The 72,089-nt window shown below is 34.2% G+C and overlaps 1 protein-coding gene and 1 non-coding gene across 2 annotated transcripts; both read right to left on the bottom strand.

Annotated features, from left to right (window-relative positions):
• Nucleotides 1–46,840: 46,840 nt before the first annotated feature.
• Nucleotides 46,841–50,018, bottom strand: LOC107945317 (uncharacterized). Its single transcript, XM_041108498.1, has 9 exons — nucleotides 49,413–50,018; nucleotides 49,169–49,335; nucleotides 48,971–49,006; nucleotides 48,791–48,832; nucleotides 48,646–48,690; nucleotides 48,120–48,166; nucleotides 47,592–47,626; nucleotides 47,401–47,489; nucleotides 46,841–47,193 (listed from the first exon to the last, which is right to left on the bottom strand). The coding sequence occupies exons 1-9, from the start codon at nucleotides 49,600–49,602 to the stop codon at nucleotides 47,155–47,157; spliced, it is 690 nt and encodes a 229-aa protein (XP_040964432.1). The 5' UTR covers nucleotides 49,603–50,018; the 3' UTR covers nucleotides 46,841–47,154.
• A 16,203-nt stretch (nucleotides 50,019–66,221) lies between these two features.
• Nucleotides 66,222–66,327, bottom strand: LOC121224886 (small nucleolar RNA R71). The gene has a single exon (XR_005922628.1). It is a non-coding gene; the product is annotated as a small nucleolar RNA R71 (small nucleolar RNA).
• Between the last annotated feature and the right edge of the window lie 5,762 nt (nucleotides 66,328–72,089).

The following is a 72,089-nucleotide window of genomic DNA, read 5'->3' as shown; positions in this document are numbered from 1 at the left end:
ACCACGGAAAAAGGGTATAAGGAAGAGGCCTTATTCAAGAAAAATGGATTAAGTTAAGGATCCGAAGTCATGGCGAATAATTGGATAATCACCAATAGTTGTCATCGTTCCATAATGGCGAACAGGGGACAGTAATAAGGAATGTCAAGAAGGGTATAATGAAATTTGAAATAATGAATAACAAGGATAAAACCCATATGAGAATATTTCTAGATAAAATATGGTTATGACAAGACTAAGGATGTTTTCCGCCTACATTCAACTTAGAGAGAATGAAGATTGACTACACCAACTAAGTTCTTGAATTCCCCTACGAAATCTAGGGAGATCAACTCTGAGCATAAAATCTCATCTTATTAGAATTTAAACAGTCTTTTATAAATTTGCATGTATAGATCTTACAAAGTTCTTTTGAACTTATAAATTTTACATCTTGGATGTAGGATAGTTAAAGACTTGGAATTATAAAAGTAGGGACCAAGCCAGACTCAGTTAGAGTTAGGAGTTGAGCACGGTAGTTGTCTCATGTATATGGAAAGGCTTCCTTGGAGGTCATGCTTCAGGGTTTAAGTGGTTGTGTTTATAATTGAGTCTAAATTTACAAATTTATAAATATTTTTTGGAATCCAAGTTGTAAGAATTCATCACCTAGTTCTGTATGATTTTTAATAATAGTTAGATTTTGAAAATTAAGTTGTTTAAGTATGTATTAAAATAGAATAAGAAATATCGTAAATTATTTGGGACATTGTATCATTCGGTACCCAGACCTGATGATCAGGTTGAGTATAGAACATTACAATTTAATTATATTAGAGCTTCAATTTAGTCAATCCTCTAAACATAGGAAGTTATGGAATAGCCCTTCTATACATGTTACATTTGAACTGGCTTAGTCCCTCATGTTTTTATAAGATAATAAATGCGATAAGAATAAGTACATGTTGGCGGGTCACTACAAGATTGGTGGTAAACTTACAGAAGAATAATAAGGGGAAGGGTAAGTGTAGTAGAAATAAAAGATAGGGAAAAATAAAGATGGGAGTTTTCATTACTGTAAAGAACCAATACAAATACAAGAAATGATTAAGCATTATCCTCAATCGATGGATCAATTGTCTCTTCGTGTCTTCCTCACCCTCATCAATGGCTTCCTCAACAGGGGCAAAAGTGTTTGGCTCAAGTTTTGGATAGTAGAAGAGGTCATTAGATTCCCTCCACCTCTTTTGGAACTCTTCCCATTCAGCGCTAGCGAAGCCTAAATCAATGTTGGTGAACTAGAGTAGATAGTCGAAATTCACTTGGCTCACATCAAAGGGGGCTACGACAACTTGTGTAATACCCCGAAAATTTTTACAGTAAGATATTATCTTTGATATAGTAAGGAAATAAAGTGACAAAAAGGAGAATTTGGAGTTATGACAACATTGGGAAGTATATTATGACATATTAATTGAAGAAAGGATTAAATTGCAAAAGTGAGAAAAGTTTTGTTACCTAAGAGGAAATACTCAAAATTTGAGGGGCTAAAGTGTAAATATGAAAAAGTTAAATGACCAATAGTGTAAATATTTTAAGGGTGGAATAATCTAGAAACTAAGGAAAATGGATGAATTGGGACCAATTTGAATAGATGAAGAATTATGAGGGACTAAATTGTAATTTTACCAAATTAAGTGATGACTCAATGATGAAATTTTAAAAGATCTAAAGGGCAAAATGGTCAATTAGAAGAAAGAGAAATCTAGAAAATAATGATGATGTTGGAGATATTTTAGATTAAATAAATAAATATTAGTTTATTAATATTTTAATTTGATTTTTAAATGATATTTTATCATTTTTTCATTATTTTATTTAGTATATATATATGGAAGAAAAGATGAAGAATCATCATATTCTCCCATGCATTCCAACGTATGAAGAGAAAAGAAAGAAAGAAACTTTCTTTTCTTTACAATTTGATCCTCTCACTAAAAATTCACCATTTTCACTTAGAAATCAAACCAAAAATTCTAAAAATTTTATAGTAAGAAGATATGTGAGTCTAGTTTCATATAAAATTAATATATCTCAATTTTTAGTTACGTAGATCAAGATATAAATGATTTTGTGACTATGACTCAAGTGGACAGCTTTGAATGAACAAATAAGTAAATAATGAAATTATAGATATTGTTACATATAAGCATGATATATACATTTAAGGATGTGGAATGGAGAGGAGGAGGAGGAAAACATATTATTATTCAGCTAGAATGAGTTTTCATTAAAAATGGCTAATTTGCATGTTTTATGTTCAGGGACTAAATTGAATAAAAGTAAAATTTTAAGGGTAAATTTGTAAAAATGTCAAAAAGTGACCAAATTGCATGAAATGAATTTTTTTATTATTTAAATTAATAAATTGAATGAAATATTAATTTAGACTGAGATTGGGTGGAAATTCGAGAAAAATAAAAAATTACCAAAATGTCCCTGAATTTTGGTATTTCTGCAATTTAGCCTGGTATGTTCGTATGAACTGTATTTTGTATAATTTTAATTAAAGTGAATGTTATTTGGTGATGAATATTATATAAATATGTATTTTATTATTGGAATTGAATTATTATTGGTAATATGTATAATTATTAGATGCATTGAAATGATTATCGGAAGCTCGATTGGATTAGAAACATGTCGGAGATATATCACACTACCCATTGGTTCTATCAGTAATTTTGGATGATTTGATTCTGGTTATAATTGCATAAATAAGTTAAATTGGCCAACGTTAGCTCATTAATGTTTTGATTTTGATTGGTTATAAATATGAATGCTTGATAAAATAATGAAATGTTTGTAAATTAATTTGTAAAATCTGGTAATACCCTATTCTGGCGATGGATATGTGTTAGGGATGTTAGAACTTGGGAGTGCAGGATGTGATTGGACCTCATTTTGTGAACATAATTTTCTATTCCCACCATGGTTTTTGTCTTATATTGCTCTAGAGATTTATTGTTCTCTTTTTGAACCCTCTTTAAGTCTGCCAAGTGACGTTCTTCCAATACCTTGATCTGGCTCTCTAGTTTGCGTGCCATATCCTCAAATTCCCTTCTTAAGAATTGGGCTAGTTCTTGATCTTGGAAAGTTAGGGTCATCTTTAACCTAGCCTCTTTAGCTTCGCTTCCACTAAATTGTTCACAGAAGGCCTAGCCAAGCAAGTCACATTCCCTCACCACGATCTGGTAGGAGTCTATTAATTCCAAGAGAGATGGTTTGTGAGTTTCAGAGGAGGAGGGGGTGAGCACATTCTTTCAGCTCTTAGGGTAGACCCTTTTTCCCACCATTGGCTAATTTTTATTGGGGAGAAGGGATACTGACCCGTAATAAAGAGGTCCCTCAATGGGAATAGTTGGGATGCCCTACCAAAAGAAGAGGGATGTTGCCTTGGGCTAGTAGGGATAAATGGAAATGCAAAAAGGGTAGTCTGATGAGCGGACTCGTCAGGTGGACCTTGCGCAAGGGGAGTCAAGTCCATTGGACTGACAGACTTTGTTTGAGCCTCGAGATGAGAAAGTAGGAGAAATGGAATAAACTCCCTCTTGGAACCAACTGGTTTCTTGCCTTGCCCACGGCGAACCAGTCTACTGCCATTACTCTCCTTGATACTTTGGGAGCCCCCTTCAACCCTTAGTCTCTTATGACTGCTATTACCCGTCTATAGCCTTGTATCAGCTGCATCAACGACCTTTTGTGCCCTCTCCATGATAGTATCCACGCCCATACTGCTTAAAGGTTGATACGGAGTGGAAGACTAGGCAGAACCTACAAGAGAAGAGTTAGGGTCTGCCATATAATGAGCCAAATCTCTATCAAAGAACTCACCAGTGGGTGCTACTGGTAGAGTAGACCAACGACACACGTGCTGCCTGTAGAAGGTGTAGAATAAGTGTAGGGGTTCATCCTTCCTCCCAACTAATATGATGGTTAGGTCATCAGTGGCGTTGTAAGGCCACGCCTTTTCAGAGGAGTGTACAACTTAGGGATCAACCCTAACATCAACATCTGTGGGTCAGTAACAATTTTTGCTCTAATTCTCTAGACAGAATCGAAAGATGTTTCTGACGGTGATGAGACTCTCCCACACTAGGGAATGGCCCAACTTTAAGCGATCAAATTGCTCTTCCGCAACCTCATTATCGAGTGGTTACATGTGGGTACAAACAGAGTCGGGAGGAATAGACCACTACGTTGGGAACCCAAATTCATCCCTCAACCTGCTCCTCTACTAAATGTATTTATTTCTTTTGAGGTGAAGGTTGGAGGCCTAGTTCTTGACTATGGGCTTACTACCTTAGAGAGTACTGAAATGAGTCGTCCTGACTTGTGTTCCTCGAGAACTCACCTTCAGCTGACAAATTCGCTGGAAAACACCAATGATGGGTGGCTCATTCCTCAAGTTGCAATAAAGTAAGCAACGAAGTTCACTAAGATAAGTCGACAAGTTGACTCGATGCGATTCCATACTCATTAAGAAAGATAGGAAAGAAATGATGAAAAGGAAGATGAAACCCAGTCTCAAACAAATAAAGGGAGAGGATAATGCTGTCGTAGTTATCACTTAGCCGACACTCACCTTGAACCGAGCTGAATTCATAAGCAAAGTTAGGTAATTGAACCCCTCTAACACCCAGATGTTGAACCATCTCCTTTTGGGTTGTTGAGCATGTAACAACCCGTTTTCAGTGAAATTGGAAAAGTGGTTTTGAGACTACAAATTCAAGTCTAAAAGAAAAATCATTTTAATATTATTTCATGGTCTGCATTATGATAGGAATGACGTATGAAAATTTTGTTATGAAAATTTTACCAATTACATGTTTAATTTAATAGAAGGGACCAAATTGCATAAAACGAAAAAGTTGAATTCTAGTAGCTAGAGGGATCAAATAGCTATGGAATTCAAAATTTGAGGTGTTTATATGGTAATTAGACCATTAAAAAGAGTTAGTAGATAATTATGATGATTCATCCATGGAAATTTAAGAAAAGAAAATGACTAAATTGGAAAGAAAATAAATAAAAGATTATAAATAAAATAGATATTTAATATCATCATTTTATATCATCTTTCCTAATTAAAAAAATGGAAACCCTATTTTTTGGGTGTTGAGTTGAAGCAAGTTGTTTTGGCTCAATTAGGTATTAATTCTTGTCCTGTTTTTAGTAATTTTTATATTTCTGATATCGTAATAACCTAATCTAGCTATTTTGGGGATTAATTTGCAAAGTTATCAAAGTATTAAAGTTTTTCCATGGATGAATATGCATGAATTATGAAGATTTATGGTAGAAATGGAAAGGTTGTTGATGGATAAACAACTTTTGTAAATGAAATTTTCATGAAATTGTGATTTAGGGATTAAATTGTAAAGATGTAAAATACATGGAAAATTCTAAAATCTTTTGAAATACATGGGCTGTAAATGTTATATGAAAAATTCGGCTAGGCTTGGTATAATGATTAAATTGCATGAATTTCATTTTTCGAGTCTAGAGACGAAATCAAAATTAATTAAAAGTATAGGGGCAAAATGGTACTTTTGCCTAAGTCATGAATTGGATTAAATAGAATATGAAATGTATTAAATTGATGTTAAATTTATTTATGTAGATCCTGAAAGACCAAATAAGGAGTTAGATTGAGGAAAAGAAAAAGTGAGCCACACGGCCTAGCGACATGGGCGTTTGTCCCATGCACCTAGGAAAAGTTTTGAAATTTCGCGAAAAATTTCCTGAGTTTTTGGTTTAGTCCCGATTTGTTTCTAATGCATAAATTGGGCCTCGAGGGTCTATTTAAAGGACACTATGATTGAATATGTTTAGTTTCAGATATGAATAGAAAATGATAAGAATTAACTGTATTTGATATGTAAACTCCGGTAATGCTCCATAACACTGTTCCTGCAACGGATACAGGTTAAGGGTGTTACATTTATTGGAATCAGAGCCAGGTTTAGCCGATTCTTGGACAAACGTAGAAAGTATGAATTTAGATATATATGCCACTATATATTTTGTGATAGTGTGATATCTCCTAACCATTTTAAACATGTTTTCATATAGTAATGTCATCCAACCGAGCTGAATCCGAAGAAGCTGAGAGCAATGCTAAAGCTTCAGTACAAAGAGCAGCATCTAGTAGTAGATGGCCCGTATCTAAGGGCCGAGGAGGAGAGGCAAAATAAGCTTTCTTCCAAATGATGAACGAATGCTTTATAGAATTTGTAAGAACAAATCCAGCTGTACAACAACCTCCCCGTCCTATCTCTCAACCAGTTCTTGATATGCTACAAGGTACAAATTTTTTTAGAATCGGTAAGCCTACGGTAGATAAAATCCGTAAATATGGGGCAGAAGAATTTAGAGCTATTCTGATGATGATCCTAAAAGGGCTAAATTCTAGCTAGAAAATACTATCAGGGTTTTGGATGAATTATCTTGTACAACAGCTAAATGTTTGAAATGTGTTGTATTCTTGTTAAAAGATTCGGCTTACCAATGGTGGAATACACTAATTTCTGTTGTGCCAAAGGAATAGGTTACGTGGGAGTTCTTCCAAACTGAATTAAAAAAAAATATCAGCCAGAGGTTTCTTAATCAGAAAATGAAAGAATTTTTGGAACTTAAATAGGGTTGCATGACAATATCCAAATATGAAAGAGAATTTTTTTCGATCAAGTGAATATGCCAGAGAATGTATCCCGATCGAAGTCGCAATGTGTAAGCGATTTGAAGAAGGCCTGAATGAAGACATAAAGTTGTTAGTTGTGATTCCGGAATTAAAAGAATTTGTTGTATTGGTCGATCGAGCTCACAAAACTGAAGAGCTGAGTAAAGAAAAGAGACAAGCTGAGATGGAAGCCAAAACTTCAAATCAAAGATTTACTAGAAAGTCATATCAGTCGGCCTCAAAAAAGTCAAAAAAAGATCATGACCATTCTGTTTCCTCTGCAGGATATTCTGGGAGGAGTAAAAGCATTCGATATTCCAGTCCAAGATCTCAGGCTACATTTGTAGCAAGTACAGGTATTGTTGGAAACACTAAACCTAAATATAAGCCCCCTAGGCCAGTATATGATGGTGGATAAAATTTGTAAAAATTTTCCGTTAATGGTAAAGGGTTATTGTTTTTTGACTGATTTGATGTTGTTGCCATTTGATGAATTTGATGTAATTCTGGGTATGGACTAGCTAACTAAGCATGATGCAATGGTAAATTGTAAACAAAAGTATATTGTGTTAAAATGTCAGAATGGTGAGTTGCTCCGCATCGAATCTGATAAATTGGATGGGTTGTCTAATGTGATCTTAGCTATATCAGCACAAAAGTATATCAGAAAAGGATACGATGCTTATCTTGCTTATGTTTGGGACACTACAGCATCCGAGTTGAAGATTAAGTTAGTGCTGGTTGTTTATGAGTATCCTAATAAGTTTTTGGAGGAATTACCTGGATTACCACCGGTCAGATAAGTGGAATTTTCTATAGATCTTGTTCTTAGGACAACACCAATATCTATAACACATTACAGAATAACCCCTACAGAGTTAAAGGAATTGAAAGCACAGTTGTAAGAATTGACTGACAGAAGTTTCACTCGACCTAGCTCATTGCCTTGGGGTGCGCCAGTTCTATTTGTTAAAAAGAAAGATGGATCTCTAAGATTATGTATTGATTATCGGCAGCTTAACAAGGTCACAATAAAGAACAAGTATCCATTGCCTCTTATTGATTATTTGTTTGATCAGTTGAAGGGCGCTACTGTATTTTTGAAGATAGATCTCCGTTCTGGTTACTATCAGCTACTGGTGAAAGAATCAGGTGTGCCAAAGATAGCTTTCAGAACTAGGTACGGGTATTATGAATTTCTTGTGATGCCGTTTGGTTTAACGAGTGTGGTATTTATGGATTTAATGAATAGAATTTTTAAACCGTATCTGGATAGATTTGTTGTGGTTTTTATTGATGATATTCTGGTATAATCCTTAGATGAAAATAAACATGCTGACCATCTGAGAATTGTGCTACAAACTTTGCGTGAGAAATAATTGTATGTTAAATTCAGTAAATGTGAATTCTGGCTTCGGGAAGTTGGTTTTCTTGGACATATAGTGTCGGCTGAAGGTATCAGGGTTGACCCAAATAAAATTTCAGCAATTGTTAACTAGAAACAATTAAAAAATATGTCAGAAGTCAAAAGTTTTCTGGGATTAGCTGGTTACTATCGGAGATTTGTAAAAGGGTTTTCGATGATAGCTTCTCCGATGACACGATTATTGCAGAAAGATGTGAAGTTTAAATGGACTAATAAATGTCAACAGAGTTTTGATAGACTGAAAGCCTTATTGACTGAAGCACCAGTACTAGTTCAGCTTAAACCGGGTAAGGAATTTGTGATTTACAGTGATGCATTATTGAATGGTTTGGGCTGTGTCTTGATGCAAGAAGGTAAATTAATAGCCTATGATTCTAGACAACTAAAACTACATGAAAAGAATTACCCGATACATTATTTAGAATTGGTAGCCATTGTGTTTGCACTGAAAATTTGGCAACACTATCTGTTTGGTGAAAACTGCTTTATATTTACTGATCGCAAGAGTTTAAAATATCTGATGTCGCAAAAGGATTTAAATTTGAGACAGTGCAGGTGGCTTGAGTTGTTGAAAGATTATGATTTGGTTATTGAATATCATCCGGGAAAAGCCAATGTGGTTACGAATGCACTAAGCAGAAAGTTTCAGTTTGCTTTATGAGCATTGAATACCTGGTTGTCATTGTCTGGTGATGGTTCAATCATAGCTGTGTTAAAAGCTAAACCAACATTTCTGCAGCAGATTTGCGAAGCTCAGAAAGATGATGATAAATTACAAGCTAAACGGGTACAATGTGAGTTAAATTCTGATTCAGAATTTCAAATTGGGTCTGATGATTGTCTGTTATTCAGAGGTAGAACACGTGTACTGAAGAATTCAGAACTTAAACAGAAGATTTTGAACGAAGCTCATAATGGTACGACGTCTGTTCATCCGGGGAGTAATAAAATGTATAATGATTTGAATAAGATGTACTGGTGGCCGGGAATGAAATGTGATATTTCTGAATTTGTATCTAAATGTTTGATATGACAGCAAGTTAAAGCTAAACATCAGGTACCTTCAGGTTTTTGCAGCCAGTGACGATACCAGAATGGAAATAGGAAAGAGTTACTATGGACTTTGTATCAGGATTGCCCCTATCTTCGAAAGAGAAAGATGTTATTTGGGTAATCGTCGACTGTTTAACGAAGTCTGCACACTTTATTCCGGTACGTATGGGTTACTCTCTGGACAGATTAGTAGAATTATATGTTTCTGAAATTGTCAGACTACATAGAGTGCCGATCTCTATTATTTTAGACAGAGATTCACGGTTTACATCTCGATTCTGGGTACGCAGTTACATTTCAGTACCGCATTCCATCCTCAGACTCATGCTTCGGTGTTGTGTTTTGGAATTCGAAAGTAATTGGGAAAAGTATCTTCCTTTAGCTGAATTCGCATATACTATCAGTCTAGCATTAAAATGGCACCGTATGAGGCTCTGTATGGTCGCAAATGTAAAACTCAATTGTATTGGACTGAGCTCAGTGAGAAAATGATACACGAAGCATATTTAATTTGTAAGACTAAAGAAAAGGTAAAAGTGATCCGGGATAGTTTGAAAGCAGCCTCTAATTGTCAAAAATCTTATGCTGATCTTAAATGAAAAGAGATACAATTTCAAGTCGGCGACAAGGACTTCTTGAAAGTATCACCTTGGAAAAAAGTTTTTCAGTTTGGTCGTAAAGGAAAACTGAGCCCACGGTTCATCAGACCATATCAGATCATTGAAAGAATCGGATCTGTTGTGTACCGATTAACATTACCACCAGAGCTTGATAAAATTCATAATTTTTTCCATGTGTCTATGTTGCAACGATATCGGTCAGATCCTTCACATGTTATTTCTCCAACAGAAGTTGAGATTCAGTTTGGCATGAGTTACAATGAGGAACCAACTAAAATCTTGGCACGTGAGACAAAAGAGTTAATAAATAAAAAGGTAGCTTTAGTAAAAGTCTTTTGGCAATGAAACAGAATTGAAGAAGCTACCTAGGAATCAGAGGAAACAATGAGAAAATAATATCCGAACCTCTTTACTCGTAAGATTTTCAAGGATGAAAATTCTTTAACGGGGAAGAGTTGTAACAACCTGTTTTTAGTGAAATCAGAATAGTAGTTTCGGGACCACAAATTCGAGTCCGAAAGAAAAATTATGTTAATATTATTGCATGCTTTGCATTATGATAGAAAAGACGTATGAAAATTTGGTTATGAAAATTTTACCGATTACATATTTAATTTAATAGAAGGGACCAAATTGCATAAAATGAAAAAGTCAAATTCTAGTATCTAGAGGGATCAAATAGCTATGGAATTCAAATTTAAGGTCCTTATATGGTAAATAGACCATTAAAAAGAGTTAGTAGATAATTATGATGATTCATCCATGGAAATTTAAGAAAAGACAAGGACTAAATTAGAAAGTAAATAAATAAAAGATGATAAATAAAATAAGTATCTAATATCATCATTTTATATAATCTTTCCTAATTAAAAAAATGGAAACCCTAGTTTTTGGGTGTTGAGTTGAAGCAAGTTGTTTTGGCTCAATTAGTTATGAATTCTTGTCTCGTTTTTAGTAATTTTTATATTTTCAAGATCGTAATAACCTAATCTAGTTATTTTGGGGATTAATTTGCAAATTTATCAAAGTATTAAAGTTTTTCCATGGATGAATATGCATGAATTATGAAGATTTATGGTAGAAATGGAAAGGTTGTTGATAGATAAACAACTTTTGTAAAGGAAATTTTCATGAAATTGTAATTTAGGGATTAAATTGTAAAGATGTAAAATACATGGAAACTTCTAAAATTTTGTGAAATACATGGGCTATAAATGTCATATGAAAATTTTGGCTTGGTTTGGAATAAGGATTAAATTGTATGAATTTCATTTTCCGAGCCTAGAGATGAAATCAGAATTAATTAAAAGTATTGGGGGAAAATGGTACTTTGCCTAAGTTGTGAATTGAATAAAATAGAATATGAAATGTATTAAATTGATGTTAAATTTATTTATATACATCTAGAAAAACCAAATAAGGAGTTAGATCGAGGAAGAGAAAAAGTGTCGGATTAGTAGATTTTCGTACACGAGCAAGTGTCGAGGTAAGTTCGTGTAACTAAATTGTGTACATTTTTATGCTTGAATTAAATGTTGTATATGTGAATTGTATAATTTCCATGTATATGAAATTGATTGAATATCCGATAATGCCTGATAAATGTTAAGTCCTGTTTGAATAAATGAAAATTGATGGATACAAGTTTCCTGTATTGGTTGTAGTCCTGCATATGTTGCGGACACACCACAGCTCGAAAGAGCGTCCCATTATTAACCCTTTCGAGCTTCCCGTTATATGGTTCTTGCGAGCTTCCCGTTAATAGCTCTTCAGAGTATCCCGATTGGTTGTGATCCTACATGCGTTGCGGACACACCGCAGCTCTTATGAGCTTCCTGAATATGGCTCTTATGAGCTTCCTGTTATAAAGCCCGGATAAGCTTCCGGTTACATGGCTCACAAGAGCTTCACGTTATATGGCTCGAGAGAGTGCTTCTCGTTTAAGTGTTCTTTTGAAAACTCCTGAATATGAATTGACAAAATACAGATTCGTACACTTCATGTGTACTACCCGATGTCCATTGATATTTCATAAGGTTCAACGAGCAAAGTTCCGATATAAGTTAAGATAAGGTTTGAATGAATCAATAATTGTATCTACCTAATAATACATGAAAATGTTTATACGATGAGATCATCTCTGTTACTTGAAATGCACATGAAATACATGACTAACAAGCTTGATGAGTATATGTGTTTAGGCAATTGGCCAAATTGCTTTGGATGCATGTTTATTTGCATGCTTACATTTGTGAAATAAAGGTAAGTTAAATTACGTGTTATACGAACTTACAAAGCTTAAAAGCTTACTTTGTTTTATTTCCTCTGTTATAGTACTCGAAAACTCATGAAGGTTGGAACTTGGTTGGAGTCACATCATATTATCCCTTGGACTTTTCGGTATATAAAGCAAGTTAATTTTTGGTTATAATGGCATGTATAGATTAAATTGGCTAAATGATGACATATAAATACTTGGTTGGAAATAGCCATTGGAATGGCTTGTAATAGTTATATCTTGAAGTATAAGTATATATCTATGTGTAGCTTTATCATGCTTGGTATGCGTTTGAAATGGTTAAGTGTTGAAAAGCATATAGATATATTGATGGTTAGTTTGAGTTAGCATATTTAGTCCAAAATGCATATACGTTAAATGGGTTAATTTAGTAAGTTTGAATACTTAGTTATATGTGATATTATGTCATGCTTAATACATAAATTTGGCTTGATTTGAATGGTTTGAATTGGTTGGTGAACATGTTTAAGTGCTTATGTAGGTGGAAGGCAATTTGGGTGAGAAATAAGGCTTGGGAGTGGCCTTATTTTGTCCACACGGGCGTATGGTTTGGCTGTGTGTCCCTTGCATCCTTAAAATTGAGAAACAGAATGCCCAGGTATTTTCACTCGGGCGTGTGTCTTAGCCGTGTGTGACACACAGCCTAGCACATGGGTGTGTGTCTTGGCCGTGTGACCCCTGCACCTAATTATTGTAAATTAAATTGTTCACAATGCCTAGCACACAGGCGTGTGGCTTAGTCGTGTGACTAAGTCAGTATACAACCTAAATTGGGCACAGGCTAGGACACGGCCGTGTGCCCCTATTTCGAATGCCCACACGGCCTGGAACACGGGCTCACACAGCCTGGCCACACGGGCATGTGTCCCCTGCACCTAGGAAAAAATTTGAAATTTTGCGAAAAATTCCCTAAGTTCCTAGTTTAGTCCCGACTTGTTTCTAACGCATAAATTGAGCCTCGAGGGTCCATTTAAGGGACAATATGATTGGATATGTTTAGTTTCGAATATAAATAGAAAATGATAGAAATTAACTTTGTTTGATCTGTAAACTCTGGTAATGCTCTGTAACCCTATTTTGACGACGGATACAGGTTAGGGGATTTATAGAGCATCGAAAGATTGGGTTTTATATCGGGGTGCTTATCTCGTGATTTTTGGGCCTAACCCCGTCGCCCCTGCATACCACTCCCACGACTCCTACTACAACATTTGCCGCAGTTGCTTCTATTCTCGAGATGATTGTACTTAATCCTCACCATTTTGGAGAAAATAAAAAAAAATAAGGGGAAAGATTCAAGGAGTTACCTGGAAAATGAAGAGATGTGGACGAAGGAAGAAAATGAAGTAGGAACTAGACAAGAAAATTGAAGGATACTAAAAAAAGAGAGAATTTAAGGATTTTGAAGAAAACTTAGTCGATAAGAAGTTGAAGAATGGTTTTAGATAAAAACCTTTTTTTCCCTCTATCTCAATTTAAATAGCCAAGCGTTCAAGGGAAGTTTGGGGTTCAATTTGAAACAAACGATTCAAATTATTGATTTTGCATTTGACACTTGTTGGAGATGGAGAGGTTTTCTTCTAAAACCCTAATAACCAAAAATGTAAAATGTTCATTAAAGTTAATTATTTATCAGGTAGCCACTAAGTGGTGTCGTTAATTTTGTAGCCATCCGCTAGCTTCGGGATGAGCAAATGTGTAGCCTAATGTACAAGCCAAGAATCCGAAAGGATGGCTACGAGATTTATCTTTGCACATATAACTACCTTATTTAGAATAGGATAGATTCACTGGTTGAGCAGAATAGGTTCAGAGTATATATGAAAGTGATACGTCAGCGCCAAGAGAATTGGGAGAAGTAGAGGTGCCTACTTCTAAATTATGTAGGGAAAAATTGTTTGAAGTTCACCTCTAAGATTATACACGAGAGGAAATTTTAAAGATAATCTTCTTTAAAGGTAGAGGAGTTGTCACACTCGGATTTCTATAAAGACTCTAATTTAAAGGAATTTGGGGACTTAATTGAATGCATAGTAAGTTGGAGGGCGCTACCAGGAATTTTGGGAAAAATTTTGTGATTGGTGAGTAAATAGTTAAGCTTCAATTATAGTTTCGCTAGGATAAAACCAACTAGTTCCGTTGTGGAAGACATAGCGATTGTTAGTGATGGGCTAAAAGGGATTTGAAGACCGTGTATAGGAGTTTTATATATAGATGAGAGTGGATATTCTAGTAATAAGGAAAAAATTTCCTCAATTCTATCTGTAATTTCTTACTACTTGCATCGTCTTCTTCAATTATTACGAAGAAGAGGAGAATCCAGGGAGCTCTGTATGGAGAAAAAGTTATGAGGATTGGATTCTAGGAGTAGAGAAATTGAGAAACTGATAAGCTTTCTTAACCTTCTATACTTGAGGATTCAAGGAAAGAGAAATTAAGAAATTCCTAATAAGTTTCTGTAAGGTGGGTTTTGAGTTTTAATATTTAAGTGCCATCAATTAACCAATGTATAGTTGTTATGCTTAGCTGCCAGGATGAATGAGACTCTAGCGTTGGGACAAGCTGAGCTAAGAAGGAAAAAGGATGTCAGGTGAGTTTCTGTGCCTTGGCTTTGGATAATAGATGATGTTATATTGCTTGCATGAACCAAGTTGTGTATATACTGAGTTTGCTTAAGTTCATGGTGTATATGTACTTAAGGAAAGAGTATGTTGTGTGTGTACAACAACTGTGTAAACTCCTGCTAGTCTGTCTATTGACTATTTTATGGTCATAAATTGATGTTTAGTTAACTGGCGTATTGTATGTGTAATAATGACTTGTATGATATGGTTGAGTAATATGCGGAGTATGGAGTGAATTTACCTCTATGGAGTAGTTGAAGATAGGAATGGGCGGATTGTGATAGGATTCAAGGGAGATTGGGAAATATTATGGAATGGTGTCTAATGGCTCGCTAGACTAACACTGTGACGACGATTTATTGACTTTATAGAGCAACACTATGTAAACGGTATACATGTCCTTTGATGCGACACCGTATAAACAATATATAAGTCTTTTAGGGCGATACCTCGGAAGAGGTTTATTGATTCCTCAGAATAGGAAGTCTGTCAGGATAATAAACTTGGGGTTATATTGTGTAAGACCATAATTGGGCTATTGCAACAAAATGAATTCCTCCAAGACAATAAACATGGGTTATATTGTGTAAGACCATAGTTGGGCTATGACAATAAATGAAGTCCACTAGGACAATAAACAGGGGTTATATTGTGTAGGATCATAGTTGGGCTATGACAGAAAATGGAATCCGCCAGGACAGTAAACCGAAAAGCCTACCAACACATGTACAGAGAAGTTACGGCAAGACTCTACTGATGAATATTATGGTGGAATGATTATGGTGCTTCCGGGAACACGGACAAATATGATAATAAGGGAATTCGCCAGGATGCCACAGTGAGATGAGCTGGTAGAAGCGTTCTAGTGGAAGTATATATATATAAAAAGAGAAATTCTTTCAAGGAATTGGCAAGTACAATATCCACAAAAAGAGTCCACCAGAAAGGTTGCAAAACTAACATTGGCTAAACAGATACAAAATGGGTTATCATAGGTTGAAATCTTGATTGGTACTCAACAATGAGGTAGCCAACAAAGTGAGTAAATTTGTAAAAAGACCTCGCGGAAGAAAATGCCTGCACAAGGCTGAATGACCAATAAAGTTTGCTAGATATTTACAAAAAAAAGAATGTCTGGTTAGGATTACAGAGTGTAGGAGAGACCATAAGGACTAGCAAATAAGAAAGTTCACTAAGGACTACCTTGGGTAAAAAGTCAACCAGAAAATAGTAAGAAGCGAAAATCTATCAGGGCCATATAGCATGGGAAAGACCATGTGAGAATACCAAGAGTGGAAACTGACAGGGGATACCTAAATAGGAGATAGTACGTTGGGAACTACCCATTTATTGGAGTATCTTAAGGGATTGAACTACAAGAATAAGTACTAGGGGGTTACATTGGGGGCACAAGTCCACCAAGGAAAAATGATATTAGGAAGAAGCCTTATTTAGGACAAAGGATTAAGTTAACGCAGTCATGATGAATAATTGGATAATCACCAATAATTGTCGTCGTTCTGTGATGGTAAAAAGAGGAACGATAATGAGGCATGTCAGGAAGGGTATAATGAAAGTTGAAACAATGACTAGCTGGGATAAAACATATATGAGAATATTTCTAGTAGTACATGGTTATGACTAGACTAGGGATTTTGTCCACTTACATTCAACTTAGAGAGAATGAAGCATTGGCTACGCTAACTAAGTTCATGAATTCCCCCACAAAATTTAGGAATATTAACTCTATGCATAAATCCTCATTTTCTTAGAATTTAAGCAATCTTTTATAAATTTGTATGTACACATCTCACCACGTTCTTATAAACTTATAAATTTACTGCTTGGATATAGGGTAGTTAAAAACTTGGAATTATAGAATGAGGGACCACGCCAGACTTTGCCTGAGTTAAGAGTTGAGTGCAGTAGCTATCTCATGTATATAGAGGGGCTTCCTTGGAGGCCATGCCTCAGGGTTTAAGTGGTTGTGTTTGTAATTGAGTCTAAATTTACAAATTTATAAATATTTCTTGGAATCCAAGTTGTAAGAATTCATCACCTAGTTTTGCACGATTTTTAATAATAGTTAGTTTTGAAATTTAAGTTGTTTTAGTATGTATTAAAGCAGAATAAAAAATATCATAAATTATTTGGGACATTGTATCATCCGGTACCCGGACCTAACAATCGGGTCAGGTATAAGGCCTTACACTCTATGTCGAGATAAATAATGGTAGAGGTATCTTGCTAGTTTATCTTTTTTGTGGATGATTGATCTTTACAAGAGAGAATCTAAATTTAATTAAAAAATTCAAGAAGCACATGTCACTTGATTTTGAGATGATTGATGTGGGGCTCATGTCTTATTATTTGGGCCTATAAGTGAAACAAACGGATGATAACATATTCATCTTGCAACAAGGTTGTGCAAAATAAGTGTTGAAAAATTCAAAATGCTTGATTACAATCTTGTTGAAACTTCAATGGAGTGTAGAGTTTCAAAGTTTGATGATGGAATAAAGAAAGATCCAACTCTTTTCAAAATTCTTGTTGCAAGTTTAAGATACTTGACATATACAATGGCTGATATCCTATTTACAGTTGGTGTAACGAGTCGCTACACTGAAGCTCCTACGTCAGCTTACATGAAGGTTGCTAAAAGGATTCTTCGTTACCTAAAAGGTACGATTGAATTTAGGCTATTCTAATAATCTTCTCATGACTGTCAACTCATGGGATTTTGTGATAGTGATTTTTTCGGTGACATTGATGATAGAAAAAGCACCAATAGATTTTTATTTTTTTTGGGAGATTGTTACATCTCTTGGAGTTCTAAGAAACAACTTATTGTGACACTTTCAACTTGTGAGGCTGAATATGTGGCAACAACTTCTTATTCTTATCATGCGATCTGGCTTAGAGGAATTTTGAAAGAACTTCACTTGCCACAAGAAGGAGCAACCAAGTTTTGCATTGATAATAAGTCTGCACAAGCATTTGCGAAAAATCCTTTGTTTCATGATCGAAGCAAACATATAGACACAAGATATATTTTATCAGGGAGCATATTGCCAAGAAGGAAGTGGAGCTTATGTTTGTAAAGACTTAAGATCAAGTGGCATATATTTTTACAGAACCTCTCAAGGTTGAAGGTTTTCGAAGAATACGTGGAAAACTTTGCATAATCAAGAAAAGTTCAAATTAAGTGGAAGTGTTGGACATTATAATTTGTAACATTCTAGAATATACTTGCTCATTACTTACATGTACTTGTATTTAATGAATGTATTTAGAGTAGATGTATCTAGTTTAATGAATGTTTTAAAGTAGACGTATCTTAGTCATGTATGTACTTAACTAGGATACATGAATGTGTTGAAACCAATAGTCATTTACAACTACTATATAAATAATTGTATATGATGAAACAAGATAAGCGAGAGTGAAAGAAAACAAATTTTAATACAAAGTAAGTTCATTTCTTTCCTAAAAACTATTTCTCTTCCATCTCCTTCCAACATGGACTAATTACATGACCTCTTACAGAGCTAAGAAGAATGCTTTCCATTAATCACCTACTGCAAAAAAAGGCTTTTCTTCAACTCAAGCATGTTCTTACAATTATCCCCATACTATGGTTGCCAAATTTTTCTAAGCTATTTGCTGTAGAATGCGAAACATCATCAAAAGTAATAGGTGTAATCTTGTTGTAATCTTATCATCCCATTGCCTATTTCAACAACAAACTTTTTTTCCCAATTGTTACAAGTTTACTTCAATAGGGAATTGTTAGCTTTTTCACTTGCTCTACAAAAATGGAGACATTATCTCATGGGATGCCATTTCTTCATTCAAATAGACCATAGAAGCCTAAAATACCTCCTTGATCAGTGTGTCATTACTAATAAGCAACAATTTTTTATTCTGAAGCTACTTTCCTTCGACTTCATCATTATATATAAGGCTGGGAATGATAACTTGAGGGCTAATTCTCTTCTCCATCGTCCTCAACATGCTAATTTTTTAGCCCTTTCCATTCCTGTTCACTTAGATTTTGTTAATTGGGACGAAGCTCTCCTTATACTTGAGATCCATTATTTTTTGTTCACGATTCTCTATTGGGTCATCTTGATTTTTCAGTTGTGGGTAATAAGCTTTATTACTAGCACTTGGTGGTGCTAACTAACAGGCATTTATGCCAAAAATTACTTTTTAAAGCTAACAATACTTCTATAATAAGGTATGGAGGCTATTCTGATACTTCTTAAACATTTTTCTTCTAATTTATTTTAGCCTAAGATGAAGCATGATGTGCGTATCTATGTTCAAAATTGTATAATCTATTAACAAGCTAAATATCAAGCTTTGGTCCCTATTGGTCTCTTACAATCTTTACTTATACCTAACCATATATGAAATGATATTTCAATTGATTTTATTTTTGGGCGTCCCAAATGTGGTAGTTATGATATAATTTTGGTGGTTGTCAAGTGACTCACAAAATATTCTCATTTTATTCCTTTAACTCATCCATATATTGCCAATTTTGTTGTTGCCTTTTCTGAGGGATGTTTACATGGCATCCCATGCTCCATCATTTCAAATCATGATGTTATTTTTCTCAATGCTTTTAGGCAAGAGATTTTTTACCTTAGCTAAACCAAGCTACAATTTAGCACATTTTACCATCCTCAAATCGATGGTCAGATAGAAGTTATCAATCACTGCTTGGAAACATAACTATGATGCTTCACCCAAGAGTAACCACAAACTTGGAGTAATTACCTTCCATGGGCTGAATTTTCTTTCAATACCAATTTTCACTCCTCTGTTAGTGAGACTCCTTTCAAGCTAGTTTATGGTTTTGATCTTCCTTGGATTTCTCCCTTTATCCTAAGAAAAACGTACATAGCAAACCTTGAGTATCAACTTCTTTAATGTGATGCTATGTTGAAGTTTATTAAGGAACATCTACATGCAATTTAACATGTTTTCTTATGCCTCTAGCCCTTTCAACAAAAGTACTTGGCTTATCGAAAATATGTGAAACTCTCCCCTTGATTTTTTGGTCTATATCAAGTCTCGCGCCGTATTGGTCCTGTTGCATATGAACTAGAGTCGCCATCTGACTCCAAAATACACCCCATTTTTCATGTCTCATTTCTTCGCCCTGCTCATGGTCAAGAAGCTCCTTCATTTCTTATTCCATTGTCCATTAATGATGATTGGGAGTTAACTTTACAACCTGAACAAGTTCTTTCCCATCATTGGGTTCCTCTTTCTGGTACTCCTTTAGAATTGTTGATTTAATGGAAGAATAGATTTCTCGAAGAAGTAAGCTGGGAAAGTTATGACTTCATCACTGAACAATCCCCTCTATTTCAACTTGAGGACAAGTCAAGTTTCTAGGGAGGGTGTAATGATACAACACCACCTTTGAAAACATATGTTTGGAAGAAAAACAAGACAATAAGAAGCAATTTCATGGACTTTGAATAGGCCCTGCAAAGAAACCAATTGTTTACTGAATTACTTGGGAGTTACACAATTCATGGACTCTTTTAGCTACATGTTTAGCTTAACTGCCACTCTTAGCACCTTCAGCATTTCTCCAATTATGTTGATAGATTCTAGGAATTTGTATACTTTCATTAGTTTAAATATTTTTTGTATTGTTAAATTTTTTATGAAAGAAAACTATTCTAATTTCTTTATTGGGAGTCTTGCTCCAGATGGACAATGAGTTTGGGTGTTTAAGATCATTGCACTTGAATATACAAATTACACTAAGGTAGTCAATACCATACCAATGAATGTATTGTTTTTCTATTAGTATCAGTACATACCAATATCGGTCTATTTCAGTGTACTTTTTTATCGTTATTTTAAAAAATATTTGATATATGTATCTAAAAAATATTTACAAATATCAAATAATGAGATGAAATAAATCTCAAATATAAAATACTCATAAAAATTAATGTTTTGGTTGAAGTGGCAAAGAAAAGATTTTAAAAATGTCAATGGCATGAGTTCAAATTTTAACCTATGTAAATTTTAAGATAAAAACAAAAAAAAAAAAACAAAACAAAATACTCATCAATTATATAAAATATTTTTTTAATAAATTTCACAAATATAAAAAATTATTAAATAAACTCAAAATTAATTAGCAACAAAATTATTCTATAAATTAAATAATAAAATCATCCATACTATGCATATAACAATTCATAATTCTATTGATAAAAAAAATTCATAATTCAAAAAAACCAAAATAAATAATAAAAATTAAACTTAAATTTAAAATCATTTTTGGGTACAAATAAAAATTTAAAAAATTTAAATTTAAAATTAAAATATATTTTAAAATTGATTTTTTTGTAGTAGCCAGTATAGACGAAACCAATAGATACACACTGATACGGTCACTACCGACTGAAATTTACACTGAAACAAAACCTAAAGTTTGTAATTCTAGGTTACTCCCGGAACGAAGGGTTTCAACCGGTACGGAAACCCTGAATTACACTCTTTCATTATTTTTATCTTAGTCCTGCTCCTATTTTATTCTTTTAACTTTATTTGTAGATTCTAAATTTTCACTACTAATGTATTAAGTAAAAAAAAATAAAAGCAAACTGCAGATGGGTCACAAACTAGTTTCAAATCAGGTTTTACATTTGATCCAAATTTGAATTTATTAAAAGATTACGACTTTTACCTACACATCATCAGCTTGGTTTTAGGTTAAATGAATAAGGTTGACTTTGTAAACAAAGTGGAAAGATCATTAACCAATTAATAATTGGCCGCAGTCATAAACAATCCTTCCATTAAAGTAAATAATATGGCTTTAAGATTTTGCACTCAATAGAATTCATGAACAAAATGCAGCAAAGATTCTAAAAGATTTTGGGACACCCCACTTTCAATGGATGATGTCAGGCCAGGGGCTAATTGTTTGTGATTTCCACCTCACAAACCACTTTCCAAGTTTATTTTTTCCCACCAAGTAAATTACCGGGATTTTCTGAATCCTGAAAAGGGTGTTTGATACGTTATTTTCACTTTTTGATGCATGGACAACCTTTGAGTTCAACTCCATTTTGTTTTTGTTTTTTTTTTTGCACCATTATATAAATTTTGAAATCCCTGCTTGCTAGAAAAAAAGAAGGCTTTGGTGACATGGGTTTATGTTATATTCCATCTCTTGCACACTGGACTAGCCAGCTTTTTGTTGGCTTCAGCTTCAGGTTGGTGTGCAGGGGGTGGAATACATCATTGATATCATGGGATATAAATTTGAGTTGGATTTCTTCCAGGTTTCTGAAAAAGATGAAACAAGGGGATGGGATGATAATGCTCGCAACAAGCCATTTACGCTTGAAAACAAGCACTTCCAAGGCTGGTCGGAGGGATCTACCTTGACAATTTTAGTTATTTTATTGTGTTGCATGTTTTTTGGCCAAAGATACCGAGTCTACTTGAACAACATCCATACTCCAATGATTTAACTGATATGATTAGTTATATTCATGTTTCATTTCTTTTCCTTCCATTTCCCTCCTCTCTCTCTCTTTTTTTTAAAAAAAAAAATATATAGATTTGTTTAGTTAAAACTAGTAGCATGTTGGCATTTGCAGCCTTTTAGAAGTGTCAATGTTTGAGATGGAAGAATAAGCTAGTTTCCATGTATGGTATAACTTTATTTTTTTGTGCTAAGTATTCCATTAAGATAGAAGAATAAGCAATAATGAGCATTTCAGTGAAGTTTCAGCAATCGAAAATCGAAATGTAAATCTGTTATGCTGGAGATTTTTTTGCTATCCCAATGCATTGTAACTTAAGAAAATAGAACACTGAGCCAATTATTGATGAGCAAAGGAAATTTTTAGTAGATAAAAATGAGGAAAGCTGGACTTTAATGTAATGTAAATGTGAATTCTTAAGTGCAGGAAGGTGAAGGTCCCTCTGGCAATCTGCTGCAACTCACAGCAGCAGCTGCGATTGGATTGGAGGAAGCTGCTTTAAGCAGAGAGAAGGAACATCAGTGTGGAAGTTCCCTCAGTGGCTAAAGTATGGATACAGTAAAATTCAGAAAGGACAGGCTGTCGTGGTTCCTTTGTCCTCTTCCTTAGGCATGCAAATGCCATAATATCTTTTGGATGGCCATCCTCTACAGATTTGCATATTGGGGAGTGGGGACGTGACGTTAATGGTCAGTGTGTGCTTTGTCGCTGAGGGCAGGAGACAAGAAATCATTTCATTTTTGAATCTGTGTTCTGCAACTGTGCCCGCCAAACACAAGTAACGATTTGGGAAGAGGAGCTATGTTTGAGAAGTAGGGAAGTTAAGGATGGTAGATGTAGCCTGGAGAGCTTATCATTAGATTGTAATCATGATGTGTTCGTATTTATCTCACTCACTCAATTATGGTGAATAACTGCACCAAAAAGAAACAAAATTATAAAACAGTAACAGTAGCATCACATTACCGCCACTCGAATTGTGTCGTATAAAGAAGGCTGAGCATAACTTGGTGTCTTATAGACAGTTTCTCCATGATTCTCTAGCGGTTGTGTTTTTTATTTCTTTAGCCAAATTTGCCTAGTATTGTCTGATGCAGAGGATTCGCTGAAAATAAAATATTGGTTTTTTCTGTGTTTATGTTTTCATTTTGATGTTAAAACAAGAGGGATAAAATCCTTACATATGACCCTAAATCACAGAATACATAATATAGCAGACGAACTGTTGTATCAACAGAGAAATGAAAGGAATGATTATATCCTTCCGGTAACGTAACTATCTGAGGTGAAATTTGTATTATTTGACAGACCAAAAAAAACTTGAGGAATTCAGGTAACAAAAATGTATGAAGGTTGGCAGCCTTTAAGCTTGTTCATAGTTTGAAGGTAAAAAAGAAGAAGCTATCTTTCAATATATGAGTGCACGATTTTTTTGGGTAAACTATACCAAAGGCCATTAAACTATTAGTAAGTTTAAGTTTTTGTCACTTAACTTCAAAAAGTTACAAAATAGTCATTGAATTATTTGAAAGTTTTTATTTAAGTTATTGAGCTGTTAAAATCGCTACTGGTTGCTTTTGTTGGAATATTTTCAAATATTTATAGTATCCCAATAACTATAAATGAATGGGTGTAATTAATCAAAAGATAAAACTTTTGGTCATTGGTCAAAAGTTATATCATTTGATTTTTTAAAAAAGAATTATAACTATTCAAAAAATATTATTTGAATAGTTACAAAATTAAATGAATAATTATTATTATTTATTTATTCATAAAGACACCTATTGAAAGATGTCTCTATGAAGAGACATGAAAATTCCTATAAATAGGAATGGGATTTCATTTGGAAATCATATCAACAAATTCTAATATTATTTCTTCTCTTCCTTCATTTTCTAATATTATTAGATTATTCTATAAAGTATTGCTGCAGAAATCCTTTGTAGAAATTGAGTTTTTGTTATACATTACTCAGTGCATAGTGGACTATTCTCGTCAGTGCAAAACGCAAATAGTCATTGGCTTCATTGTATCCTCGAGGTTAATTTGCTTGGAACTCGTTTGCACACTGAAGATAAGTGGGGGCGAATATAACCTTAAAGATAGTGGCTTGATACACGCCTTGGAGCCTGTCCTATTTCTTCTTTTTCTTTTCGAGTTCCGATCGTGTGTTCGAGTTTTTTCCTTACCGGAGTTTTGTACTAACAGCTTTCTCTATTAGCACCCCCTGCACCAATCGAACACTCTCTTTCCCTTCCATTCTATAGTTTTGTTTTTGTTCATGAAACAACTTTGAACGTCATGAATATGCAAACCAAAATCCAAACAACTTTCTTCTCTGATCTCCAACATTGATTGTTAGATCGACTTAGGTCTAAAGTATGTTCTTCTACTTGTTGATGGGTATCGATCCACCATACTGATAATTGAATTGTCGTTTGGAGCTCGCTAGCTAGACTTTAAAAAAAACATAACAACTAAGTGACTTAAATAAAAACTTTCGAATAATTTAATGACTATATGAAAATTTTCAAATAATTCTATGCTCAATTTGTAACTTTTTGAAGTTGAGTGACCAAAATGTAAATGTACTAATAGTTTATTAACCTTGGGTGTAGTTTACCTTTTTTAAAATTTTTCATGTCCATTTTACGATCTATGTTGCCCCTTCCAACAATGTCATTTCTAAAGTTTGAATCTACGTTCTCCCCTTTAGAGTGTAATATGTCTTACCACTGCACTCAACATTTGTATCATATTAATGAAGTTTTGACATTGTTGACAAAGATTCACATGTTAGTGTCATGAGGCTAAACCTTTCGTCTCGCAATACATGCGGTCTTAGGCAATTCCTTCGCTTCAAATACGCCTAAGTCAGCCTAACTCTTGCAAAATAAGGATTCTCGTAGAATCCCTCTAAGGCACCAAAATATAGCGGAAGTAATCTCAAGGACAAAAGAAGCTCGAAAGAGCAAAATAACCACAAATAAGTAATGCACACAAGGTGTTTGAGTAAATGCTCTCAATATATTATTTAACTCAAAGAATAATGGATATAATGGATGATTACAAATAAGAGGGAGGCTCTCTATTTATACTTGAGCTCACCCAAAATCGATGGTATATATCAAATTACAATGAAAGACGAGATCGAAGCCTATCTACAATTAAGGGATTTACACAATCTCCAAGATTACAAAACCAAATCTTACTAGATTACAAATCTTCTAAGATTACTTTCCCTATTTACCAAGGTAGCCCTAATTTCCCATAACTTCTTTGTTGGGCCACCAAGGTTTTAAGTGGATGGGCTTCGTCACTTATTCTTCGAATCAGGCCAGTTCAAGTGGGTCAACCGAGCCCATTCAATATGTAAACCTTTATGGAACACCCTGCTGTAATAGTCACGGGCTTTGATTCGCGGCTCGTGACATTTTGCCCCACTCATTCTCGTAACGCCCTTGTTGTATCCTAGGAATGACACTAGTTTGACTCGCCTCAGAACTTTCTCAATGCCTTTGCTTTTTCCTGACTAGTCTCACTATCGAGAAGTCCCGCCCTTCGAAACCTTTGCCTTGGATTCTACCATCTCCTAACTTAAATCGTTTCACTTGTTTTTGGTACATACATTGTGACTTGCCTCGATCAAGATCCCCTTGATCCACATGCATCGACTTCGACATGCCCACTTTGAACAGCGGGTTAACCTTGAGTATTCTCGCTAACTCTAGTTTGTAAGCCCATTGGCTTCTCTACTTCAAAAATCTGAAAGGTCCCCTGTGTCTTTATAAAGCCAACAACAAGTCAAAATGAAAAACACTTCTAAGGTGTTTGAGACGTACCTTACTCGCAACATTTACTCATCTCAACTGTCCAATTTGCATCACCACTTTACCCCCAAAATTTGATGCATATCCCACCTCTCTCATATGTGGTAGCTCCACTGATAGCTCAATAGGCTTCATATTAGTTTCATGCCCCACTAGTACTTCCAAAAGGGTTTCCTTAGCAATTCGATCTACCAAGTTAATGTTTCTCCCATACGAAACATCCTCGACTACCTGGATTATCGACAATACCTTGGTCCCCACCCTCATGTATTAATTTATTAGCATAACAGTTCGTGATATTGGATCATGAAAGATATGAATGCAATAAAAAATAGGAAAAATACACGCCTTAATCTTGTCAAGGAAGTTCAATGTAACGCCCTCAACCCGACCCGATTTACCAAGTCTAGATCTTGGGTGTTACTAGATGATACAAAACTTTTAACAAAATAAATTACAATTTCTCATTTATTTTAAAACTGTTATTTGAAATCCTAAAAGAAAATCTCAACATCTTTAAAGATTTGAAATGGATTACATATTAAACATCTTATTACAACTCATATGATTCAGATTTTTTGTTACAAGTTAGAAAATTATTGAAGATAGACATAAAAGAAAATTTTCAAAGTTGTGCCACCAGTCCTCTGTATGTAAAATAGCCCAATCTGCCACCAGCTTGACATACTGTGACAGCCCAAAATTGACCCTAGTCGGGAAGTGGTTTCGGGACCACAAAACCGAGTCATAAAAATAATTGATTTCCATATTCTATGCTTATTATGTGTGTACATGAGTATGTGGAAGTTTCATTCTCCAATTTTGCCAATTGCATGAGAAATTATTAAATAGGGATTGATATGAGACATGGTGAAAATATGATAGGCTAATTTAAAATGGTCTATTAATGCATGTTGTGAAAATGATGGGTTTGCATGTCAAATTACCCAAAATTTGAGCTAGTGGTTGGCCATGCTATGGGTGGAAACATGTTGGGAACATGTTGGCCTAGTGAGGTATGTAGGAAAAAAATAAAATAAGGGGCATGGGCATAAAATAATGAAAAGGAGTATGATGAATACAAAAAAAAAATGTGTGTAGTTGTTTCCCCCCCATTGCCGTGAGCTAAAGAAAAGAAAGGAGAAAATTTTTGTTCATCCTTTCTCATCTTCATTTAGCCGAAACTAGAAAGAAAAAAAACAAAGAAAAAAAATGCTCATCCTTTGGTTCATCCTTGGCCAAAAATTTTAAGGAGGAAGGAAGAAGAAAGGTTGAAGAGGTTCGGCCATGCATGTAGCTAGGCTAAGGTATGTTTGATGATGTTCCATGAGATGCATGCATGTTTTAGTTGTTAGCTTGAGTTCTACCTAGCCCATGGTCTAAATTTTGCTATGTGATGGAAATGACACTCGGCCATGGATGCATCATTCTTGGTTGATGTTTGATGTTGTGGTGATGAGGCATGAGGATGAGTTAAGATTCGGCCTAGGTGGAGTTTGTGTTAATGCCATTGCATGCTAAATATGAAGCTTGTTAATGATGCATGTGATGGTGGCTTGATGATTCTTGAACCTCCTTTTTAGCATTTTTGAGTGAGCACATATGTGCATTGGTTGCTAAATGGAGAAGAATCGGCTAGCAAGTCGTGTGCTAAGGCCGAATATAACTTTTGCATGTTAATGAGCAATGCATGTGTTAAATTGATGGAAAGGGAGAGGATGCTTTACTAGTGTGTATATGTGTGTATTAGCCAAGTTTTGAACTTGAAACAAAAGGGTGTTTAGTCAATACAAGTGACCATGCTAGTAGAATGTATTAAGTGTTGAAATCGGCCCCAAAATAGACATGCATATTCGGCCAAGGGGGAAAAATTAGCTAAAATGTTGAGTTTGATTCATGATTCCGTACATATGTGACTTTAATGTCTAATGTATAAATATGGGCTAAGTGCCTTGTGTTCCTCTTTTCGATGCTCAAATGATTAAATCAATTTATTTGTTTAATTAAGCTCAAGAGCAAAGGGGAACTAAATCCGATAAAGGGAAGGAAAAAGTGGTCGAATAGCTATCGGAATCGTTCGACAACACCCGCGGTAAGTTCTTGAGTAAGAGAGCTTAAATTAAGATTTGATTAGATCATGTTTTAAGCAAATCAAAATCATGCTCTTTGTGTGTGGCTATTGAGCCGAAATCACAAGAATGATAAGTGTCTTGTGTTTGAGTTTTGCTAACGAAAATGAAATACGAATGTGTCATGATTTATTGTTAAATGTGCATGGTTATTTGAACGATGTCCGGGCTAAGTCCCGAAGGCTTTGTGCTAAGTGACCATATCCGGACTAAGATCCGAAGGCATTTGTGCGAGATACTAATTCCGGGCTAAGCCCGAAGGCATTTGTGCGAGATACTAATTCCGGGCTAAGCCCGAAGGCATTTGTGCGAGTTACTAAATCCGGGTTAAGTCCCGAAGGCATTTGTGCGAGTTACTAAATCCGGGTTAAGTCCCGAAGGCATTTGTGCGAATTACTATAACCGGGCTATGTCCCGAAGGCATTTGAACGAGGAGCTATATCCGGTTAAATTCCGAAGGTACGTGATTTGGGAATGAATGAACTTGCTGTAAAATTCCAGTTAATACTCTCGAAACATCCCAACATTGAGGTATGTTTCGTATGTGCTTGAATTTAGTTGAGCCCTTACAAATAAGTATTCGCTCAGTTGATAAACGAGCTACCGGCCTTTGGCTGAGTTGATCTTTTGTGTATGTACATAAGGGTTGATAATGTGAAGCAAGTACGATATCGTAAATTTGTGCATATGAAATTATCCGTTTAGCTATATGAATGCTATACTTTTGTTGTGCTGGAATTCCTTGCTCAAAACTTACTAAGCATAAATTGCTTACTCCGTTTCATTGCTCCTCTGTTTTATAGATTTGGTTCTCCAGCTATCGGACTCGGGATCTTGAGGTCAAAGTCGCCCACACTATCAAAGCCCCCTTTTGGTACAATTTTGGTTGAACTTCGAAATGGCATGTATAGGACTACCCGTTTGTTGTGGGTCGTGGACCCTTTGGACTTGTATAAATTTTGGATAGCCATGTGAAAATGGCTTATATGTGTTTGAGTATATTGTTATAATCATTTGGTGTGGATATGCTTGACAAGGATTGGCCATGGGGATGGTTAATCACTTTCATAAATTGTGCTATTTATGCAAAAAGGGCTAGTTGAATCATGGAAACCATGAAATAGGTAAAGTCTACCTTAAAGGCAGATGCTGACAGCAGCAGTGATGTAGATTTGGAAAATCACTAAAAATAGTAGGAAGGGAATTAAATAGTGAATAAATTATGTAAACAAACCTTGATGAATCTACTTTCATAGGAAAGTAACGAAACAATCATACGGATAGTATGTTAAGAGATATTTAGGTTCTCGTGAGACAGGGCCAGAACGGTTTCTGGATTTCCTGTTCTGACTTTGGAAATTTATTACAAATTAACCAGAGATAATTAGGAGTCATACCATATATGGATAGATTCCTCTCTGAGTCTAGTTTCTATAGAAACAAACGACATCAGTATTGGAGCCCTGTACAAGGAGATATCCAAGTCGTAATGCGCAAAGGTCAGGGTAGTCGATCCCTGTAACATGGGAGACTTTTACTAATAAACTGTACTAATTGGCCCGACCAAAAATTCTAGAAAAAAATATGTAGATGGGCATATGAGTCTAGTTTTAGGGAAAAATCACGAAACTGATTTTCGAGTTGTGAAACTCAAGATATGATTTTTAAAGCGACTAGTACGCAGATTGGCAGTGTCTGAGAAATATTTTTATAAGGGGTTTAAAGTCTGTTAACACCTCGTGTTCGACTCCGGTGTCGGTCTCGGGTTCAGGGTGTTACATTTGATTGGTATCAGAGCTACGGTTTAGTCGATTCTAGGACTACCGTAATGCGTTGGATCTAGCTATACATGCCATTTTATGTGATTACTTGATAGTGTGGTGATTTCTGACAATTGTAAATGTGTTTATTTATAGTAATGGATCCTGATCCCGACCGAGAGGTAGCTGATGATCTTGAGAGTGTAGCGCTTGCTCCCGCACAAGGGACAGCGCCGGCGGACTCTCAACCTAATGCTAGTAACCCGAATGATGAAGCTAGACAAGCTTTCTATAGCGTGATGAATGATTGGTTCAACCAATACATTCGAACTAATACGGCTGTCCCACAACCTCCATTCCCAACTAATACCACCCCCGCACCTACAATACCTCCGGTAACTGACCAAATAAGGTCAAATAAGCTCCCAGTTGACAGAATCCGAAAACATGGGGCTACTGAATTTAAGGCTACGGATAGCGACGATGCCGAGCAAGCTGAATTTTGGTTGGACAACACTATCCGGGTACTCGATGAGCTATCTTGTACACCCGATGAATGCCTAAAGTGTACTATCTCCTTGCTACGCGATTCTACCTACTATTGGTGGAGTACTCTGACTTCTGTTGTGCCCCGAGAGCAAGTAACTTGGGAGTTTTTCCAAACTGAGTTTCGGAAAAAGTATATCAGTCAGAGATTTGTTGATCAAAAACGGAAGGAATTTCTTGAGCTTAAGCAAGGTTCTATGTCAGTTACTGATTATGAGCGAAAATTTGTTAGACTTAGTAGATACGCTCGGGAATGTGTTTCGTCTGAGGCTATTATGTGTAAACGCTTCGAGGATGGGCTGAATGAAGATATAAAAATGTTCGTTGGCATTCTTGAAATACGAGAGTTCGTAGTACTTGTCGAGCGAGCTTGTAAAGCCGAAGAGCTTAGAAAAGAAAAACAAAAAGTTGATGAGGGAACTGGAGAGTTTCGTAAAAGATCCTCGGGAAAGTCTTTTCAATAGGCATCGAAGAAATTTCGAGATGATGTGGGCTGGTCGAGAGGCACTTCGGGCCTTTTTAGACGAGATCGTGATCGACCCCCTGTGGGTACACGAGGCACTTCGGTCGCCAGTGTTGGGGATGAACGTCGAGACAGAACGAAATGTCGATATTGCGGTAAATGGCATTCGGGGAGTTGTAGATTCCCTGACTGCTCCTGTTACAAGTGCGGATCAGTTGACCACTTCATTAAAGATTGCCCGAGGTTGTCTGAACAGAATGTAAATCAGAGTGGGAAACCGGGTGCTACCACTGCTCGAGGTAGACCATCTGAAAATACGGGCAATGCTGGTGGTGGTCAGAGAGGATCTAGAGATGCTACGACCAGATCCGAGGCTCGTGCGCCTGCTAGAGCTTATGCTATACGTGCCCGCGAGGATGCTTCTTCGCCTGATGTTATTACCGGTACTTTTACTCTCTTGGATACTAATGTAATTGCTTTGATTGACCCCGGTTCTACTCATTCTTACATATGTGAAACCTTAGCATCCAGTAAGACTTTACCCATTGAGTCTACTGAGTTCGTAATTCGGGTGTCAAATCCCTTGGGTCGTTACGTGCTGGTCGACAAAGTGTGTAAGAAATGTCCCTTAGAAATTCGAGGTTTCTGTTTTCCGGCGGACTTGATGCTTTTGCCGTTTGATGAATTTGATGTTATTCTTGGTTTGGATTGGTTGACCACGCATGATGCGGTTGTGAATTACAAAAGCAAGACTATTGATTTGAGGTGCGCAAATAACGAAGTAATCCGAGTTGAGTCTACGGACTTGGAGGGGATGCCAGCTGTAATATCAGCAATGTTGGCCCAGAAATATGTAAGAAAAGGGTGCGAAGCATACCTTGCGTATGTACTGGATGACAAAGAATTAGAAAAGAAACCCGAATCTATGCCGGTGGTTTGTGAATACCCGGATGTTTTTCCTGAAGAATTACCGGGTTTACCACCTGTTCGGGAGGTAGAGTTTGGTATTGAGCTTGTACCTGGGACTACGCCGATTTCGATAGCTCCGTATCGTATGGCACCAACCGAGTTAAAAGAGTTGAAAGCTCAGTTGCAAGAATTGACGAATAGAGGTTTTGCTCGACCAAGTTTCTCACCTTGGGGTGCACCAGTATTGTTCGTGAAAAAGAAGGACGGAACCATGAGGTTGTGCATTGACTATCGTCAACTGAATAAAGTGACGATAAAGAACAGATATCCGTTGCCGCGTATCGATGATTTGTTCGACCAACTGAAGGGAGCCACAATGTTCTCAAAAATAGATTTGAGATCGGGCTATTATCAGTTGCGAATTCGAGATTCGGACATACCCAAAACTGCCTTCAGGACGAGATATGGTCACTACGAGTTCTTAGTGATGCCATTTGGGCTCACTAATGCCCCTGCGGTATTTATGGATTTGATGAATTGGATCTTCAGACCATATTTGGATCGGTTCATAGTTGTGTTCATTGATGACATCTTGGTCTATTCAAGAGATGAGACCGAACATGCTGAACACCTGAGACTGGTGTTGAAAATTTTGCGGGATAAGCAGTTATATGCTAAGTTCAGTAAGTGTGAGTTCTGGTTAAGAGAGGTTAGCTTCTTGGGTCATGTGGTATCCGCATCGGGTATTCGAGCTGACCCGAGCAAAATTTCAGCCATACTTAACTGGAAGCCTCCAAGAAATATTACCGAAGTTCGGAGCTTCCTGGGACTCGCCAGTTATTACCGACGATTTGTCAAAGGTTTCTCGATGATAGCCACACCAATGACGAAACTACTTCAAAAGGATGTTAAGTTCGAATGGACGGAGAAATGTCAGAAAAGTTTTGATCAACTAAAAACTTATTTGACTGAAGCTCCAATTTTAGTGCAACCCGAATCAGGCAAAGAGTTTGTCATTTATAGTGACGCATCCCTACTTGGGTTGGGTTGCGTATTGATGCAAGAAGGTCGAGTTGTGGCCTATGCGTCGAGACAATTAAAGCCACATGAGAAAAATTATCCGACCCATGATCTTGAACTAGCTGCCATCGTATTTGCTTTAAAAATATGGCGACATTACTTATTTGGTGAAAAGTGCCATGTATTTTCGGATCACAAAAGTCTCAAATATTTGATGACTCAAAGAGACTTAAATCTGCGACAAAGACGTTGGCTTGAGTTATTGAAAGATTACGAGCTTGTCATTGATTACCACCCGGGAAAGGCTAATGTGGTTGCGGACGCCTTAAGCCGGAAGTCATTGGTTGCTTTACGAGCAATGAATGTGCATTTGTTTGTTCTACCTGACAATGTGTTAGTTGCTGAATTAAAAGCCAAACCATTATTGATTCATCAAATTCGTGAAGCCCAGAAAGTTGATGATGATTGTTTGAGGTTCAGAAGTCGTTTGTGTGTTCCAAGGAGTTCGGAACTCATTTCGATGATTCTGAACGAAGCCCATTGTAGCCAAATGTCAAGTCACCCGGGGAGTACGAAAATGTACAACGATTTGAAACGTTGGTTTTGGTGGCATGGTATGAAACGAGACATCTCCGACCTTGTTTCGAGATGTTTAATATGTCAACAAGTGAAAGCGGAACATCAAGTGCCTTCAGGATTACTTCAGCCGATCATGATACCCGAGTGGGAATGGGATCGAGTCACAATGGACTTTGTGTCTGGACTGCCATTGTCAACAAGTAAGAAGGATGCGATTTGGGTTGTTGTCGATAGACTGACTAAGTCGGCTCACTTTATCCCCGTGTGTATGGATTTTTCATTGGATAGACTAGTTGAATTGTACGTTTCTCAGATTGTGAGATTACACGGGGTACCTATTTCTATCGTGTCGGATAGAGATCCGAGATTCACCTCGCGATTTTGGAGGAAATTGCAAGATGCTTTGGGTACCAAGCTGCATTTTAGCACTGCTTTTCATCCCCAAACCGATGGTCAATCTGAGCGGATAATTCAGATACTTGAGGATATGTTGAGATGTTGCATCCTCGAGTTCAGTGGTTCATGGGAACGGTATTTACCTTTGATTGAATTCACTTACAATAATAGTTTTCAATCAAGTATTAAGATGGCACCTTACGAGGCTTTGTACGGTCGTAAATGCCGTACACCATTGTTTTGGACCGAGCTCGGTGAAAGTAAAATTTTCGGAGTTGATTTGATTAAGGATGCCGAACAGAAAGTAAAGGTAATCCGTGAAAGTCTGAAAGCAGCCACATATCGTCAAAAAAAAATCGTATGCGGATTTGAAACGAAAGGACATTAAATATCAGGTGGGAGATAAAGTGTTCCTTAAAGTTTCGCCTTGGAAAAAGGTACTCAGGTTTGGCCGTAAGGGCAAGTTGAGCCCGAGATTCATTGGGCCGTACGAAATCTCCGAACGAGTTGGTCCGGTTGCGTATAGATTGATTTTGCCCCCTGAGCTTGAAAAGATTCACGACGTCTTTCATGTTTCGATGCTTCGACGCTATCGATCTGATCCATCGCACATAATTAGCCCATCAGAGGTTGAAATTCAAGCCGATATGAGTTATGAAGAAGAGCCGATGCGTATCCTAGCTCGTGAAGTGAAGGAGTTGCGAAACAAAAGGGTTCCGTTAGTGAAGGTGTTATGGCTCAAACACGGGATCGAGGAAGCTACTTGGGAAACCGAGAGCTCGATGAAAGAACGATACCCAAACCTATTTACTGGTAAGATTTTCGGGGACCAAAATTTCTTAAGTGGGGGAGAGTTGTGACAGCCCAAAATTGACCCTAGTCGGGAAGTGGTTTCGGGACCACAAAACCGAGTCATAAAAATAATTGATTTCCATATTCTATGCTTATTATGTGTGTACATGAGTATGTGGAAGTTTCATTCTCCAATTTTGCCAATTGCATGAGAAATTATTAAATAGGGATTGATATGAGACATGGTGAAAATATGATAGGCTAATTTAAAATGGTCTATTAATGCATGTTGTGAAAATGATGGGTTTGCATGTCAAATTACCCAAAATTTGAGCTAGTGGTTGGCCATGCTATGGGTGGAAACATGTTGGGAACATGTTGGCCTAGTGAGGTATGTAGGAAAAAAATAAAATAAGGGGCATGGGCATAAAATAATGAAAAGGAGTATGATGAATACAAAAAAAAAATGTGTGTAGTTGTTTCCCCCCCCCATTGCCGTGAGCTAAAGAAAAGAAAGGAGAAAATTTTTGTTCATCCTTTCTCATCTTCATTTAGCCGAAACTAGAAAGAAAAAAAACAAAGAAAAAAAATGCTCATCCTTTGGTTCATCCTTGGCCAAAATTTTAAGGAGGAAGGAAGAAGAAAGGTTGAAGAGGTTCGGCCATGCATGTAGCTAGGCTAAGGTATGTTTGATGATGTTCCATGAGATGCATGCATGTTTTAGTTGTTAGCTTGAGTTCTACCTAGCCCATGGTCTAAATTTTGCTATGTGATGGAAATGACACTCGGCCATGGATGCATCATTCTTGGTTGATGTTTGATGTTGTGGTGATAAGGCATGAGGATGAGTTAAGATTCGGCCTAGGTGGAGTTTGTGTTAATGCCATTGCATGCTAAATATGAAGCTTGTTAATGATGCATGTGATGGTGGCTTGATGATTCTTGAACCTCCTTTTTAGCATTTTTGAGTGAGCACATATGTGCATTGGTTGCTAAATGGAGAAGAATCGGCTAGCAAGTCGTGTGCTAAGGCCGAATATAACTTTTGCATGTTAATGAGCAATGCATGTGTTAAATTGATGGAAAGGGAGAGGATGCTTTACTAGTGTGTATATGTGTGTATTAGCCAAGTTTTGAACTTGAAACAAAAGGGTGTTTAGTCAATACAAGTGACCATGCTAGTAGAATGTATTAAGTGTTGAAATCGGCCCCAAAATAGACATGCATATTCGACCAAGGGGGAAAAATTAGCTAAAATGTTGAGTTTGATTCATGATTCCGTACATATGTGACTTTAATGTCTAATGTATAAATATGGGCTAAGTGCCTTGTGTTCCTCTTTTCGATGCTCAAATGATTAAATCAATTTATTTGTTTAATTAAGCTCAAGAGCAAAGGGGAACTAAATCCGATAAAGGGAAGGAAAAAGTGGTCGAATAGCTATCGGAATCGTTCGACAACACCCGCGGTAAGTTCTTGAGTAAGAGAGCTTAAATTAAGATTTGATTAGATCATGTTTTAAGCAAATCAAAATCATGCTCTTTGTGTGCGGCTATTGAGCCGAAATCACAAGAATGATAAGTGTCTTGTGTTTGAGTTTTGCTAACGAAAATGAAATACGAATGTGTCATGATTTATTGTTAAATGTGCATGGTTATTTGAACGATGTCCGGGCTAAGTCCCGAAGGCTTTGTGCTAAGTGACCATATCCGGACTAAGATCCGAAGGCATTTGTGCGAGATACTAATTCCGGGCTAAGCCCGAAGGCATTTGTGCGAGATACTAATTCCGGGCTAAGCCCGAAGGCATTTGTGCGAGTTACTAAATCCGGGTTAAGTCCCGAAGGCATTTGTGCGAGTTACTAAATCCGGGTTAAGTCCCGAAGGCATTTGTGCGAATTACTATAACCGGGCTATGTCCCGAAGGCATTTGAACGAGGAGCTATATCCGGTTAAATTCCGAAGGTACGTGATTTGGGAATGAATGAACTTGCTGTAAAATTCCAGTTAATACTCTCGAAACATCCCAACATTGAGGTATGTTTCGTATGTGCTTGAATTTAGTTGAGCCCTTACAAATAAGTATTCGCTCAGTTGATAAACGAGCTACCGGCCTTTGGCTGAGTTGATCTTTTGTGTATGTACATAAGGGTTGATAATGTGAAGCAAGTACGATATCGTAAATTTGTGCATATGAAATTATCCGTTTAGCTATATGAATGCTATACTTTTGTTGTGCTGGAATTCCTTGCTCAAAACTTACTAAGCATAAATTGCTTACTCCGTTTCATTGCTCCTCTGTTTTATAGATTTGGTTCTCCAGCTATCGGACTCGGGATCTTGAGGTCAAAGTCGCCCACACTATCAAAGCCCCCTTTTGGTACAATTTTGGTTGAACTTCGAAATGGCATGTATAGGACTACCCGTTTGTTGTGGGTCGTGGACCCTTTGGACTTGTATAAATTTTGGATAGCCATGTGAAAATGGCTTATATGTGTTTGAGTATATTGTTATAATCATTTGGTGTGGATATGCTTGACAAGGATTGGCCATGGGGATGGTTAATCACTTTCATAAATTGTGCTATTTATGCAAAAAGGGCTAGTTGAATCATGGAAACCATGAAATAGGTAAAGTCTACCTTAAAGGCAGATGCTGACAGCAGCAGTGATGTAGATTTGGAAAATCACTAAAAATAGTAGGAAGGGAATTAAATAGTGAATAAATTATGTAAACAAACCTTGATGAATCTACTTTCATAGGAAAGTAACGAAACAATCATACGGATAGTATGTTAAGAGATATTCAGGTTCTCGTGAGACAGGGTCAGAACGGTTTCTGGATTTCCTGTTCTGAATTTGGAAATTTATTACAAATTAACCAGAGATAATTAGGAGTCATACCATATATGTATAGATTCCTATCTGAGTCTAGTTTCTATAGAAACAAACGACATCAGTATTGGAGCCCTGTACAAGGAGATATCCAAGTCGTAATGCGCAAAGGTCAGGGTAGTCGATCCCTGTAACATGGGAGACTTTTACTAATAAACTGTACTAATTGGCCCGGCCAAAAATTCTAGAAAAAAATATGTAGATGGGCATATGAGTCTAGTTTCAGGGAAAAATCACGAAACTGATTTTCGAGTTGTGAAACTCAAGATATGATTTTTAAAGCGACTAGTACGCAGATTGGCAGTGTCTGAGAAATATTTTTATAAGGGGTTTAAAGTCTGTTAACACCTCGTGTTCGACTCCGGTGTCGGTCTCGGGTTCGGGGTGTTACACATACTCTTGGCGTTGTCCCTCCAGGCAAACCCGCTTCTTAACAAACCTAAAAAGAAGTAATAACCTCGTAATTAGAGAAGTACTTAGTAAGCTCATTGATAGTACCTTGGCAGAATCCTATAATACTTTGGGACTTTCCATGAATCAATTTCTACTCTGCGCCATTTGCTGCGGCCGATACCTTATATGAACTTATCTCTCTTATTTGCGACAATTGTCATACCCTTATCATACTTAATCTTCCATATCTTGTTACTGAAGAAATCCTTTTATTCAATTCATGAATATCTTATTTCAAATCAATTACTTGCTGACATTATCTTGGGTGGATAAATATACATAGCAAATACTTACGCAACATTTCATACATGTGGTTCAATCTCAGACCTACCCTAATCTAATTCCATACACATATTCATATTGATAATTTTATCTCATATAATATCCAGATGAACTCCATATCATGTTATACAGAATCTCATAATTCAAAACAACATTAAATCAAATTCAGAATAAATTAGGAAGAAGATGTGATACCCCTTACTTTTCTTACTTACAGATAATCATAACAGACATCTTTTTTGGCATACAAATATGCATATCTTTTTCATGAAAATCCCTTAAGACTTCCTTCAACTCTTATTCCAGAGTATATCAATACATTATCTTGGTTATACATATTACAGATCTACTAGAACTTACTCATATATTAACATAGAGACAGACATTCAGGTTCGTAACTTACCAGATTTTCCTGATAGTCCACACTACTTTAACTTAGTAAAATACACTTTACCAACAATAAGATAGAACATGCCACTAAAGCAATCCATTCATAGTCCACCACAAGGGCGATTCTTAAGAGAGAACATGCCACTAAGATAGAACATGCCACTAAAGCGATCCATTCATAGTTCGCCACAAGGGCGATTCTTAAGAGTGCGCCATGAAGGCGTTCCTTACGATGTTTGTCACAAAAGCATACCTTTCATATTCTACCACAAAGGCGTTCCTAAGACACGCAGAGAACCCCATTGGGTAATCATCATTCTTTTAATTCCTTTCAAAGGGTTCAATGGCCATGGAATTTCCTTTTAGAGATCATGTTTAAAGTCCTAGTGAAGCCCTTTATTCTCCACCGCGGTGGACAAACACAGACTCACTTAGCCGACTCTCCATGCATTGACACCATTTAAGACTTCACACTCTGATCCATTAACAATCATACTTACATCTCATCACATGCATTCCATTTGTGCTCTACAATCATACTTCATCATTAGAATACTGATCACATACTTGTCAGATTCTATGCAAACTACACATGCAAGACCTAGGAAACATTTATACAATAGTATAACCTTCATATTATACTTCTCTAATATCAATTTCATAGTTCATTCGGTTCTCACAGAAATATATAACATAAATAATATACATGCGTGATCAGTTTAGAGACTCACCTGACAACCATTGATAACAGCCAAGACTCCATAGTCATCATCTAACCAGAAATCACAACAATCACTGCTTATAAAACATATGAAAACCATTAAAACTCATTCGTATAAATTTTACCATCATCTGAAACCCAGATAACTATCATGCAAAGCCTTAGTTCTTCATCTTATTGTTTACACACATAAAACAAACTTACTCTTTTAGAAGTCAACATGCAAGACCATAATACTTACCTAGGATGTTAAACTATCCTCTGTATACACTCAAATACTTTGTTTCAGCTCAATCAAGAAAGATCTATGCTCAGCTCCAAGGCAATCAACAATGGTGTTTTAAATGGAAGTGTAATGGCCCAAATTTAGGGTTATCGGAACAGTGGTTTCAGGACCACAAATCTGATGAGGAAAAATTTATTTTTATTATTTTTATATGGCCTACAATTTCACAAAAATATTTTGTGAAAATTTCGTTCAAAAATTTTGATGTTTGGGCACTCAATTTAGTCAAAAGGACCAAATTGTAAAAAGTGCAAAAGTAGAGTTCTATATATTAGAGGTGTCCAATTGTTATGACATTTTAAATTGGAGGTCTTTATATGGTAATTAGACTATTGGTTAAGTTGGTGGACAAAAATGGACATGGTTAGGCATGTTTCCAAAGTTTTCATTAAGAGTATTTTAGTCATTTAGTTATTAAAATGAATTAAAAACAAAATTAAAAGCCAATTTTTGATCATCTTCTTCATTAGGCTGAATTTAGAAAGGGGAGAAGCCATATTTAGGGTTTTCAAGCTTCCAAGCTCCATAGTAAGTGATCCCAAGCCCCGTTTTTAATGCTCTTTATGTTTTTGAGATCCCAGTAGCTTAATTTAGCCTATTCTAGCAATAATTTAACCTAGGGTTCATATTTGGAAAATACCCATAGATGAAATGTGTTTATTTTGATATTTTATGGTGGACTATGAAGCTATAAATTATGTTAAACAACTTTTGCTAAGCGATTTTAAGTGAAAACGAGTAAGTTGACATAATCGGTAAAAATACCTAATGTTTATAAGTGTTAGAGTCGGAATTTGATGTTGCCATAGAAGGAAAAAATGTTCAACATGTCATAAAACATAATAATATGAGATGAAGTTTAATTTCTGAGCCTTGGGGCAAAAATGTAATTATGTAAAAGTTTAGGGGCAAAATTATAATTTTACCAAAGTTAGAGTCGAGGGCTGTTTTGATAAATGTGAGTATTAAATGAGTTAATTTTTCTATTTTAGATCAAGAAGAACGAAACTCGAGGTTAGACAAAGGAAAGAATAAAGTTGAAGGCTAAGTTGGTGAATTTGGCTATATTTTGTACCGAGGTAAGTTTACGGTAAATAAATGCAATATTTTAATAATTATTATTAATGTTGTTATTTTCCAGCAATTATATATTTATTTCATGAATTTATTTAATGTTGAATCAAGTATGAGATGATAGAGAATTGGTGTTAAAAAATCTCGTTGAAACATAAGGAATGTATCGGATACAAATGTCATGACATTTGGGTAAAGAGGTCCATTGTAAGACCATGTCTGGGACATGGCGTTGGCACTGAGATGAGAGGTCTCATGTAAGACCATGTTTGGGACATGGCGTTGGCACTAAGATGAGAGGTCCCCCGTAAGACCATGTCTAGGACATGGCATGGGCACCGATATGAGAACATCCCATGTAAGACCATGTCTGGGACATGGCTTTGGCATATTATTATCAGAAAAGACCCAAGTATCCTTATTATTCCAATGTGGCCCAATGGGCTAGTAAACGAATCATGTTAATGAAAGTTCATTTAAAAACATAAACGGCAAGCTCAGATGAGTTATAAGAGTTAAGAATTTACTATATTATCAATTGATACTCAATGTTTCAACAAGAGTGGAATAAGTTACGATCATGAGTTAGCTAAGTAAACCAGCAAGAGAACGAGAATGAGATTAAATAAAGAGTAAACTAGAGATCTTGACATTTGAGTTTAATTACTTGTGTTAAATGTTGTTATTTACTTGCTAGTAAACTTACTAAGCTTTATGCTTACTTCTTTTATTTTTATTTCTCTTATAGTATTGTAAAGCTACTTTTGGGAACTTAAAGACGTCGGAGATCGTTCACACTATCAACGACAACAACTCGGTATTTTATGATGAACCATGTTTGGGTTATGGGATGTATAGGGACTTAGTTATTTTGAATGTTTGTATTTATGATTTTGCTAAAGAATGATATGTAATTATTTGATGATGAATGGTTGTTAAAATGGCTAGGTATGAAGGTGTTTGTTGTTACAAATGTTTGGGTGATAAATCATGCATAGAAATCATGAAAGAGTAAAATTACAAAGAAACAGATTTCAAGCAGCAACAGTGATGTGAATTTGAAAAATCACCTAGGATAGTATAAAATGAATTAGAATATGAATGATATATAGAATTAAATCTTATTGAGTCTAATTTCATATAAAAATAATGATGCAGCAAAATGAATTTTATATTTTAAGATATGTGAATTTTAGTGAGACAAGGTCAGAACTATTTTTGGAGTCCTCTGTTCTGAGTTTAGAAAATCATTAAAAATTTTAAAAAAATGGTTATGAGTTTTAGTTTATATTTATAGATTCTTTATTGAGTCTATTTTCTGTAGAAACAAGTGAGAACACCATATGAAAATCATACAATGAGAAAGCTTATTTTTAGTGACAAGAGGTCAGGATAGTCGAGTGGTGAAACAGGGGAGACTTTAACTAATAAACTGTAGTAATTGGCTAAACCAAAAATTCTGAAAAATTTATATATGAGTCTAGTTTCAAGGAAAATTTACGGATTTAAATTTTTAATTTTTTAGCTTGAGTTATAACTAAATTAGTAACTACTGCGCAGGTGGACAGCTTTGTTGTGAATAGTGAAATTAATTTCAAAAGTAAAATTTTATGCCTCGAATTTTTAAGTTAAGTAAAGTAATGCCTCGTGCTCGACTCTGGCAATGGTCTCGGGTAAGGGGTGTTACAGGAAGAAAGAATATAACTCTCTTCTCATGCCCTTATCAATATATATAAATAAAACTCATGTTCTCTTAGTGAAACTTGACATGTGTCATAAACTTTCAATGCTGCCTTATGGTTTATAGTTGTAAAGAAACATATAGGAGAATACAATTTATATATAATTCATCCTTCATTCATTCCTGACCATCTCGTTAGAACTTAACTAGCACAGAAACTAAACAAACTTTGTGCACTATACTTTTGGTGATACCTATAATACCCCCAAAACCCTCAATACTCATACCAATATCTTCTTTTTTACATCTTTACACATACATAAAGCAATTCTTACTTGATACTTTATCATCAATTATGCGCTCGAAGTATACACCAAGAACATCAATCGGACGGATAGAACTGCACCACTTAAACTACTTTTAGGTTACACACCAAACTCAGGAATCGCCAAATGAGTGTTACATTCAAGCCAAGAAAAAAGTCGCAATCATCTAAGTTGTTACACCCTAAATTTAGAGGATTCGATTAGAAGATGTGTACATGTTAAGTTATTTGTTTGGAGTAGTGTAGTCCATCTATTAGTAGTCTTTTGGCGGATTAGAGTTTCACGTACAATATCCACCGTAGAAGTAATTAAAGATTTTATCTCAGGGTATTCTGCTATTTAAGAAAAGAATATAACAAGCAAAGAGTAAGTCTGGTGAGAGTTACCACCAAAAGTATAGTACACCTAATTTGCCTGAGCACTGTGCTAATTGGGTTTTGTAATTTGATCTGGTTAGGAGCTAACTAAATTGACTTGTCAAATAATATTTGTATAGGATCCTCGTTAAATTTCTCTAGAATTTTATAAGCCATTTATTAGGACAAATTCTGGATACAATCGACACTTGTCAAGTTCTATTAGGAGGAACCAAATCTATATATGGTGTGAAGGGTTTGTTTAGGGATGATTTTTCTTCTTTCAATATTACTCTTTGGTTATTCTTCTTAAACTTAAATGTTCTCTTCTTCTTTATTAAGTTGAAACCTAAGGTTTTGAGTTAATCAATGGATATTCCACCTCCTGGTAAGTCTGATAGTTTTACATGCTAAGTTTTTTAAAGAATAAGACTATTAAGAAGTAAATAAACAATGAGTTATGAACAAGAGATCTTGCATGGGGATCGTCTGTAATTGGGTTTTAATGGTGGTTCCGTATTCTTTAAGTAGTTATTGTTGTTGGTTCGAGAAGGATGTTCGAGTTTGAAAACTAAGCTATAGTAAGTGAATACCAGGTGATTCTCTATCCTGGCTCCTCTATATGAACTGTTCAAGTAGATTTATATGTGATGACAACATCTCAGATAACTGGTAAGTGTGTACACAAAGTATTGTAAAGATTCTGCATGTGTGAGGTACTGTTTGAATGAGTTAAATGGTAAGTATGTAGTTAAATGGTAAGCATGGATATGAAACCTAGTATGATAAAGTAAGAACCAGTTAGGTATGTAAACAAATCTAGTTAAGCAACTTCTTAGTAAAACACCCCACGTGATGCCTCTGGTAGGGCAGTTATAGTGCTAACCACACTAGCAGATCATGATATGAAGATACGTGTAAGTCCATGTGGTAGAGACCTATGGTATTATAGGATAAGTAAAACACTCATAGTGATACATCCAGTGAAATAAAGACTGGAATGGCATATCATGACATGAGGATGTGTAAGTCCATGTGGCTGAGACCCATGGCGTAATATGATAATAAATTAATTTGATTTTTATCACCTTTTGACTTAATAGTTATATTAATCTTGAGTAATTGTAAATAAATTAATTGGATTTTGCTTAAATTTTAATATGAGATATGAACTTACGAATTATGCGAAATTATGATTTATTAAATGATTTTTATGCATAATTTATATTATTTTCTTGTTAATTATTAATATGTTATTTTTTACTATGCAGTGAGACTATGGAATATGAGATTAATATAAATGTTGCATGGACATGCACACATCCAATCTATTTGGATGGCAAGACCATACAAAACTGGGTTATAAGGATGTTAATTTGACCTAGTAAAAGTATTGCTACATGATGGACATTTTTGATTAATTATTGGACTAAGAAACCATCCAATAAGAGGGAGTCAAGCCCAATTTCAGCACAAGCATATGGCTGTCCAAAAATCAGCTTTGGGATATTTTCTTAGGGGAACCTACAGTTGGAAAGACATAAGAAATTGGCACACAAGCCTTACCTTTGAAATCCTCCAACCTTGGCTAAAAATAGCATGATCTTGTGCTCAAATCAAGCAACTAAATCACCCCCTTTCCACACATCATGGCCGACCATAGAAGGGAGAGAATCAAGGGAGATGTGATGCTATTTTTAGCAAAATCAGCCACCAACTTCACCTCTAAATACCACACACCTTTCACCTTTCAAAGCATCCCTTAATCCATTCATTCATCAAGCATCTCTTATTCCTTCATTCTCTCATTTCCCTTTTCCATTTCCACGCCTAGCCACTCCATCTCCCTTTCCATTATTTAGCCAAAAAAAGGCCTTGTCAAGACCATCTTTTGGCTGGCCAACTTGAGAAACCCTTAGCAAAGGAACAGCTCAGTCAAAAAGATTTTAAAGGCTACTGCACTAAATCAGAGTTTAATTTTTCCTTCTTGTTGTTTAATTTAATCATGTTTGCTTTGTGTTTATTGATCTTGACATCAAAAATGTTGGCTCAATTATGTTTACTATGATGATTATGATAATTCCGTAATATTTGTTTGATTAATGTTGTGCCTTAGTCGATTATGTTTTCAATTAAAATCAAGATGTATTTCATTCATACGTGATTGGATGCATTCATATTAGCTGAGTGATCTTAATTAGACGACGGCTAGTAGACATATAATTGAAAAGTGCAATGCTTAATTTAGATCATTAAACCTGACTAAATTAGAGGTTTATAATATCTTTAGTTAACTCTACTATCTTGCATAGTTTTTAGGTTTATGTGACTAAATTATTTCAAATGTAAATGTCCTTGTTATCTTGCATAAATTATAAGAAACCCTTAGTTTAATATGATCAGTAAAATGAATATTTCACTAAGTAAAAGATTCATAGAGGACTTAACTTGGTTTACAAACTCATGAAAGATCGAGTTGCCATGGAATGCTTTTCGAACACTGTTAAGCATGATGAAAATAAATTGAGTTGATTAATATAATTATCCTAGCCAATTTTATGTTGATTGTTTTTGTTGCTAAAGTCTATCTATTCATTCATTTAGATAGTTTGCATACTTAGATTAAATTTGCATCAAGGATCAATTTTGCATCTACATAATTTAATCATCATCATTCAATTTATTGTGTTTTTATACCAAATTGTGAACTTATAATTTTGCAAATAATCGATTAACACAGTCCCTATGGAGACAATAACTCATTTTACTTACTTATTACTTGAACGATTGTCTACACTTGTATAAAAATTCGTTACAAGTTTTTGGTGTCGTTGCCGTGGACTGTTACCTTAATCATTTTTGTGAAATTATTTTTCGCAGTTTGGTTTTTATTTTATTTTTATTTAATTTCTAACTTTACTAATTAATTCTTTAAGTTTTTCTCTTTCCTTTTATTATTATTATTTTCTTATTTAGTTTTTTTTTGTGATTTTATTTTCAGGTCTTCATGAGCATAGATTGAATCATAGATTTAGTCCATGTAGACCCTGAAATTGAGCGGGCATTTAGACAAAGAAGACGAGAAAAATTAGCCTAGAGACAAGCTGCAGAAATGGACCTTGAGAATCAAAATGATGTTCAAGGGAATGGAACCGCTAATGCTCGAAATCCAATTCTTATTGCTGATGATAGGGACCGATCCATAAGATAGTCACTACACCAAAACAGGTTTTTAGCGGCGTTTTTTATTGCCTTTAGCGGTGCTCTACAAACGCCGCTATAGATCAGGATCTTTAGCGGCGCTATTACCACTAACGCCACTAAAAATCAAGACCTTCAGCGGCGCTTTTCCCACAAACGCCGCTAAATATCAAGACCTTTAGCGGCACTTATTCCACAAACGTCACTGAAGATCAAGACCTTTAGCGACGCTTCTTGCAAAAACGCCACTAAAAACATAACATTTAAAAAAATTATTTTAATCAAATAATATTTATTTTTATGATAAATACAATATTATGTTTTATTTTTTAAATTTGAACTTTAAATATACTTTTAAGGATAATTAAAAAATATTATTTAAATTAAATTTGCTATGAAAATTTTAACTTTAAAACTAAATATAAAAATTAATGAATTTAGTTTTAGAATTTAAAATAATAAATTAATAACACAATTAAAATCCAAAAGTTAGAACTCGAGTTGTCATAAATATTAAAGTAAAAATAAAAATTTAGAATCAAAACTAAAATAAATAATACATATGAGAAATAGACTAACTAGTTGAACCTGCCTATGACTATACACATTGCAAGGTAATAAAAAATACAATTTATTTTCTTCATCTAGTAAACCTTGGTAATAAAAGATATAATACATCTACTTAATCAAGGAAATCTCGTAATGAACTCAAAGCAATGAGACTTAGAGAAAAACTTTTGAGCATGGCTTCGAATTTGAACTGCAGATTTAGTGCCTACATGCTCATTATTATTGGCAGGCCCCATTCTCTTTGCATAACGACAGCAGCTGTAATGGAAAAAACAAAAAAAAAAAAAACAAAACGTGCTGACTTCAACAATAATGCAGCGTGTGTCAGGAAAATGTTTAAATTTAAGTCAGCCTTATGATGCAGCATTTCATTTGCCTGAGAATCATGTTTAATATTCATACTGAGGGTAAGGAAGGAAGTACAAAATTTAAACACAAGTCTTGTTGAGAAAAAAAGCATAATACCTGAATATCAATATCAGTTTGACCTCCTTCAGCTCCACCAAGAGGCTGATGTATCATTACCCGTGGATTAGGTAAACTATACCGTTTTCCTGAAGTTTTGAAGAGAACAAAGGAATATGCAAGTTTAGCAGACAGAACGAGAAACTACACCAATCAACGGAGCTATGAACGGCAGAAATCTATTTATATACCTTTAGTTCCCGCACTAAGAAGAAAAGCTCCCATGCTGTTCACGGGAAAACAAGACATATCCATTCACAATAATAAACAATTGCATTCGGATTTAAACTGAAATCTTATTGTATGAATGCACTTCACACCAAATTGCTTGAGATCCAAAATATGCACCAGAAACATTATTTTGTCATATAATTTATAAAAGTCAAGCTATAATCCAATACTCGGCTTCCAAACATTTGAACACGAAAAACAATATTGATGGCATATTGGAGTTGGGCATATTGATGGCAGTCCACGTAACTGCTCAACTTATTCCAGTTCATATGATATTTATACTCATTAGAACCAAAAATGTCAATATCCAAAAACAATGAAATTAAAATTAACCATTTCTTGTACAATAAATCAAGAGATCATATTTTCTTAATTAAAAAATAGTAAATTCCTAGAGTGGTAGTGCCCAATTCGACGAACCTTCTACCATGGCTGAAATTTAAATCATAAAAAAGGGGGTGGGGAAGAAATGCTGTGCGTCTTACCTCTCAAAAGATAAAAGCCTCTTCCATGCAACCCATTGCATCTGATCCTGTAATAGATAACAATGAAATATTAGAAAAAGAAAACGGAAATCAAGATACTAGCATCTTCGATGAAAAAAGGAGTATTCAAATATTAAACATATGCAGCTGTCGTCAACTTCCTATCATATAATCCACCACAGAACAATCAGCAGAGACATTGCAACCTTGTTAAGACTTTTACTATTTGTTCTTCTGAAGCCTATCTGAATGCTATTTATATGCATATAAACCTAATCATATTTGCATCATAGTTTAAAACTTCTCAAATCCTATTTTGGCACTTGTCTTTCTAACCCATGAACAATTACAGTTACTAATGCAAGGTTTCATGCCGTTAAGTGCAACAAAAAATCTTAAAACAAGGTAGAAAAGGAAGATAATGATGAAGCCTTTAATTTACCCTACATTTCATTCAACTATTAGATGATCATAACATTAAGAAAATTACAAATTACTATGCAATTCAATCCCCAAAGATTCTTACCAAGTCCATGACAAGATTTGCATGTCTTTCCTCCAAATTCCTTACCTACAACAAGAAAAGGTATAAAATTTCTCCAAATTTTGAATCAAATAAAACCCTTTTTTTAAGAAAGAGGTTGATAATTTGAGTTGTTCAATTTGCTTACCTTTTTCTTGTGTGTGTCTGTTCGAGTTTTAATGACATGGTACTGTGAAACAATCAATTCATATTAATTAGTTTCGTAATTTGATTTATAACATCTGTTGCAGCGATTTTGTAGATAAATTAAATTATATTTTAGGGTTTATTATGTCTAAGCTTTACGTAATTAAATATAATTACTTACCCCCAAAAACATTGTCAGGAGTCTTTTCAGTGGAGGCTGAAATGGAGTTAAAATTAGCAGAAAGAAAAAAAATAGATATATATCAACTATGAAAGAAACAAAAACCCAATATATATAATAATGCACACATACACACAATATATATATTATATATACACACCCTTTTGGTACAAAGAAAGAGTTCCAATAATTTCAAACCCTTCTCTCACGTATAGCTAGGCAAGAAGCTAAAGCCAACAAGGAGCCTAAGACTTGATCGCCAACAGCAGCATGTTTGGTGCTAGTATGATGCTGTCCACCATATTTGACTATGTTTATGTTGGTTGACCAAAGATTAAGTTCTTGAATTATTCTGGTATCAAAACCTATACAGTAAAAAAAACAGATTATATGAGGAATTGTGAAAGTTACCTTTCAAAGATGAAAACAAGTGGAATTATACGAGCAGTGGCGAAGATGAATCTGTAAGAAATGAGTGCTCTCATGCTCATTCCCTCAACCACGGCCAATTTATAGAACACAATCACACCTGCAAAATAAAAATCAATCATCCAAGAAAATAAATACTGGGTCACAGACACCAAAAAGCTTCTGGTTAAGCTTCTCCCTTCTTTGACGCTTCGCTTCAACATGATTTAGAGGCTCTTCTCTTCCGTTAGCCGATTTTCTCCCCCATTTTCGAGGCCTCTTTTCAGGCTCTTCACCACACCAGATGAAGGTAAAATTACACCTGAAGTAAACAAAAGCATAGCTTCTTCGTTGCTCCCTCTTGAATTAGGCGACCTCTTCTTGTTCTCCACGGCGAGCGGAGAGTTTCCTGTGAACAAATTCCCATTCCCACTTCTCTTACTCTCACCAAAATTCAATATCTCTCCATATTCAGGTTTCAACAAATGAGAAGATGAATTCCCATTCCTCACACTGCTACTCTCATCAAAGAAGATGAATCGTCTTTGGTGTCTCCATTTTAGGGGGAAATTTGGGGTTTTTTCGTTTTTGGGTTCTAGGGGGGAAATTTGGGAAAAAAATCAAAGTGAATTTTTTTAAGTAAAATGAACTAAAAATAAAATTAAATTTCTACAGTGAACTTCAAGTTTTGAAAAATTCAATACATATTTACGAAAAACATCGCTATTGCTTACCTTTTACGGCGTTTTTCTCATAATTGACTTTTTTTTACAATTTTATATTTAACTATTATATAATTCATATCAATTTTAAATAAATAAATTTTGAAAATTTAAGTAATATTTAAAAGAATTAGATAAATTTTAAAATTTTTATAATTTTTTATGTAAGAAAACAAAAACAAAAACAAAAAATTTTAAAATATGAAAAAAAACTTTAAAAAACTCTATTAATGATAATTTTAATAAATTAAAATTCATATTATCTCTTTTATTGTCAATCTGTTACATTAATTTGTTACATTAATTTATTTATCAATTTTTTAAATCTAATATTTAAATATATATGAAATGATTTAAACCATTTAATCTAAATTTAGATTAAATATTTTTAAATATAAAAATATTAATTAATTGTATAAAATTTCATCATTTAACAAATCTAAAGTAAACCTTAATTAATCCTAAACCATTTAATATATATAATTTTGATCTATTATCTCTTATATAATTTAAACTATAATCATAATTTTAATATATTAAAATTAATATTATTTCTTTTACAATTATATAATAAATTATTTAATATATAAATTAAAAATACCAATTAATCTAAACCCCTAACCCCTCTTTTATAATTATATAAGAACTTAATTAATATATAAATTAAAAAATACTAATTAATCCAAACCATAAACCCTAAACCCGACCCCAAATTAGAACACACTAATTAATCTAAACCCTAAACCGTAACTTAACACTGAATCTATAAACCTTAAATCCTTAACTCTTACAACGCGTTTGGTTAGGGGGATTGCATGTGTATTCCCCCTATGCAGCGGGCCCACAGGTAAACGGGCGTTTGGTTCGCTGTTACCCCAATCCGCGTGTAATCGGTTACCCCCCTAAAGCCTTTATTGCGAGTATTAGGTAATACGGCCCCTCATCCCCGATTGCCTAATCGGTGTTTTCCCATTTTCCTATTCCGTTTTTTGCCCTCGTCCTCAACCTTCTGATTCTCTGACGCCTCCTTGCACAGGTAATATTTTTTGCCCTTCCCAGCAGTCCATCATTGATTTAAGTTTAGGGTTTCTTTGATTTTCTTCATTTTATCAAGAAGGAGGAACCGATTTGCTGTTTTATTTTCACTGTTCACTACCCAAATCGATTTCCCTTTTCTCGTTTTAGACACCTTCTTCATCGCACTCTTCCCCAATTTACTGTCACCGACTAAGTTTTCCAGAGGTTTGCATTCACTCTTTTCACTCTTCACCGATTTGCATTCACCCGATTTCCCTTTTCTCATTACAGGTTGTTGTTCATCGTTTTGAGTTCCCCGATTTCCCTGGTTACAGGTTAGTTTTCTTTTTTTTTCAAATTCTTTGTTTTTGTTGCGTCTTGGTCTATTTGGAACTCAAAACTATATTTACGCCCCCATTACTACTTTTAATCCCCAAACAATTGAAGATATCCTCCCCAAGTAAAACTCCTCTGCGATTTGTGAGGAGAAACTTGAGGGGACGAACCTGCTCTCCCTTGCTATTCCTTCTTAACTGCTTTCGATCTTTTGTTTTTGTTCTTTGGCATGCTAATGAGCTTTATGATTGTTTAGTTGTTGTTTGGCAATCTTAATCTGCTCAAATTCCAAACAAATATTATTTGCGTAATTTTAGTTGTTATTGTGTCTTGGTCTGTTTGGTCTGTTTATATTTTGTTGTTAGTAATGCTCTGCTGTTTTGGCTAGATTTGGTTCCAGTTTACTTAGCTTAGGTGGAATGGTGTTGGGTTTGATATATATTTTACATCTGATACATGGAAGAGATGTTGTTTCTTTGCCTTTGTTATGTAATCCAAATACTTTTAAGGCATGCAAGTATGTTATATTGATTATTAAAGCTATGTTTATTATTTCATAGGTAGTAGTACAGAACCATTAGGTTCATTTTGGTTGCAATCAAAGTTAATAAGCTTAACTGCAGACTTGAGGCAGTGAGCAATTATGGCTTTGTTTTCTAAGTTAGCTTAATGACTGATCCAGACTTGTGAATTGCCATTTAAATTCAGACAGTTTTGTGATACTCTGCTGTTGTTTGAAAGAGTTGTGATATGTCTGGTTCCTGCTTGTTTTGGGGATAATTAATTGCAAGTATGGTAGGATATAGCTTTGTTATTTAGATTTTGAAATGAAATGCTGTAAATGGGTTACTTGATGTACAGGTAGATATTCGATTAAGGGTTAATTATGTATAAACAATCAAGTTTCAATTTCTATTTCAATGGTTATATAATGTCCAAATTTAAAATGAAATGAAATGTTGTAAATGCTGTAAATTATGTATAAACAATCAAGTTTCAATTTCGATGGTTATAATTTGTCCAAAGTTAAGATTAAATCTTCATATGTTAATTTCTAATAAGATTTGGTACATCAATATTTGTACTGTTACTTTAACCGATTAAAATGCTAACGCAAATTTTTATACTTGATAATAATATTCAAATTTCTTATTTAATTCGAATTGATTATAATACGGTTTTCAAAGGAATTATCAAATTATAAAATGACACTAAAATTGACATAATTATTCATAAAGAGTTTATTCCTTTTCAAATGCGTATAATGTTAATTACTCTTGTTTTTGTTGCATCAACGGATAAAATGTTCTCAAAATTAAAATTGATAAAATCTTACTGAAGATTAACAATATCTCAACAAAAATTGAAAGAATTAGCTATTTTATTAATTGAAAAAGATATCTTATACGAGATTTATTTTAATAATTTTGCATCTCTAAAGTTTAAAAAATAAATTTTAAAGTGTTATTTATAATGTTTATTTAACAGTTAGTTAACTAATTTGAAGGTCTAATTTTACAGTTTCTCTTTTTAAGTTTTTAGAAATGTTGAGAGACATTAGGTAAATATATTAACAATTTAATTACCTTAGGAGCAATTTACCTTAAATTTAATGATTAGTAATAAATTTGATAAAAAAATTTTAATTATAATTATTAAGCCTAGTATAGTATTACTTCTTAAATTTTAATTATAATTTTTGAACTCAAAAGCAAAAGCTACAAATTTGAACATGTTTTATAATTTATTAAATCATAATGAGTTTAGTTATAATCTAACAAATACCAACAACTTATTTTAGTTCAATTATACATATACCTACAAATTTTAATTCTGAAGACGAAAAATTTATGCAAATTGCTATAGCCGAAAAAATTTTATAATTTATAAATATATCGATAAAGATTCTACTTTTTTGATAATGTGTAATTGCAACTTCAGGGGATTGATACTGAGTTCCAATTTTAATATGTTGCAGTTATGGCTCGTCTGCCTTTAATTGCACAAAGTGTGAGGCGTAAAAGAATTGGTATTGCTGTGACAATATGGTTCGAAATCTGTAGAATTGCGATTTGGTTCTTATTTAGAATGGGTGCCAGCCTTAGCCTACATACTTATAGACCAAGGATTATGTCCTATACCTTAGATTTTTATGCAAAACGGGATTATGTGAAAAGGCTTGTATATGCTAGTGACGAGACCTGTATTGAACAAGTTAGGATGAATAGATCTGCCTTTTTTTAACTATGTGAGATGTTAGAATCGATAGGGGGATTGAAGTTGTCAAGAAACATGCTTGTTGATGAGCAAGTAGCAATGTTTTTACATATCATCTCCCATCACCTGAAAAATCGAGTTATCAAGATCACTTTAGAAGGTCCGGGGAAACTGTTAGCAGAGCATTTCATAGTGTTTTAAATGCTATCATACGCTTAGAAGATGTCTTATTTAAAAAGCCAGAGCCAATTACAGCCGATTCTTCTGACACAATGTGGAAAAGGTTTAAGGTATTAGACTGAGTTTTATATATAGCTTGTACAACATTTAGTTGACTTAGATTTAAATTAGTATTCTAACTCAAGGTTTTATATCATGTGATATAGAATTGCTTAGGTGCTCTTGATGGAACCCACATCAAGATTAGGGTGCCAACAGTTGATAAACCTAGATATCGAACCCGAAAAGGTGACATAGCAACAAATATGCTAGGTGTTTGTACACCTGAGATGCAATTTGTTTATGTTCTTCCTGGTTGGGAAGGTTCAGTTGCCGATGGACGGGTGCTTCGAGATGCCATTAGTAGAAGACATGGACTAAAAGTTCCTCATGGTAAAGTGTATGGTTAGAGGAATTTGAATTATTCATTAAGATCAAACTTTGTGTGCTGAATTAATCATTTATTAAAAAATTTATTTTATAGGTTGTTATTATCTAGTTGATGCTGGATACACAAATTGTGAGGGATTTCTTGCACCATTTAGAGGACAGCGATATCATCTAAACGAGTGGCGTTAGGGTTATCAGCCAAGTTCTCCGCAAGAGTTTTTTAATATGAAACATGCCTCAGCACGTAATGTCATTGAAAGATGCTTTGGCTTATTAAAACTTAGATGGGGAATACTTAGGAGTCCATCATTTTATCCTGTAAGGGTGCACAATAGAATTATTATTGCATGTTGTTTGCTCCATAATTTTATTCGAACCCATATGAGTATTGATCCCATTGAATCGGAGGTGGGAGAAGGATTACCTACTAATGTGGTGAATGACGATGAACCGAATATCACAAATATTCATCCATCGGATGCTTGGGCTACTTGGAGGATGGAACTAGCCAACCAAATGTTCGATGAATGGCAAGCATCTAGAAATTAGTTAGGTTTAGGGACAAATTGAGTTACAATTAATTTGTTGATGTTATTTTATGTATCTAGTTTATGAAACTTTGGTGGTGTTTGATTAAAATTCTGTATTGTACTAAACTTTGTTGAATTATAATTTAATTATCTTTTCATTCAGCATGTGTTATTTCATTAAATTTAGTATTGAGCTTTTGATTCATGATATTGAACTAACGATATAATATTATAAACTGTTCACCTTTTGATTCATGATATTAAAAACAGTAAATAATGTTACTTTGTTTTTTTTCTTAAGATAATTATGTCAGGTGTTCCACAATCACATGCTTCTTCTCAAGCTTCTCGAGGAAGCAAAAGAAAATGGATACCAGAAGAAGATGCAGCCTTGGTCTCTTGCATGGTGGATTTGCACAATGTAGGAACATTTAATGCTGATACCGGGTTCAAGGCCGGTTATTTGAACGAGCTAGAAAAAATGCTAGAAAAGGCTTTACCAAGAGCAATGTTGAAGGCAAAGCCAAATATTGAATCTCGGATTAGGTGCCTAAAAAGGGAATGGTCAGTTGTCTACGACATGCTTAATGGCCAAAACAACAGCGGTTTTGGTTGGGACGAGCATAGGCAGCTCGTTGTTGCTGAAGATGCAGTTTGGGAATCCTATGTAAAGGTAAAATGTATTTCAAGTATTTATTTGTTTTTTTACAAAACTTATAACTAATATGATTTCCTCATTTTTTTTTAGAGTCACAAAGAAGCCTCCCAGTTCAGACATCGTTCTTTCCCTTACTACAACCAGCTTACTACCATATACGCAAGAGATCGGGCGACTGGGAAAGACGCTCAAACAGCTGCTAATGTTCTTGAAGAAATACATGCTGAGGATGAACGTACTACAGATATGAATGAAGAGAGAAACACATTCTATGACTGCGAAGCTGACGTCTCTTTAGACGACACGGATGTTTCTGGTACAGTTCCGCGAGGAGATAGAGACCAAGGGGGTTCCTCATCTTCAAACAAGAGAAAGAAGAAATCTGATGCTCGTGATAATGTGTATTCTTCATTTGATGAGGCTGCCACTTTGTTGGGGGAAAAAATCCAGGCCGTTGGCGATCAAATCAGTAGGAGTATTGCCTCCGAGGTGGTAGTTCAGCAGAAGTCAGAAGAACATCAAAAGATGGAAGAGAAAGCTTCAAATTTATATTCAGCCTTATGGTCAATTGAAGGTTTAACCGACGATCAGCGGTATGATGCTTTGAGTAAAATTCCCGATCATCCAACTGAAATGATCGTTTTCTTTAGTTTACCTTCTGTTGCCCGATTGGAATGGGTCAGAAGATTTCTTTCTCACCATTAAATATCAATGTTCAAACTTTTTGATGTTGTAAAACTATATAACATATGGATTATGATGTACAATTTCATTTTCATCTAACCTTTTCTTAATATAAGTTAATTATGTTTATGCAGAATATAATTCTCAAGTTATATATTGATTTTAGTAAATTCATATAAGAACATTTTATTATTAAGAATTTTATGAAATTATATATCACTATTAAATTATATTTAATATTAATTATTTTAAATTGTATAAATTCATATAAGAAAATTTATTATCAAGAATTTTATGAAATTTAATATTAATTATTAAATTATATGTAATAATTAATATTTTAAATTATAAAAATTCATAAAATATAATTTATTAGTTATAATTATTTTAAATTTTATTAAATCATATATTTTAAATAAAATATATGATATATTAATTATTTCAAATTTTCATTTATAGTATCATATATTATGATATGAGTAAATTCATATAAGAATATTAATTATTAAGAATTTTATTAAATTATATATTTTAATTATAATATATTTAATAATAATTATGTTAATTTATATTTTACAGTATCATATATTATGATTTGAGTAAATCCATATAAGAATATTAATTATTAAGAATTTTATTAAATTATATATTTTAATTATAATATATTTAATAATAATTATGTTTAAATATGATTAAAATATTTATTATTGATAATAATAATCTTATTAAAATTTAAATAACAATAACAATAATCATTTACCAAAATAAATTTATGCTAAGGGTATTCTAGTCATTTTAGTTTTTTCCATTATGCTATTGCACCTCTATTCCATTCAACCAAACACAAGATTACTATTACGCCTCTATTCCATTACATTCAACCAAACAGTTGATTTGCTATTACACCTCTAATCCAATACAGCGAACCAAACGCACCATTAAGGCCACGTTTGGTTCGCTGTATTGGATTAGAGGTGTATTCGATTAGAGGTGTAATGGAATAGAGGTGTAATAGCAAATCAACTGTTTGGTTGAATGTAATAGAATAGAGGCGTAATAGTAATCTTGTGTTTGGTTAAATGGAATAGAGGTGTAATAGCATAATGGAAAAAACTAAAATGACTAGAATACCCTTAGCATAAATTTATTTTGGTAAATGATTATTGTTATTGTTATTTAAATTTTAATAAGATTATTATTATCAATAATAACTAATTTAATCATATTTAAACATAATAATTATTAAATATATTAAATATATTATAATTAAAATATATAATTTAATAAAATTCTTAATAATTAATATTCTTATATGAATTTACTCAAATCATAATATATGATACTATAAAAGATAATTTGAAATGATTAATATTAAATATATTTTAATTAAAATATATGATTTAATAAAATTTAAAATAATTATAACTAATAAATTATCTTATATGAATTTGTATAATTTAAAATAATTATTATTACATATAATTTAATAATAATATATAATTTCATAAAATTATTGATAATAATTTTTCTTATATGAATTTATACAATTTAAAATAATTAATATTAAATATAATTTAATAATGATATATAATTTCATAAAATTCTTAACAATAAAATGTTCTTATATGAATTTACTAAAATCAAAATATAACTTGAGAATTATATTCTGCATAAACATAATTAACTTATATTAAGAAAAGGTTAGATGAAAATGAAATTCTACATCATAATCCATATGTTATATAGTTTTACAACATCAAAAAGTTTGAAAATCGATTTTTAATGGTGAGAAAGAAATCTTCTGACCCATTCTAATCGCGCAACAGAAGGTAAACTAAAGAAAACGATTATTTGAGTTGGATGATCTGGAATTTTACTCAGAGCTTCATACCGCTGATCGTCGGATAAACCTTCAATTTCCCATAAGGTTGAATATAAATTTGAAGCTTTCTCTTCCATCTTTTGATATTATTCTAACTTCTGCTGAACTACCACCTCGGAGGCAATACTCCTACTGATTTGATCGTCAACGGCCTTGATGTTTTCGGCCAACAAAGTGGCATCCTCATCAAATGAAGAATACACATTATCACGAGCATCAGATTTCTTCTTTCTCTTGTTTGAAGATGAGGAACCCCTTTGGTCTCTATCTCCTCGCGGCTCCGTACCAGAAACATCCATGTCGTCTAAAGAGACGTCAGCTTCGCAGTCATAGAATGTGTTTCTCTCTTCATTCATATCTGTAGTAGGTACATCCTCAGCATGTATTTCTTCAAGAACATCAGCAGTTGTTTGAGCGTCTTTCCCAGTCGCTCGATCTCTTGCGTATATGGCAGTAAGCTGGTTGTAGTAAGGGAAAGAACGATGTCTGAACTGAGCGGCTTCTTTGTGACTCTAAAAAAATGAGGAAATCATATTAGTTATAAGTTTTGTCAAAAACAAATAAATACTTGAAATACATTTTACCTTTACATAGGATTTCCAAACTGCATCTTCAGCAACAACGAGCTGCCTATGCTCGTCCCAACCAAAACTGCTATTGTTTTGGCCATTAAGCATGTCATAGACGACTGACCATTCCCTTTTTAGGCACCTAATCCGAGATTCACTATTTGGTATTGCCTTCAACATTGCATTTGGTAAAGCCTTTTGTAGCATCTTTTCCAACTCGTTCAAATAACCGGCTTTGAACCCGGTATCAGCATTAAATGCTCCTACATTGTGCAAGTCCACCATGCAAGAAACCAAGGCTGCATCTTCTTCTGGAACCCATTTTCTTTTGCTTCCTCGAGAAGCTTGAGAAGAAGCATGTGATTGTGGAACACCTGACATAATTATCTTAAGAAAAAAAAACAAATTAACATTATTTACTATTTTTAATATCATGAATCAAAAGGTGAACAGTTTATAATATTATATCGTTAGTTCAATATCATGAATCAAAAGCTCAATACTAAATTTAAAATTATAACACGTGCTGAATTAAAAGATAATTAAATTATAATTCAACAAAGTTTAGTACAATACAGAATTTTAATCAAACACCACCAAAGTTTCATAAACTAGATACATAAAATGACATCAACAAATCAATTCAAACTCAATTTGTCCCTCAACCTAACTAATTTCTAGATGCTTGCCATTCATCGAACATTTGGTTGGCTAGTTCCATCCTCCAAGTAGCCCAAGCATCCGATGGATGAATATTTGTGATATTCGGTTCATCGTCATCCACCACATTAGTAGGTAATCCTTCTCCCACCTCCGCTTCAATGGGATCAATACTCATATGGGTTCGAATAAAATTATGGAACAAACAACATGCAATAATAATTCTATTGTACACCCTTACAGGATAAAACGATGAACTCCTAAGTATTCCCCATCTAAGTTTTAATAAGCCAAAGCATCTTTCAATAATATTACGTGTTGAGGCATGTTTTATATTAAAAAACTCTTGCGGAGAACTTGGCTGATAACCCTGACGCCACTCATTCAGATGATATCGCTGTCCTCTAAATGGTGCAAGAAATCCCTCACAATTTGTGTATCCAGCATCAACTAGATAATAACAACCTATAAAATATATTTTTTTTTAAAATGATTAATTCAGCACACAAAGTTTGATCTTAATGAATAATTCAAATTCCTCTAACTATACACTTTATCATGAGGAGCTTTTAGTCCATGTCTTCTACTAATGGCATCTCGAAGCACCCGTCCATCGGCAACTGAACCTTCCCAACTAGGAAGAACATAAACAAATTGCATCTCAGGTGTACAAACACCTAGCATATTTGTTGCTATGTCACCTTTTCGCGTTCGATATCTAGGTTTATCAACTGTTGGCACCCTAATCTTGATGTGGGTTCCATCAAGAGCACCTAAGCAATTCTATATCACATGATATAAAACCTTGAGTTAGAATACTAATTTAAATCTAAGTCAACTAAATGTTGTACAAGCTATATATAAAACTCAGTCTAATACCTTAAACCATTTCCACCTTGTGTCAGAAGAATCGGCTATAATTGGCTCCGGCTTTTTAAGTAAGACATCTTGTAAGCGTATGACAGCATTTAAAACACTATGAAATGCTCTGCTAACAGTTTCCCCGGACCTTCTAAAGTGATGCTTGATAACTCGATTTTTCAGGTGATAGGAGATGATATGTAAAAACATTGCTACTTGCTCATCAACAAGCATGAACCTTGACGACTTTAATCCCCCTATCGATTCTAACATCTCACATAGTTAAAAAAAGGCAGTTCTATTCATCCTAACTTGTTCAATACAAGTCTCGTCACTAGCATATACAAGCCTTTTCACATAATCCCGTTTTGCATAAAAATCTAAGGTATAGGACCTAATCCTTAGTCTATAAGTCTGTAGGCTAAGGCTGGCACCCATTCTAAATAAGAACCAAATCGCAATTCTACAGATTTCCAACCATATTGTCAATGCAATACCAATTCTTTTACGCCTCACACTTTGTGCAATTAAAGGCAGACGAGCCATTACTGCAACATATTAAAATTAGAACACACAATCAATGAATTGAAGTTGCAATTACACATTATCAAATAAAAATAAACAATACAAATTTAGAACACAGGAAGCAAAAAATTATCTACTAAATGATATCGTTGCAACAAAGTTAGAGATTTTGGTTGGCCAAATTTAAAAAAAAAATCCTAAAAGGATTAAATTGTATTACTAAATAATTAGAAGGTTTAATACTGCAATAAATCTATTTTATTCAAGGGAAGCTAGATTCCTGCTTGCCCTCCCTTATATTAACTATAGTAATTAAGGTATCAAAACTTGTTTATTTTGTAAAGCAACAAATTTTGTGGTATGATTGAGAAAAATATTTTGTTAAGCAACAATGATTGGGTTTGTTTTAGTACTTTATTTAATAATAATGTTAATTGAAAAATCATACATACGACTCCATTTTATGATTTCACATTATTGACCACTTTGAAAACAAATTTATATATAATTTTCCTTAGAAATAGTAAAAAAGGGTTCAATAAATATGAATTTGGAGACCCAAGTTTAATTAGATTTTCTTCACATGGTAGGTTCAAATGTGAAAAGATTTTCTAAGCAACATTATTTTTTTATAAGAATGAGGATTTGCTTTAATAATCTTCTTTCTCTTGTTTTAAAACTTTTATAACATTTTAAATTTAAATTTCTTTATTAAAATATTAAATGTCTTGATTTTTAATAAAATATTAAAGTCCTTATTTTAATTATTGATTAGTCCTTATTTTAATAAAATATTAAAGTCCTTATTTTAATTATTGATGTAATTTTTTAAAATCAAATGACTCAACTAAAAATTTACTAATAATCGAGTGATTATTTGTATAATTTACCAAAAAATATTATAGAATACAACTTATTTTAAAATATATATTTTATCAAGAAATGTTTAATTTTTTTTTCGAATTTGATTTTCCGAGTTACAAGATCCCATTAGCTATAAATAATGTTACATTTTATCGATTATATTAGAATTTTAACTTCCACTCTCAAAATAACTTTTATTATTATTATTTATGATTAATAAAATATAAACTTATATATTAAAGATAATGTGACATTAGGAAAACCAAAGAGACAAATTTGTATAATATGGAATCCATTATAAACATAAAATGCCCTATCTATTTTGTTGATTTTCATTCACTGGCATTCAATATTCATAGTTGAATTATATCAATCACATCTTATTTATATAGAATTAAATGCAGGATTGTGATCCCATTTAATTTCAAATTTATAATATTCTTTCGATTATTTGAAAATCTTAAATAAAATATCCGACATTAACGTACTAATAAATTACAACTTTACTAGTATATGTTAATGGACTTCAAATATTTTATTTTCATATGGAAATATAGGTCTTCTTTTGTACTTTTTAAAAATTGTTCAAATAAATTTACCAAAAAAAACCAATTTACTCATATTTCATATTAGAAAGGACCTTTATAATACTTTTAGTAAAACTTAAACATTCTCGAAGATAAATGTAATATACTTGAGTTGAATTCAAATAGTAATAAGTTTAAATCAAAATTAACTCCTCGATGTTCGACACAAGCTCGATTTAATCAGTTTATAATTTTTTAGCACCGAAATTCGACCGATTTTAATTGGTGTAAATGAAAACATATCATCAATCACATGTTTTGATTTAATCTCCATTTTAGCAAATCAGATAAATGCAATTTTTATTTTAAGATCTAAATTTATTATTATCTTAATTCACTTATATAAATTTACTATCAATTATTATTAATAGTGAATTACCAACCAAACGGTTTAATCACGTGTATCTCATGTATCTAAGAACACAAATAATGAACATGTCCTGCAAGTAACTCGTTTTCGTCACTAGCATATCCATTTTCATATTCTATTGACTAACAAATCAAGAACAAATCAAGTAAATTGTTTTCATATTCTACTGACTAACATAAACAAATTCAATTTCCAGCAGACAATCAAAACAATTTCCAGCAGACAATCAAAACAATTTCCAGAACAAATCAAGAACAATATCAAAACAAATGCAACCATTTCCAGTTTCATCTTCTACTCACTAACAAATCAATACAAATCAATAACATTTTCTAGCAGACTATCAAAACAATTTCCAGAACAAACCAACAAAATCGAAATCGCCTATAAATTCTTCAAATATGAAGCAAGCAATCTCATATTTCCAGTCAAACAGGCTGACTTTGAATAGAAAACCATGGTCACACACATCTTAAAACAATATAAGGCCTGTTACAGTAAAATATATAAATCCAAAACTGCTAAGATTTAGCTTTTATTTTATGCAAAATGATACAATATAAATAAAACTTTAAACTGAAGCCAACGAATTTTGACATCTAAGCTAAGTGATCAAAGATTAGATCCATTTTGTCCACTGCTTTTGAGACCATGCATGTAATGCATGTATAACTACCCCTCCCTACACCAAAAACCATATATGCTAAAATGCCATTAAAGTCTAATCGCCTATTTCTTTCCCAGTATTTATCATATTTACAAGATTTAATCAGAAATAAGCAAAAATTGATGAAATTAATAAATAATCCTAGCACTGTATCTTCCTGTGCTAAATGATGAAGAAAATAATAAATGGAATCAATGATAACAGAGACCGAGATAACAAATCTATATTTCAATCATATACATGCACAACAGATGAAGATAAACATCTCTTTTACTTCAATGATATATGATGACTCAAAGGAAAATAAACAGCAATAGAAAATAAACAGCAATAGAAACATGCAATCGGGGAAACTAACCTGTACTGACTTGATCGGGGCAGAGTGCAATGAAAAACAACCTGTAATCAGAAAAAGGGAAACTGATTAGGTTAACAGTGCAATAATCGATGAAGAAGTCACTGCACTAACAAGGCAGTGATTCGAATCTGCTAACATGCAGAAAAAAGCTAAAGACACTACAAGGCAGCCATTGAAACTCATTACAGAGAGAAAAAGAGAGTTAGAAAAGAAAAGAAAAGAAAAAAGAGAGTTGAAACTCATTACAGTGATTCGAAACCTTTACCTTTCAGTTGCAGTAACCTGGAGACCCACCAACTGAGAGCAATCGAAAGAGTGACAGAGAGAACAAGAAAAGAAAAAGGTCGACTGGTTGAGAAGGCAATCGAAAGAGTGACAAAGAGAAAAAGAAAAGAAAAGAAACGGAGGGAGCAAATCGGCAAAAAAGAGGCGTAATGGACTGGGAGCAAATCGACAGAAAAGAAAAGCAAAAAAACAAGGAAGGAAATCGGATGAAGCTAGAAGGAACAGAAGAGAAACAAAGGGGATCGGGGGAGGGTAAAACAGGGAGGGTTTGCTGAAGCGGTAGCTAATCTGGGCAAAAGAGGGGGAATAGAAATCGGTGGTTTTCACCGATTAGAAAGGTAATGGATTACACGCGTATTAGTAATACATCAAACCAAACGACAGAATAGAGCCGGATTAGGTGGGGCCCACTGATTAGGGGTGTATTGGCTATGCCAATACACCAAACCAAACATAGTGTAATTCTATAATCTATAAACCTTAAAATTGTAACTCCTAAACTGGTCTTAAATCCTAAATTAACCATATACCCTAAACCATATATATTAAACCCTAAACTATAATGATAATTAATTAAATATTTTAAAATTAATACTATCGTATCTTTTACAATTATATATGAAATTATTTTATATATAAATTAAAAATCAATCATCATGTACCCAAAAAATTTTAAAATTATTTTAAATATATAATAGTATTTTAATTTTTCCATTTTTAACAAATATTTTTCTATGTTTTTTATTTCAAATTATTTCTACGTGTCATTATTTCAAAATTATCCATTTTTAACAAATATTCAATTAAAAATAAATTGAATTGTAATTAATATAAATAAATAAATTAAATAAATTAAATAGACAAATTATTAAAAACGCCGCTAAATCCCCGAAAGCTCAAAAAACAGCGTCGTTGGGTTTAGGTTATTTTGCGGCGCTTTCTTAAAAACGCCGCTAAATCCCCCAAAAGCTCAGAAAACGACGTCATTGGGCTTAGGTTTTTTTGCGGCGCTTTCCCAAAAATGCCGCTAAAGCCCTGAGCATTAGCGGCGCTTTCTTAAAAACGCCGCTAAATCCCTGAAAGCTTAGAAAACGATGTCGTTGGGCTTAGGTTTTTTTTGCGGTGCTTTCTCAAAAACGCCGCTAAATCCCTGAGCATTAGCGGCGCTTTCTTAAAAAAGCCGCTAAATCCCCCGAAAGCTCAGTTGGGCTTTGATTTTTTTGCGGAGCTTTCCCAAAAACGCCGCTAAAGCCCTCAGCATTAGTGGTGCTTTCTTAAAAACACCACTAAATCCCCGAAAGCTCAGAAAACGACGTCGTTGGGCTTAGGTTTTTTTACGGCGCTTTCCCAAAAATGTCGCTAAAGTCTTGAGCATTAGCCGCGCTTTATTAAAAACGCCGCTAAATCCCCGAAAGCTCAGAAAATGACGTCGTTGGGCTTAGGTTTTTTTGCGGCGCTTTCTCAAAAATGTCGCTAAATCCCTGAGCATTAGCGGCGCTTTCTTAAAAACGCCACTAAATCCCCTGAAAGCTCAGTTGGGCTTTGATTTTTTTACGGCGCTTTCCCAAAAACACCGCTAAAGCCTTGAGCATTAGCGGCGCTTTCTTAAAAACGCCGTTAAATCTCCAAAAGCTCAGAAAACGGCATCGTTGGGCTTAGGTTTTTTTGCGGCGGTTTCTCAAAAACGCCGCTAAATCCCTGAGCATTAGCGGTGCTTTCTTAAAATTGCCGCTAAATCCCCTAAAGCTCAAAAAACGGCGTCGTTGGGCTTAGGTTGTAAAGCGCCGCTAAATCCCCTAAAGTTCAGAAAACGGAGTCATTCGGCTTAGGTTTTTTGCGGAACTTTACCAAAAACGCCGCTAAAGCCCTGAGCATTAGCGGCGCTTTTTTAGAAACACCGCTAAATCCCTGAAAGCTAGGAAAACGGTGTCGTTGGGCTTAGGTTTTTTGTGGCGCTTTCTGGAAAACGCCGCTAATGCTTATTTTTAGCGGCGTTTTCCGTAAAGCGCCGGTAATGATGGATATTTAGCGGCATTTTTTGTCCAAACGCCACTAAAAATGCCATTAAAAGCCTGTTTTGGTATAGTCAGTGTGCCATGCCGCTTCTTAACGAACTAAATTCGGGAATTAAGAGATTGGAGATTAAGGCATCATCGTTTGAATTGAAGCCTGTGATGTTTTGGATGTTTCGAACAATCGGCCAATTCAATGAAATGCCCACTGAAGATCCATATCATCACCTTCGATTGTTTTTTAAGGTGAGTGATCCCTTCAAGATAGCTGGTGTAATTGAAGACGCACTGAGGTTAAAGTTGTTTCTATACTCGTTGCGAGATTGAGCATGAGTATGGCTTAATTCGTTGCCATCCAATTCAATTTCTACTTGGTAAGAATTAGCTGAATACTTTCTAGTAAAATACTTCCCACCTAGCAAAAATGCTAAGTTGCAGAATGAGATCACCACTTTTGAACAATTAGATGACGAGTCCTTATACGAGGTGTGGGAAAGATTCAAGGAGTTACTATGTAGATGCCCTCATCACGAGATTCCACACTGTATCCAGTTGGAGACATTTTATAATGGTTTCAACACACACACAAGGTTGGTGGTAAATGCTTCTGCGAATGGTTCTCTCTTGTCGAAGTCTTATTATGAGGGTTACGAAATCATCGAGAGAATAGACAGTAATAATTACCAGTGGCCAACAAATCAAGCAGCTTCAGGAAGACGAGTAGCTGGAGTGCATGAAGTTGACGCCCTTACTTCACTCTTAGTTCAGGTATCGTCTATCTCTTCAATGTCGAAACAGTTTACTACTAACAATTTAAATCATGTTGCAGTTCAACCACCAATCCACTACCAATGAGGTTGACCAGACAACACTTACATGTAGCATATATCAAATCAAACTCTTGGTTTCAATCAACAAGTTCAAAACCCAATGCAAGTTAAACCTTTAAATAATTTGGAGAATTTGTTGAAGGCATACATTGCTTAAAACTATGCCTTGATTTAACGCCAAGCAACAACACTAGAGAATTTGGAAAATCAAGTGGGACAATTAGTTGATGAGTTTAGAAACGGACCACAAAGTGTTGTACTAAGTAGCATAGGAAATCTTTTATCAGTCGAGTCTTCTAATCTTGAGAACTTCTTAAGAGCATACATGGCGAAGACTGATGCAACTTTGAGAAATTTGGAGAACCAGATAGGGCAGCTAGCTAACGAGCTTCGAAATAGACCACAAGGAGCTTTCCCAGTGACATGGAGAACCTAAGAAAATCGAGCAAAGAAAATTGCAAAGCGAAAAGACTTTTGAACCCAGTGAGGTTGAGGTTGAAGATAAACCTTCGCAAAAAGAGGAAAATCAACCAACGATTGAAGTTCCTGGACCAGAGAAGCCAAATTCTGCAAATTCTGAAAAGGTAAAATCTAAACTAGTGAATTCTAATAAGCTAACCTCTTTGTTAGATGTAGATATATAACCTCGAAAGAGTTGTCCAATCCAAGCCAAAGTTCCATAACCTTTATATCCTTAAAGACTCCAACAACATAAATAGGATACTCAAAGTAAGAGAATATTGGATGTGTTGAAACAGCTACGTATCAACATCTCATTGGTAGAAGCTTTGAAGCAAATGTCGAACTATGCGAAAGCTATGAAGGAATTTTTTTCTAAGAAGAGAAGGTGGGGGAATTTCAAAATGTAGCCTTGACTACAGAGTGTAGCCTATTTTCTCAGAACAAGTTGCCTCATAAGTTGAAGGATCTAAAAAGTTACATCATACCTTACAATATTAGAGAATCCTATTGTGGTAAGGCTTTGTGCGATTTGGGATCGAGTATCAACTTAATGCCTACATTTATATTTAGACGATTAAGTATTGGTAAGGCCAAACCGACTATAATTACACTCCAATTGGTGGGTCGATCTTTTGCATACCCAAAAGGAAAGATCGAAGATGTCTTGGTACGTGTTGATAAATTCATATTTCCTACTGACTTTATTATTTTAGATTTTAAAGCAGATAAAGAAGTACCAAGCATCCTAGGAAGGCCTTTCCTAGAAACTGACAAGACGAGAATCGATGTACAGAAAGGTGAACTCACCATGCAAGTTCAAGATGAGCAAGTGACCTTTAATGTACTCAAAGCCCTAAGATCTTTTGATGAGGTTAAATATTTTTTTACTATCTCTGAGAAAGATATATTGGATCCTGCAAAATTAGAATACAATGATCCATTATAAGGTATTTCATCTGACTCTTCGCATCAAGATAAGGATTATACATGTTTGGAAGCTAACTTGGAAGAATCCAGTTCAAAAGTTTAGTTCGACACATTAGAGTTATTATCACATGAGTACAAGCAACCCAACACATCAAGAGAAGAGCCATCTGAGTTAGACTTCACTATTTTGAAAAGGGATCTGTCAAGGGTCAGAAAGTTCGATTCAATCTTGAGTATTTGATCCTGGAAAACTCGAGTTCCAATGGTTAAAATCAAGGATCATGGATCCCATCTATGACATTCAATGGGTGGGACTTGTACCAGAGAAAGATGGTATAACAAAAAATGGGATTATTTCATTAAGGATCATAATGGGTAGGTAGATTTGTATGAATGACAGAAAGTCGAGCAAAGAAAAATAAAAAGACCATTTCCTGCTACTATTTTTCGAGAAAATATTCAATATAATTACGGGGCAACATTACTTCTTGTTTCTAGATGGATACGCTTGGTATGATAAATGGCCGTTCGACATCGCCTTTGTCAGTAACAGTCATCAATAACATTGAGGGAGTCGTCTTCACTCTCTCAGTCGTTAATTTATTTTCAATTTTTTTCTCTCATTTGAATAAATGACATGCTTAGAAATTATTTTTCTTGAATTAGTACTTCAAATAATTCTGTCTAAGGAGATTGCAACTTAAGTAGGACCATTTTTTACCCCTCCAACCTTTCCTAGGAATTTAATTTGATGTTATTTTTCGAGAATAATTTTTTTAAGTAGCCCAAAAGAAAATTTTCATTTTCATTATTATTTCCAATTTTAATTTTATTTTTATGTTCAATAAAAGGGTCAAGTTGGCCCAATGTTTAATCAATTTATTTCTATCAAGTTTTATTTCAGTGCAGGTAATAAATATTTTGCAATTTTGGGCTCGAGGCCTAGAACAGTGATGATGACAAAAATATCCAACACTCACTACCCCTTTCCTTTGCCGCAACATCATTTCCCCACGCTACAGTAATTTAGAAAAAAAAGGGGGATGACACAAATTAATAAAAAGGGGGGAATTTCTTTTCTTAAGTATTTATTTGTAAGTATTTATTTGTATATTCTTAGTTAGTATTTTGCTTAAAACAATTACAAGCATGAATAAATTAAGCTCAATGCCGCCTTTCTAACAAAAAGCTAAGTAGTGTGGTAATGTGAATGAACATGTCTAGAATTGGATTGTTGAGGAAGACTTGATACTTAAGCAATCTTCATGAGTCACCTCTCTTTCTTGCTATCCTACCTAGTACTCGGTTCTCATTCATTACTTTGCTTACACAATGAGGACATTGCTTCTTTTTAAGTTGGGGGTAGGGCAATATTAGCATGGAATTTATTTAAGGAAATATTTGAATGAATTTTAAAGTTTCATTTAGTATGTTTCAATGATTACACATAAGTATGCAGAAATAAAATGATGTTCAGAGAAAATTTTTGTACATAATTTAGCTCACATACAAGTATGATTTTTGATTTTAACTGAGTTTTTTTATGTTATCTTGAATTATGGAATGCTTGTATGTTATTAGGTCTTATGTAGCCTTTTTCCATGAAAATTGAATTTCCTTAGAAATAGACATGCATAAAGGTTTAAGTTCTTAGAATTGACTTATTAACTTTCATGAGGCAAAATCTTAGGAGGCATAAGAATCTAAACATGATTTAGGCACATTTCCTTTAGATCGTTTGAGTCATCCAAGCCTACCATATGAATTTGACACTAGTAACCTTAATTTGAGCCTTTGAGCCTATTTTTGCTACGTACCTACATCATAAGTCATGCTACCATATTTTTTAAAATTTTATCTTATTTTTGCACCTATCTTAACTATACTTGTCTTAGTAAGCAAAGATTGAGGAAAATTTTAAAAATATGTACATGTTCTTCGTAAAAGAAGAATAAGAAGAAGAAGAAGAAGCTCTGCTCAAATATCAAAGCAAAAATAGCAAAATAATACTCAATACATTGAGAAATCTTGTTGGGAGTAAAGCTTCAAATTAAGTTTGGGGGTGGTAAAACCCGTTAGTAGGAAGGCAAAACTAGGGTTAAGATTATTCAACCTAAAAATTCACTTCTCTTTTATCCCTACATTGAGCCTAGCCCCATTACAAACATATAAAAGACCTATTGGTTTGGATGATTGTGCCAACGACATTAGTGGAGAGGAATTGCTAAGTTCAACATATGAGAACCATTAATTAAACCATGTGATTATTTTGTTTGATCGATAATGAGACTTTGAATGAATGGTGAACAGTATCTATGATCTTGAAAAACATGCATTCTATGACTTATGCTAGCATTTTTCCGCACTTAAAATAAAGTTTTGAAATAATGTTTGTATATGAGTGACCTATCAATAAAAAAGGTTTATGAGCATGATTTTGTTGATGTATGCTTATGCGCAAAAGTTGATGCTACTTAATGATGTTATTTAAACTGATTGCAAGAACGTTTTATCTAAATTTTTGCTTTGCATCGCTCGAGATGAATAATAGTTTAAGTTTGGAAGTGTGTAAACTTGAAATTATTTAGGATTTTTTAAATGTTTTTACCACATTTTGACTTAATAATTCTATTACTCTCGAGTAATTGTTAATAAATTAAGTGGATTTTTCTTAAATGTTAATATAAGACATGAATTTACTAAGTATGCAAAATTATGCTTTATTACATGATTTTTATGCATAATTTATATTATTTTCATGTTAATTATTAACATGTTAATTTTCACTATGCAATGAGAATCATGTTTCACCTTTTAAGGGAGACGTGATACTCTTTTTAGCAAAACCAGCCACAAACTTCACCTATAAATACCACACACCTTTCACCTTTCAAAGTATCCCTTAATCTATTCATTCATCAAGCATCTTTCATTCCTTCGTTCTCTTATTTCCCTTCTCCATTTCCATGCCTAGCCACTCCATCTCCGTTTCCATTATTTAGCCAACAAAAGCCTTGTCAAGACCATCTCTTGGCTGACCACCTTGAGAAACCCTTAGCAAAGGAGCAACGGGCAGATCGGAGGAATACCTCAGTCAGAAAGATTCGAAAGGCTGATGAACTGAATTAAAGTTCGAAAGGTTGATGAATTGAATTAAAGTTTACTCTTTCCTTCTTGTTGTTTAATTTAATCATGTTTTCTATATGTTTATTGATCTTGACATCAACAATGTTGGCTAATTATGTTTGCTAGGATGATTATGTTAATTCAATAATATTTGTTTGATTAATGCTTAACATGTTTGTGCCTCAGTCGATCATATTTTCAATTAAAATCAAGATGTATTTCATTCTTACGTGATTGGATGCATTAAGATTAGCTGAGCGGTCATAACAAGAGGACGACTAGTAGACACATAATTGAAAAGTGCAATGCTCAATTTAGATCATTAAACCTGACTAAATTAGAGGTTCATAATATCTTTAGTTAGCTCTACTATCTTGCATAGTTTTTAGGTTTATGTGATTAAACTGTTTCAAATGTAAATGTTCTTGTTACCTCGCATAAATGCTAAGAACCCTTAGTTTAATATAATTAGTAAAATGCATATTTCAGTAAGTAAAAGATTTTGAGATGACTTAACTTGGTTTCCAAACTCATGAAAGATCGAGTTATCATGGAATTTTTCTGAACACTATTAAGCATGATGAAAATTAATTGAGTTGATTAATATAATTATCCTAGCATATTTTATGTTGATTGTTTTTGTTGTTAAAGTCCATCCATTCAATCATTTAGATAGTTTGCATACTTAGATTAAAATTGCATTAGGGATCAATTTTGCATCTAGATAATTTAAGCATCACCATTCAATGTATTGTGTTTTTATACCAAATTGTGAATTTATAATTTTTCAAATAATCAATTAACACACACAGTCCCAAGCATACTAAAGTATTATTCCCTCAGCCCATTAAATTATTCCCCCTTGTGGAGACAATAACGTATTTTACTTATTACTTGAACGACTGTGTACACTTGGACAAAAATCCCATTACAATACTCATGGTGATGTCTTT

This window comes from Gossypium hirsutum, chromosome D12, assembly GCF_007990345.1.
Source record: "Gossypium hirsutum isolate 1008001.06 chromosome D12, Gossypium_hirsutum_v2.1, whole genome shotgun sequence".
Classification (NCBI taxonomy): Eukaryota; Viridiplantae; Streptophyta; class Magnoliopsida; order Malvales; family Malvaceae; genus Gossypium; species Gossypium hirsutum.
This window is presented reverse-complemented; position numbering and strand designations above follow the sequence as displayed.

Bases quoted from the DNA above. Each gene is read 5' to 3' on its own strand.
- LOC107945317 (XM_041108498.1), bottom strand. From the start codon at position 49,602: ATGTTGAAGCGAAGCGTCAAAGAAGGGAGAAGCTTAACCAGAAGCTTT. The intron at 48,833-48,970 runs GTAAGTAATTAT...ATTGTTTCACAG, and splicing joins TCCTGACAATGTTTTTGGGG to TACCATGTCATTAAAACTCG. The intron at 47,194-47,400 runs GTATTATGCTTT...TTTCCATTACAG, and splicing joins AAACTGATATTGATATTCAG to CTGCTGTCGTTATGCAAAGA.